Here is a 72089-nt window from a genome sequence, read left to right as displayed (position 1 = left end):
TTTGATCCAGTCTTGCAATTTCGGGATTTGGGCCGGTGGGGCTATTAGAAGAAATTCAGTTTTTAGGTCATTCAATTTCAGATGATTTTCTGCCAGCCACGTTTGTGTGTTTCTAAGAGCTGTGTTGAGTAGTTTGATATCCTTTAAGGAGTATATTTTGAGGTATAGCTGTGTATCGTCTGCATACATGTGATATTGCACATTAGAGGTTTGTAGAATTTCCGTTAGAGGTTCCAGGAAGAGATTAAACAGTGTTTGAGATAGTGCTGATCCTTGCGGTACCCCCAAGGTCACTGGGACTGGCTTGTATAGGGTGTTCTTGATTTTGAATTGTTGTGTCCGGTTTTGGAGAAATGAGGTGAACCAATTTAGCACTGCCCCAGATACGCCCATTCTGTGTTTCAGGAGGTCTAACAGGTTCTCGTGTTTAGCCGTATCAAAGGCTGAAGATAGGTCAAGTAGGATGAGTAAACAAGATCCATTTTGGTCAAGTATTTGCAGCGCATCATCAATGATGTGTGTCATGGCTGATTCTGTGCCGTGGCCAGCACGGAAGCCTGATTGGTCTTGGTTGAGTAGGTCAAAATGATCAATGTGTTTCGTTAGCTGTAGATGTACACATTTTTTCAGCAGCTTTGCTAGGGTGGGGATATTGGAGATTGGGCGATAGTTGCTTAGGTCCGTGGGGTCTGCTGTAGGCTTCTTTAGAATGGGTGAGACCTGGCCTATTTTGAGGATGTCTGGGATGCAACCTTGTTGGAGGGAACTGTTTATGATCCTCAACCAGAGAGGTAGAAGCAATGGGGTGAGGTCTTTGACTGCGTTTGCCGGAAGCGGGTCGGCGGAGTGGTTGGCTGGGTTCAGAGCACTGAGAATTTTGCATAGGGCCACTTCGGTGTAGGGGGAAAATGATGACCAGCTTGCATTATTTTTAAAATTATACTTTGATACGGTTTAACCTGGCGTGGACATGGGAGTAGGAGAAGTTAGTGTGTTCGTTCTTGCGTATAATGTTAGGTCCTTTAGGAGGTCTTTCTTGATGGTGTCGGTCTTGAGGGAGAAGAAGGTGGAGAATTCTTCACAATTTGGCATCGAGCATTCAGAGTCTTGAGGGCATTGAGGTGCCTCCTTAGATTGAGATTTGATCAACTCAAAGAGTTTTTGTTGGACGGTTTCTTGCCTGGTCAAGTTGGAGGCTAAAGTAATCAGCTTTGGTGCGTTTGATCTTGCGTAAATATGCATTTCTCTTTGACCTAAGGATCATAAGGTGGTTGGAAGACAGGGTTGACCTCCAGATCCGTTCTGCAGTTCTGAGGGAGCGCCTCTCCTCGTTGAGTAAACCATTATACCAGGATTTAGAGTCTTTCAGAGAGACTCTTTTTAGCTGTAGAGGTGCTACCTCATCAACTATTGATGTCATGGTCGAGATGTAGTGGTTGGTGAGGTCGTGTACTGTACAGGGGGCAGCAATAAGTTAGTACAGGAGGACGGTAAGGAGTTGAGTTTAAGATTTTTTAGGTCTCTTTTCCACACTTTTGGTCTCGTGGGTTGGGCTGAGTTCGTTTTTACCTTTTCCTTAATGGTGAAGGTGATGATGTGATGGTCAGACCAGTCGCAGGGTAGGATCGAATCAAGCTGGATGGGACCTGTTTTAGAGATGTGTTGGGATGTTGCAGAACTCTATTAGGTGTAGGTCCGCTAGGAAATTCTTAAGACTGTTCACTGCTGAGACATTAGGATCATTCCAATGGAGATTGAAGTCTCCGAGGAATATTTGGGTATCTTGTCGACCCATGTATGTTGACACCATGTCCATGAAGTGTTCGGTGAAGGTGAGGTTCTCACCTGGTGGGTGATAAATGATATGCAAAGAACATACCGGTGTTCCCTTGCTGGAAATATTAAGGCACATGTATTCACATGACTGTAAAGAGGGGGAGATGGCTCTGCTTACCGAGATGTTGTTACGATGTATGCAGGCTATGCCACCCCCTGACTTGTCTGCTCTAGCTCTGTCTAATCTGATGATGTTGTAGCAGGGTGGAACTAGACTGTCAATGATTGGTGTAGAGGATTCTTTTAACCAAGTTTCAGTAAGAAATAACAAGTCTGGTTCATGTGTGACGATGAGATCAGCTATGTCTGCTGCATGTCGACCGGCCGATCTGCAATTTAGGAGAATACATTTGAACGTGGGCGTGCTGGTGGATGAAGAGGGTTCCTGACTGATAGGGATTCTTCTGAGGTTTTTGTTTGTGATGCCTCTGCTGTTAGGTTTAATGGTTCTACGGGGGTTTAAGGGGATAGTAGGAATTAATGACGCTGCAGGTGTGTTAGGCTTTTGTGGCCCAGGAGTTGGTGACGTAGGAGGTGTGAAAGGCTTAATAGAAACGGGTTCGTAAGAGCTCATCAAGGATAATAGATCACTCTCTGAGAGCAGGTTGGTGCATCTAATTGGTTGTGATGCATTATTGGAGGAAGGGACTGATGACCAGCTGGTACAGATGGGAATCCTGTTAATGGTGATTTGGTTTCTAGGTTGGTAGATTTTGGGATGGCTAGTTGTTCTGTCACTCCATAGGTGATTCGTTAGACGATCATTGAGAGCTTGGAGTTCCTCTTTGATTTGGTACAGTGAGGATATGATCTCGTCGAGTCTGGGATTATGTGCAGGTGTGCATGTGTTATGTGGTTGTGCTATGTGTGTGAGTTTGGAGACAGGTTTGGATGCCTGAGTTGTGGTCTGGCTTGGTGTAGTGATTGTTGAGTGTGTGGATGTGGGTGAGAGGGGTGCTGAGGGTGTGGGTGTGTCTGTAAGGTGGGTAGTAAGGGTGTCTGTGAGGATGGATACAGGTGGGGTCTGGTCTGGTGTGTGAGTATTTGTGTGTGTTAGTGTGGGTGGGAGGGAAGCTGCTGGAGAGGGAGTGTATGATGTGTGGGCTATAGGGGTAGCTATGAGTGGTGAGTGCTTCTGTGTTGATAGTAGCGATGTAGATGTAGGAGCTGGGCGCTGTCCTGGAGTGTGGTATGGGGCTAACGTGTGCTGTGAAGGGACGAGTGTTTGCGGGTAAGATAGAGGTGATGTAGTAATGTGTGTGTGAATTAGGTGGGTAGTGTGGGAGTATGGCTGGTCAGGAGATGTGGGTCGAGCTATGGGTGCTAGAGTAAGGGCAGTGTTACCTGGGGGTGCGTAGGTGATTTCAACTGTGTTGGGTTGAGGGTTCGCTGAGATGGCTTGGCATGTGTTGGAGGGTAAAGGAGGAAGAGTGACGTTGTTGTTGTTGGTACGGATAGGACGTGTGGTATGTGGAGAAATAGCTGAAGGGGAGGCTTGAGTGGACTTACGGGTTTTAGACACATGTTCCTTGATGATTGGGAAGATGTTGTCTAGTAGGTTTAAATTACGATCTGTGGATTGCATGAGTATGGTTCCATTATTATAAATAGTAACGGTTGCCGTCGCTTGGAAAAGTTGGGAGGGGGCAATATAGATAACTAGACCATGTGGGATGTTCCTGCTGGCTGAGCGTGTGAATAGAGTAAGAAAAGCATTTCTCCATTGCGCTCTACGCTTCGTATGGAAGATGATATCATTAGTTGTGTGACCATTGTGTATTGAGTAATAGGGATTCGCTATGGGTGTTTCTGGATGTTGTTTTATAAGATTGTATTTGAAACGTTTAGCTGCACTTTTAGAGAGTCTGGGGGGGTAGGTGATGGTATAAGTGTGATTGCCTGTGAGCTCCATCATAAGAGTGGGGGGATTTAGTGAGATGTTGCCCTAGTGACTTTCTGTAGGCGATCAGTGTTATAAAGTATGGAGAGGGGATTAGGGAGAAAGGGAACTGACGGTTGAAGAATAGTGTGGGCAGTGAGAAATAGGAGATCGATGCCTGTTGCAGACTATTATGTGTCTATTGCAGAGATTATTAAGATACAGTAATAGATAAAGAGGTCTATTGGTGGATAAATAGCAGACTGGCAACTATTATGTGGTGTCTATTGTGCAACTACTGATGTGACAATTGAAATATAAATAATAGTAGATGCTAATGTCTAATGGTGTGAAGTAAGCTGCAAGGTATGAACAAACTGACCTGTTTTCACTGGATATTGTGATCAGCAAGCGAAGGGGGTGTGAAATTAGTTCTACTTCAATATGGCCACCTTATTTGTACCAGTCATTTTGTCCATCCATGTGGTCCTATTACTGTTTCCATTGATCAAATATCTTGTCCATCCATGTGGTCCTATTACTGTTTCCATTGATCAAATGCTACAAGTCGTATTTGAGCCAGTATGGCTGCCATATTTGTACCAAGACTCCTGTTCATGAGCGTGGTCCTTTAGCTATTTCCATTGATCGAGGGCTGCTGGTTGTAGTCTTCTTTTTCTCTCTAGTACTAGTCCTATTTTAGTTTCAGTGGATGTTGTTTGGCAATGAAGGGATGTAGTCTGTGTTTTTCCAGCAGGGGGGGGCGTCTCTCACCCTCGTTGTTGTAGTACTCTATTGCTTCGCCTGTGTAACTGCCGCCATTTTGATAAAACTTTTCAATGGGTCATTGGAACAAAGTAATGCAGACAGGTTGAGGCAGTAATGAGGCAATTTCAGGATATAAGATGCAGGCTGTGCCACTCTATAATGTTAGCGCTCTTCGTGCTGAACAGCAGCGGGCCGGGGGGAGGGGCCAAACGACCGTCATAAAAGAGCCTCTCCCGATCATGCTTCCCGTTGTTTACCCTTTGGCTCCCAACAGCCGCTGTGCTCGCAGTCCTTCGTTGCGCACCAGAGTCACTCCACCTCATTCGGCAAGGAGGACTGATGTAAGAGAGCGAGACAGGAGAGGGGCAGACATGAGCCGTGCGGCTAACTCCCCGCGGAGGCAGCTCACAGCGTCCATATACATGAGATCGATGCAATCTAGGAGGACTGGCTCGAGAGAGTGTAGCGAGAGAGATGGGCAGATGCGAGCAGTGCGGTCCACTCACCGCGGAGGCAGCTCCCAGCGTCCTCGCTGCCCATCAGGATCCTCCACCACATCGTTCCGGCTCCAGATCCTGCGCCCAGCTTAGTGGCTGCTCGGTCGAGCTTGTGGGAGGTAAATCTCCGCTGGCCAGTCTGCTGCGTCTCCGATGGTCCTCCGAAATCCGGGTAGGAAAGAAAAAGTCTTAAAGCAAGTCGAGTTAGCACGAAAAAGTATCATATCAATCCAGTTACTCTTGAGAATTTTCTGTGGGTTTCATTTTCCTCCGTGGTAGTCGCTATCCGGGATAATCCATAAGAAAGTATCCCTAGCGCTTGGAGCTCCTTCACGGGGCTTCTACCAGTCGGCCATCTTGCATCACTGACCGCATCCTTCATCTATGCTCCATTGACGTACTCTGCAAGGTGTTTCAGGGACCGTCCACTGAGTCAGCGAGCAACGACAATGTTGCATCTCCCAGCCAGGACACTTAATCTTTAATTGGTTCATCGTGTGCTGGGAAAGAATTCAGATTTTTCCTATTCATTTCAAAACTCAGCTAAATTTGGAACATTTCTTAAAATTTACATTCTTGCTAGAAAACCATGGCTTTCTGACACTTGTAGTTGTTCGAGGTATATAAACAAACTCAACTAGGACTTTGGCTTGAATGACAATTCAAATACTGACTTTCAAAAATATATATATTTTTCTCCCCTCAAACTATTTTTTAAATGATTTAAAAGAATGTTTTTACGAGGCTCACTGATCATTTTATGCGCTGCTACCTAGCAAAGTGAGTAGTTCGGTAGCATTTTATTATTGTTGACTAGTCGGAAGAGGAGTGGGTGTTATGTTCCAAATTGGTACCCTAATATAGGCCCTGGTAACATCGTTCTCCTTCACCTACATTACCCCCCCACATTACACAGTAACAAACCTTTTAGGATTGAACCTTTACCTAGTTCTAGTGCTGGGCGCAGAAGGAGGGTTTTCCCTGACAATAGTGTACAATAACTTCATCAATAGACTCACACAGTATGAATGAATATTCATACAGGTTTTTGGAAACCAGGTAGGGGCTGAAACCACCTGCATAATATCTACGTACAAGGTTCATTCCATATGTCATCCTCATATCCAACAATTGCTAATACAAGAAACAAGGGGCAAATGACCCCTAGTGACTTTCTGTATAAGTACAGCATCTCTTGCTAGTGTTAGCTAGAGGGAACCTAGACTTCCAGGCCAACACACTGACCAGAGTCGCTGAGGCTCCTGCAGATGCTCCAGCTGACAGTGGTCTAACATATCGCTTCTGGTAATGGGGTTGAAATAAAGCTAGAGGGGTTATTGGCTTTACACCTACTCACATTCTAGATACACTTAGGTACATCTAGATAGGCATCGTAGGAGTATGCATGCTTTCTTTTATCATGCATTTTATATTCATGTATGTGAATTCATGATTATTGTAAGATGGTACAACTGTACTAACCTTTTAAATTCACTGTACTGCTAATCATATATATCTGCTACTGTCTAACGGTTGTTGCAGCACATATATTTTACACTAGAAGAACAACTGTGCAAAAAATTCTTATTGTAACCCGCCCGACTGTTTCTTCTTTGTAACTCTCTGAGACTGAATAAGTGAGCACGAGTGACTGAGCGAAAGGTAGTAAACTGCTTCCATGATCCTGGGTGATCAGGGTTGTCATGTTCTACGGTTGCCAAAAACTATTCTCTCCCCAATAAGTGGAGATTCTAATGGCACCTTGAGCTAGCTAATGCAAACAGGCTAACATTCCCGGTGGGGGTGCTCAAAACCAGTCTGCCACCAAACCTCAGTTTATGTTATCCAAACGTGTAGATTCTGTACAGGAACTACACAACAGCTCCTGCGCTGCGGAGCACTCCACATCTACCTGATGTAGGCCATGGGTGAGTTAAGCAAACAACTGCAGAACTTTTAAAAGGTGACTGAGCCTGTAGGCCTCACTCCAGTGAAGTAGGATTGAAAGGTCCTGTCACTACTAATCACTACACTGTATGCTGCCACCACCCCACTCGTGCTGCTTAACTCCTGGTGAAGGCTGTAGCCTTCCATCTCTGTGAGGGTAGCAATTTGGGCACCCCTCCTGGTCCAACAAGACCACCAGTCATGATACATGCCTATGTCATGGTATACACGCATGATCTCTGTTCACCGATTACAAGAATCAGCATTAAGGATCCATACAACAGTACAGTTGCGCACCTACGACATGGGTACACCTTTTCATCATGCGAGGACTTTTTCGTCTCAACAAGAGGCTTTGATATCCGAGAGGCTGTTTCTGCAATAAGCAGAGTGAAGAGAAGGCAAGTGGTGAAATGTGCTGTTTCACAAATGCTAGAGTATTATTGGTTAATTAAGGCCCGTTTCCTGTGGTTTCACTTCCTGCATGGTTACATATTAGAGGGGCCACACATGTTCCTTCTCTGTCCAGGCAAAGTGCCCCACAAGTCCTAGAACCAGCCTTGGTGGGGCAGCAATGGAGGAGCGGGGGTAGAGGAGGGGAAGAACATAAAACATCTAGAGTGCTGAGCAATGGACGAGCACTGTGGAGGGACATGGAGCCTGAACACCGAGGGGCAGGAGGGTGGGACTGAGGGGGAAGGCAGCACATGGGAGAGAGAGCATTAGATGGACCCATATTACATTTTATTTAAAGCCTCTATTATGAAACATTTGAAAGCTGAAGGGTTGTGAGACCCCTACTCAGGGGGAATGTGATGTTACGTATGTACATATATGTACATTAGCGATTATTGAAAGAAAACCAGTTTTCACCATTTGTATCTTATTTAACTTTTACGATAAGGTCAGACATAACCCTCACAATACATGCTGCTCAGAGGAGGTGGACAGTCTCACCCGTAGCATGCGTCCTGCAACGTACACAGACTTTAGAGAAGTTGTGTCGGTTTATGATGGAATGACAGGTGACCTTTACATGGACATATTTTCTAAGGAGCTGAGATCTAGATTGGAAGTAAAACTGCCCAATGAGGTAAGAACAGTGACCCTTGATGCCACCACGGGGTGAAGGGATCCTTAATGATGGCACTGTATGTACTGACTCCATGAGGATCAAAGGCTGCTGAGCATATGTTACATAAGTACTCATCACATTCCTGCACAAATGCAAGACTAAAAGTGACTACGCTTCATGAAATATAGCGACAGGCGTAAGGTGTGTCCAGAAGCTGCCCATGATTGTAGCTGCAGCTATGTACATATCACCCACATACATGTGATTAACATTACTGATGAAATGTGATCACCTTTAATCTTTCTTAGCCCCTCCCACCAAGGAAGATGTGCTGACTGAGTTCCTGCTTCCATCCTTCACTCACAGCTCTCACACATGGCAATCTTGTGTGGTCAAAGTTTGTAGAACTTTAAACTACAATTGTGTTCACCCACACACAGGGCTTTACAATGAAACAGTAATGTGCACAGCCCCACATGATGTACATAGAGCTGGGCTTAGGGGTTGAGCCCATGGTTGACCTTGTGTTTCTAGCAGCGTCGATAGCCATGTGCTGGTTGAAGCTCTGGGATAAGAAACCCTTTATTTATTGATTTTTGTCATGTGTCTTGTGGTTCGTTATGTTTGCGTGTCCCTGGGTGGGCCGCACTCTGTGAGACCCTGTGTGTGTACACCAATCATCCATGCTGTACCTTACTATAACACCAAGCATACGTACTGTACCTTGGTGGGCTGCCCTCCGAGACCCAGTACTATAACACCAACCATCTGTACTGTACCTTGGTGGGCTACCCTATGTGAGACCCAGTACTATAACACAAAGCACCCGTACTGTACCTGGGTGGGCTGCCCTCTATGAGAGCCAGTACTATAACACCAAGCATCCATACTGTACCTGGGTGGGCTGCCCTCTGAGACCCAGTACTATAACACCAACCATCTGTACTGTACCTGGGTGGGCTGCCCTCTGAGTCCCAGTACTATAACACCAAGCATCCGTACTGTACCTGGGTGGACTACCCTCTGAGACCCAGTACTATAACACCAAGCATCCATACTGTACCTTGGTGGGCTGCCCTCTGAGACCCAGTACTATAACACCAACCATCTGTACTGTACCTGGGTGGGCTGCCCTCTGAGTCCCAGTACTATAACACCAAGCATCCGTACTGTACCTGGGTGGGCTGCCCTCTGAGACCCAGTACTATAACACCAAGCATCCGTACTGTACTTGGGTGGGCTGCCCTCTGTGACCCAGTACTATAACACCAAGCATCCGTACTGTACCTGGGTGGGCTGCCCTCTGTGACCCAGTACTATAACACCAAGCATCCATACTGTACCTGGATGGGCCACCCTCTGAGACCCAGTACTATAACACCAAGCATCCGTACTGTACCTGGGTGGGCTGCCCTCTGTGAGACCCAGTACTATAACACCAAGCATCCATACTGTACCTGGGTGGGCTGCCCTCTGAGACCCAGTACTATAACACCAAGCATCCATACTGTACCTGGGTGGGCTGCCCTCTGTGACCCAGTACTATAACACCAAGCATCCATACTGTACCTGGATGGGCCACCCTCTGAGACCCAGAACTATAACACCAAGCATCCATACTGTACCTGGGTGGGCTGCCATCTGTGAGACCCAGTACTATAACACCAAGCATCTGTACTGTACCTGGGTGGGCTGCCCTCTGTGACCCAGTACTATAACACCAAGCATCCATACTGTACCTGGGTGGGCTGCCCTCTGAGACCCAGTACTGTAACACCAAGCATCCGTACTGTACCTGGGTGGGCTGCCCTCTGTGACCCAGTACTATAACACCAAGCATCCGTACTGTACCAGGGTGGGCTGCCCTCTGACACCCAGTACTATAACACCAAGCATCCGTACTGTACCAGGGTGGACTGCCCTCTGAGACCCAGTACTATAACACCAAGCATCCGTACTGTACCTGGGTGGGCTGCCCTCTGTGACCCAGTACTATAACACCAAGCATCCATACTGTACCTGGGTGGGCTGCCCTCTGTGATCCAGTACTATAACACCAAGCATCCGTACTGTACCCGGGGGTGTAACGAGGAGGTTGTCTTTGCAATGGACCTGATTCTCCTTCTATTCTCTCTACTAGAGGAGAACGTTTGTCAGCCCCTGACTGACCAGCCATGTGACAGTGGGAGGAGTTAAAGTGTTTCTTGTGCACCTCGGATCTGAGGGTACTGGACCATGAGAGCTGCTTTTATGGTTCTTTTTATCTTGTTTTGAATACTTAGAGTAATAAATCCTTAGAATTGGTAATATTTTAATCCCCTCTCTCTCTCGCCCCTTCTTAGCCTCTATGACTGTGGGATAACCGGTGCTTCCTGTGCAGCTCTGGCCGCCGTCCTTCCCTCCAACCGCTCTTTGCTGTATCTGAACTTGGGTTGCAATGACCTGGGTGAGGCTGGTGTGACCCTGATCTGTGACGCCCTGAAGCACCCGGACACCCGGCTGCAGGAGATCCTGTAAGGAACAGGGGGGAGGGGAGGAGGGATTTTCTGTACCATCTGCATTTTCTGTTTTCCTCTATATTTATCTACTACGAGCACAGCCTCTGCCCTCCACATGTTTGTCTTGCAGGAGGATTTGTAGTACCAGCACCCCAAGCATGGAACAGAAGAATGTTCCCAAAGGATGCATGTCTGAGTCATTCCTTGATGATGCTTTGAACCTTGACACCACAGGCTCATCCTATCAGTGATTCCTTAGGGACCGGCTCTCTGCTCTTCAGTGACACCAAAGGGGTCCATCCTGTTACAGAGTGAGGGGTCACTGTGTTTGCCTAAATCGTCTTCTCAAGATTCCTTTTCGCTCGTGATCGCTGAACTTTCCCTTCTCATTTGGGTCTACTCTCAAACAGACCCTTCGCTTGAGGTCTCTACAAAGCCATTCTTTCATACTTGACCCCAGTTCTCTGTCAATACAGCTGTCTTCCATCACCCAACACTAAGTTCCTAAGAATCCCCTTTTCAATTAAAACAATTTCTCAGAAATGATTCGCGCACTTCTGAAGTCCCCTTCCCCACAGACATTCTCACAAAGTACTTTGTGTGATAGTTCACTAATATCATTGAATACTTTGCATGGAAAGAAATCGTCCGCAGGCTCTGAAAATGTTTTTTATTTTTCATACTTGACTGTGCATTGCCTCGTGTTCAGTAGTGGTTGTAGGACATCTTGTCCACTTCAGTATTTGCAAGTGTGTAGCAATTGATCACTTTCTCGTCCAAGTAAAATAAAGAGTACAAATCAAAACAAACCACTTTTATGTGGTGTAAAACCCATTAGGGCGACTTTGCAATGAGCCTCAACAAAACGGCTGTGGGATGTGGGATGTTGGATGTGGGATGTGGGATGTGGGATGTTGGATGTGGGATGTTGGATGTGGGATGTGTGATGTTGGATGTGGGATGTGGGATGTGGGATGTGGGATGTGGGATGTTGGATGTTGGATGTGGGATGTGGGATGTTGGATGTGGGATGTGGGATGTTGGATGTGGGATGTGGGATGTGGGATGTTGGATGTGGGATGTGGGATGTTGGATGTGGGATGTTGGACGTGGGATGTTGGATGTTGGATTTCAGATGTGGGATGTTGGATGTTGGATGTGGGATGTGGGATGTGGGATGTGGGATGTTGGATGTGGGATGTGGTCCTACCTGGACCTTGTAGCAGATTGTTGGCTCTTGTCATGTGATTGCTGCATCCATGAACATGAACAAAAGGCATCTAGCGGGGGGTGGTGCACATGCAGTTGGGTGAGAGGGCCCCCACTCTGGGGCCTGCATAGGCAGTACACTCTCTGTTCCCCGTGTAGGTTGGTGCTCAGAGCTCTCATCAGGGCGTGCAGACTTCAGTGACATCAGCCTAGGAGCATCAGCATTCACTAGAGTGTGCTTCCTGGCTCGTGTTCACTGGGCCTCAGTCAGGGGTTGTCATCCATCTTGTTTGAAATGGACGTCTCCCACTGCACATGTCCTTTGTTATCATTTCGGCATCACACAGTCAAGCAGAGCTGTATTTATTTATCTTCTTGTAAAGTTATTAATTCTCTGCTCGAAGAACACTTCCTACAAGTGTCCAGTAAAGTTACAATTTGGAAGAAGCTTTCAATGACGGCTGCTCCATATGAACACAAACATGTTTGACGCTGAGATTTGAGGCTGCGAAGGATGCTTAGAACATGCCTGTAGTACAGAGGGGGGCAGCAGACGAGTCTGCGGTCCTGTCTGGATTTCAGATACTGATAATATTACAGATTTGCCTCCAGCTGGGGGGTTGGGCAACACTTAGGAGCCCTGAGGAGCCTCAGAGAGTGGCATGTACAGACGGTCTCATCCTCGTAGTCTGGACAAATCTTTCACCTCTGTGTGGATTAAGCATGGGCGAATTTTGCGAATTCGTGATCTGCGAATTTGCAGATTTACGAATTCGCGATCCGCAAATTTCGCGCGAATTTGCGGATTTTTGTTTTTTGCGTGTTTGCGGGGTTTTTTGCGTGTTCGCGGGGTTTTTTACGTGTTCGCGGGGATTTTTGCGTCTTCGCGAGCCGCTTGCATAGCGAAGTTACCCATGCAGTCGTTTATGGGAGAGGGAGAGAGAGATAGATAGATAGATATATAGATAGATAGATAGATAGATAGATAAATAGATAGATAGATAGAGAGAGAAAGAGAGGGAAAGAGAGAGAACGAGAGAACGAGAGAAAGAAAGAGAGGCCAGATCTCTGAAGGGCCAGATTCCTGAGTTGCCCCTACAGAACATACAGTTTTTTATTTTTAGCAAAATGCATATGAAAATTGTGCTGTAAAGGTCTCTTTTAGTTTAACCCCTCCTGACAACTCAAAATGGGTGTATTTGCCATCCTCTCCCTTCTTCCTGTTTTTTATATCTGTAAGTGCTTCCTGATGAGGTTTAATTCCTTGGACAGGTGCCTCGTTGCCTACTTGTAACTATTCTCTGACCCTGCTTCAAGGGTCAGAGCAGGGTCAGAGAATAGTTGCAAGTAGGCAACGAGGCGCCAGGAAGCAATTAGCAGCAGGTGTCCAAGTTGAAGTTAATTTGTTTGTAACCCTTTTGTAAAAGGTTACGAAGAAATTAGGTTCAACTTTTGCACCTGCTGCTGTAACCCTTGCTTGGCTGAAAATTCGTCCCCGCTGATTCATGGATTTTACCGCGATTTCGCGAGATTCGCCGATCGCGAAATCGCGGAAAATCCGCAAATTTGCCCGCGAAACGGATTTTACGCCCACCCTTAGTGTGGATCATATGGAAGACATTTTGCCCACAAGTAGCAAGATTTGAGCAATTCCAAAGTATTTTCATTTTTTGCTGAGTTTATTGGTTTTAAAATGGTTTCATGACCTAGTCCTGCTGTGCCTTGGACTATGATGAGTGTTGATGAATTTTGATTTTATAGTTTTTTGTTCAATGAAATGCATGTTTGATTATTTACATGATGTACTCTGGCTGTGTTTATGGATTTTATCTCAAATAAACATTGTTATAATACTAAGATATCCAAAGATTAGACATCTGTGGCAGGTAATTCTCAAGAAAGGTGGCAAAACCCACTGTGGTTGTAACACACTCTAGTGATCTCCAAGGCTGTCCTTAGGGACTGACAGCCCCAGGGGGTGATACACGAATAGTACATGATGGAGTGAGAGCAACAGGGAGTGTAGCACTGCTGAAAAAGTTCCCAGTTCAGAGTGTGGGTGCGATAGATGCCGATTAAAGATCTGGAGGTCTGAGCAGCCGCAAGTATATCTGATATCCTTGCTAGAATCCCAAAGGTTGGCTATTGATAACCACGAGACACAGATTGAGAAATGAAAGGCATTAAAAGTGAGGACAAAACCAACTAAAACACGAAAGATAGCAATGAAAGCAAAAGCCAACCAGACAAGGCTCACGCAATCAACCTCTCAAGATTGAAATAAAATACATCTTCCCTGTAATCACCACAATACCACGGGGGTCACTGGGAAAGATGCTTCCGAGGATCACAATTCGCATAGCCTCCCGGGCTTTAACTGTTGAGCATCCGTCCATTCCTCGGCTGACTCCACTCTTCAGCAGGACCTCCTCGAAAGAGGCGTCAGCTGCAGCCGAACCAAAAACCATGATGAAAAGGCCCCTTTCAAAAAGATGGATGAGCCTGAAGACGAGGGGACGAGAGATGGTTGGAGCACTGCAGACAGATCAGGAATGAAGAAAGTGACCCACTAATTCCCAAATCATGTATGTCCCTGATAAGGGACAGAAAAATCTGGCCACTGATCAATGATGTGGGGAGCATGGTCATCAAACTCTACACCGCAATGGACATTGTCATCACTCTTAATGATAGCGGGAACATAGTCATCGCTCTCGGCCCAAGACGTCAGACTTATTCAACAGCCATGTAAAACTGCATAAGAGAGTGTGGGCACTGTTGTTTAACTCACCGTCTGAGAAGGAGTCTGAGTGTTACCAACTCCCTCAGGCATGAAGCTACTGATGCGACTCTCCAACCACCCACCATCCAATAGCATTTGTTTTCCAAGGAAGCCCACTCCTCATCTAGGATCAAGGGCTGCTCGCCTGGCTCCAGACTGATAGCCATAAAAAGTCTGTGTTTCTCCGGTGGCCTCATCCCTCTGCGAGGATCAAGGGCTGCTCGCCTGGCTCCAGACTGATCATCATTAAAAGTTAGTGTTTCTCCGGTGGCCTCATCCCTCTGCGAGGATCAAGAGCTGCTCGCCTGGCTCCAGACTGATCATCATTAAAAGTCTGTGTTTCTCCGGTGGCCTCATCCCTCTGCGAGGATCAAGGGCTGCTTGCCTGGCTATAGACTGATAGCCATAAAAAGTCTGTGTTTCTCCAGTGGCCTCATCCCAATGCGAGGATCAAGGGCTCACCAGGCTCCAGACTAATCATCATTAAAAGTCTGTGTTTCTCCAGTGGCCTCATCCCTCTGGGAGGATCAAGGGCTGCTCGCCTGGCTCCAGACTGATCATCATTAAAAGTTAGTGTTTCTCCGGTGGCCTCATCCCTCTGCGAGGATCAAGGGCTGCTCGCCTGGCTCCAGGCTGATCATCATTAAAAGTCTGTGTTTCTCCGGTGGCCTCATCCCTCTGCGAGGATCAAGGGCTGCTTGCCTGGCTATAGACTGATAGCCATAAAAAGTCTGTGTTTCTCCGGTGCCCTCATCCCTCTGCGAGGATCAAGGGCTGCTCACCTGGCTCCAGACTGATCATCATTAAAAGTCTGTGTTTCTCCAGTGGCCTCATCCCTCTGGGAGGATCAAGGGCTGCTCGCCTGGCTCCAGACTGATAGACATAAAAAGTCTGTGTTTCTCTGGTGGCCTCATCCCTCTGCGAGGATCAAGGGCTGCTTGCCTGGCTCCAGACTGATCATCATTAAAAGTCTGTGTTTCTCCAGTGGCCTCATCCCTCTGGGAGGATCAAGGGCTGCTCGCCTGGCTCCAGACTGATCATCATTAAAAGTATGTGTTTCTTTGGTGGCCTCATCCCTCTGGTAGGATCAAGGGCTGCTCGCCTGGCTCCAGACTGATAGCCATTAAAAGTCTGTGTTTCTCCGGTGGCCTCATCCCTCTGGGAGGATCAAGGGCTGCTGGCCTGGCCCCAGGCCGATAGCCATAAAAAGTCTGTGTTTCTCCGGTGGCCTCATCACACTGGGAGGATCAGTGGCTCACCAGGCTCCAGACTGATCATCATCAAAAGTCATTGTTTCCAAGGCAGCCCCTTTCCAGTCTTTCACCTTTACACCACAAGGTTTGCTTGTCTCCTTTCCCACGTCCCTGCAGAGCACCTACGAATCTTTCTAAAGTGATTACGGTATCATCGGAGCATCCAAAATTGACACCCCTACTGAACCCCCTAGTCTTAGCCAGCAGACATCATGTTTTTATAGGTCGCCATCTGTTCTATTGCCTTTTAGTAATGTTTGGTCCAAATTCACTTATTTTCTCCACTAGATTTTGATTTTATGTTTGTTGTGCATAAAAGGCTATAAGTCCAGAAAACCGGAAATCTTAACCAAACTTTGGGGTCTATTAGGATGGCGGTCGGAAAAACCACTCAGACCGCCATGGAAGCGGAAAATAACCGTCCGCCGGCACCGGGGAAAAACCGGCGGCCAAATTTGGATCACCTGCCAAAAAACACCGGGGCCAAGAACCCCCCACCCCCCGTAGTGGGCAGAGATGGCCAAAACCTGTCAGCGGTGGTAGGATTTGCAGCGGAAAAACACCAAACAGCCGTCATTATAGCGGAGACCCGCGTGGGAAATTAGGATATCCCTGATGGTCCCGCGGTATGTTCGACGACTTCTGACCGCTGCGATTGCACACAGGGATTAATGGGAGAGCCAGCGGAAGAGCTGCAGCACAGCCACCCCTGTGGACGATCCGTGATTAAAATGGCGGATGAACGAAAAAAGCCACAATAAGGCAAAAAAGTGCACACAGCAAACTAGTCATGCCCCAACCCAATCACAAAACACACCCAAATAACACCACCACATGGCAAAAAGTAAAAGACAAGTCCCAGGACAACACACACAACACAACTGACACCAATAAGCCATTTGGACACACCCACAAAGCTGAGTATAAAACCAGCCCCTTCCCTGACCACAATCCTTTACAACACTTCAGAAGAGAAGGGCAAACACCAGAGAGGAGAGGCAAATCAACAAAACACAGCACACACACATCACCACCAACACCACCATCCCTACCACACCTGCACTACTAACCCCCTTGCACATCACACACCATACACATCACTACCACACCCACCACTCAGACTTCAGCACCCACAATCACTTACTACATCATACACCATGGCACCACAGAAAATGCCAAAATTCACTCAGAGTGAGTTGAAGGTCATGGTTGATGGGATAATCAGAGTTGAACCACATGTGTTTGGTAACCAGGTCCAAAAGACACCATTAGCCCCAAATGTGGGCGAGGATAGTCCAGAAGGTCAATGCAGTAGGGACCACACCGCGCAATAAGAACAAAATAATGAAGAGGTGGCATGACCTGAAGATCATGCTCAAGAAAAAGAGGGCCAAGAACCATGAGCTGGCTGATGGGACTGGCGGTTGCCCTCCCATTCCACTTAAAACATTCACCACGTGGGAGGAGAAGATGCTTGTAGCAACAAGAAAGGTGGGGTGGGGTCCTGAGAATATAGTTTAAAGACCAAGAGGAGAGCTTCCCCTAAACTTAATCAGCAACACAATACTACCTACCTCAGATCTAAATATTAGCACATAAAACATGTGGTAAAAGGGGGAAATGTGATGAATGTATGGACTCTCTCAGAATTTTGTGAATAAATACAACCCAAAAAGGGGGGGTGGGAATTATCCCTTAAGGACTAGAACCCTCACTTACCCGAAGTTGACATGCTTCATCATATGGGTTCCTCCTCCCAGTAGGAAATCCTAGTCCTACTGGGGGCAACAACTTCCTCACTGTGAGGAAGGTGCTCAGGGATGTTTTCAAAGAGGTGCACTAATGAATCTAGGATGCTAAAATTCCATATGTGAAAATGATAGTGTAGTGAGAGTGCAGCACAAAAAAGGAAAACTAATAGTGACTTTAAAACTGCCTAGGAAGATGCAAAAAACTATTTTTATTAGATTGCTCCCACTGGCAGAGTTAAAAAGCAGTGCAGAGAGTAGTATGGATTTATAACTACTCTAAATTCAGGTAGACATGTTTCAGCCTAGTGATCAATACTATGTATCAGTGGCTTTCTTCAGGACCAAAAGAATGTTACTATTGCCGCTGCTAATACAAGTTTGTTAGTGATAATGAATAAATATAAATGTAAATGATACAACACCAGTAATCCTGCGTAGCGCTGTCAGGTATTACTGGGAATATCTGTGAACATGAGAGAGAAAACAAAACAAACATTGCACAAAGTCAGTTACAGTGTTATGCTTTTGACATATTCTTGTTCATCCTATTGTCAATAGCCATACATATCATATTTAATGTTATCAAACTTTTCCTCAAAGGTAGGAAAAAAAACGCTCACCTCTACCTGGCAACAGCTCAGGGAAGGAGGCCCCGCTGTGTGGGGAACAAAATCAAATTTCACACCTGACCAACTCTCTAGGTGGACATTACATTAAAATCATGCTCTAGTGTGTCCAAACTTGAATGCTGTGTCAACCCTAATAGAGGCTACAATCTCTGAAGGTATCTGAATTTTACCATTAAAAAAACGATAATGTGCGATGAGAGTGGAGGACTCTGTCTGCAGAATAGCTTTAGCTACTAGGGACCTATAGTAGTACTTGTGCTAATATGTCTCTCAGTGCGACCATCACAAGGTCTTGGACTTCAGAGCCTTCTAAGCTCTAAAGTCAAAAGGACAAACAATTTGCCTAAAGAAATTAGTATGTAGGAAGGAAATGTAGAACAAAGGTTCTAGTAAGGTCTTTAAAAAGGGGAAAGAAATGAGCCCAAACCGCTTTACCTGTCCGTCGGTACCTCGGAACGGTACAGAACTGCCACCGGAGGTAATGGACGGGCAGGTACGCTCGCTATATATAGTGTCTCAATTTCCAAACACTCGCTCCTTGCAGGACCAAGGAGCATCTATTCCAGTGCCTGTAAACAAACCATTCCGCATAACAACCATGTGTATGTGGAGACACTGCATTTAGGACTGAATATTCTCCACTGCGCATGAACGGGAAGAGAATGCTAGTTCCCCTCCACTGCGCCTTGTATATTCATTCGAAATCCAAGTTAGGCAAAAGCGCTACCTTGTACAAATCCATATTAAGACTAAAGATGGGCCTACTGTTTGACATTAGACTTTACGGACCGACATGTAGTATTGGCGCACTATGTATAATGCGCATAGCGAGAAGCTTGTATCATCGCGCATGCGCCAGAGAGTAATGCTATTCCCTCTCCAGTGTGCATGATATTATGTCATTATAACCAGTTTTTTTGCATATAACATCAATCATTTTGGTCAGCTAACCCCGGCTAATCATATATGATAAAACATATCTTATTTATTGTGTTGTTTTAAATAGGAGGTGGTAATGGTGTTAGCCCCAAAGGAAGATATTGATTATTAATTTTGAATATATATTGTAAATACAAAGAGGAATCAGGTAGTGTATCATCTCCCATTCTTCAGATATGGAAAGTTCCTTCCTACAGTGTCCAAAGTGATTCAATGAATAACGGTACAGAGTGGCCATGTTTTTACTCTAGAGGTACTATATGTATGTATTATCATCTCACGTGATATATACTCTTCAAAGGGGACCAGGTGGATATAATCAGGATTCAGTTATGTGATCAGAATGGCTGTTCTAATCAAGGTCAATGGACTCTTTATTGTAAGGATAACCTAGGTATCTCATCATTTCACCCATTGATGTCACTTTTCAATCTGAACACCCAACGCTGTTCGCGTTGAAAAAGGAATTTGGAAATATCTGTTACATGTGTCGGTATCCATGGTTGAACCAGAACCACCCAGCGTAGACGGTTTCTACATGTTGTTTATCAAGGAAATGGTTGGTTAATTCCGTTGATCTCTTTTTGCACCGAATGGTGCTTTTGTGTTCAGAGATTCTTGTTTTAATTTTTCGGTAAGTCATCCTGACATAACGGAGCTTACACAGACACCAAATCAAGTAGATTAGTTTCTCACTATTACAATTTGTGTGTTTTGTGAGTGTCCATGGTCTCTCCGTACCTATGTCAATTTGTGCTGTTTCCTGTTTGGGGCACCCGACACACATGCCACATGGGAAGTGGCCCCTAACAGGTGGTAGGTTCCACAAAGCTGTGGGCCCATCATTTGACTTTGTTTCTTTCGAGCGAGTATGGACCAACCTGTCTCTGATATTGGTGCTTCTCTTGTAAGCAAACATGGGGACAGGAAGTTTCTCATTGCCTGTGTTAAGTATCCTCCAATGGTGAATGATGCATTTTTTTATTTGATTTGAATAGCCGTAGAAAGTATTAACAAAGGTAAGTCTTGAGTTCTTTTCCTTGGGTGGTTGGACTTCTATCAATGCTTCCCTGTTGTTATTGGCTGCTCTTTTGTGTGATTTTCATATTATAGATGTCGGATAGTTCTTCACCCTCAAATCATTTGCCAGGATTTTTGCATGTTCATTGTATTTCTCCATTGATGAACAATTTCGCCTTATCCTGAGAAATTGCATGAAGGGCAAATTGTCATGGAGGGAGTTAGGGTGGTAACTCTGGTATGGTAACAAACAATTGCAAGCCATCGGCTTCTTGTATAACTTTGTACCCAGTCCATCATCCTTCGGAAATATACAAACATCAAGAAAGGAGAGGCTTTCTTTTGAAAATTCCAGTGTGAATCGTAAGTATTCATACCTCTCGTTGAGCCATGAATGAAAGGCCTTTATTGGCTCAAGCTTACCCCACCATACGACAAAGATATCATCTATATAGTGCTTCCAGACACAAATGTGTCTGTAGAAGGGGTTGCATTCTTGTAATACCAGTGTCTGCTAAAAATGATGGACATACAGGTTCTGCAAGCTTGGGGCACAAACACTGCCCTTTGATATGCCCGAGATTTGTAGGTACAGGGTATCTTCAAACTTAAAAACGTTTTCTTTCATGACTTCATGAGCACAGGAAATGATAAATTGCACTGGTGTTATACTTTCTGTCGAGTGTTCTTCCAGCATCAGTTGTATAGTCGCAAAAGTCTCATCCTGTGGTATACACGTATACAGAGACTCAACATCGAAGGAGACCAAGAAATCTTGGTCTCTATCAAACGGAGTCTCTGTTAGATGGCGCAGTAAAACTTTTGTATCCTACAAGAAAGTGGGCATTGCAGATACAATTGGTCTCAAGAAAAAATCCACGAATGTAGACAAAGGTTCAAGTATTGACCTAATCCCTGAGATTATAGGCCTTCCGGGTGGAGGACGTTTCTCTTTATGTATTTTTGGCAATACATAAAAATACGGGATGGTGGGAAATGATGTCACCAGATAGGATGCTTCATGGTCCGTAATCCAATTGTTTCTTGATTTCTTTATAGAGGCGTTTTGTCGGGTCCATTTTCAAAATCCTATATGATCTCCTATCTTCAATTTGTCGTAGGCACTCAGATCTATATGCCGTAATATCCATGATAACTATGGCACCCCACCTTTCCTGCAGGTTTTAGTATAATAGTCTCATCCTGAGTCAGGTATTGTATTGCCAACTTCTGTGGATAAAACAGATTCTGATATTGTGAGATATTCTGGTCCATTAAGCCATTCACATCATGCAGTACGGCTTCATCTAACGCTATGACCTGGGCCGGAACCAGATGTGCTGGAGGATTTTAAGTGGAACGTGGACATAGTCCTGTATTTTTAGTTTCTTCTCCGATGTTAGTGGTACCCTTTATTTATAAAAAAAAGTGTTCAGGCAAATCTTTCGGAAGAAACCTTCAAGTTCCTGTCGGATCTGGAATGCATCTCCTTTATAAGTGGGTCCAAGACCTTTTTGTAACGCTGACGTTTCTGTCTCAGTAAGTGTATGTGCACTTAAATTCACAATCAGTTGTGTTTGTGACTGTTCCCCGGTTGTACTGGTGGTTTCATCATACTGCATGTCGTTGTTGGTGCTAGCGGTGTGTTCCACTGTACCCCAGTCTGTGAATTTCTTCGTCGCCCTCGTGGACGGCCTGGACCATACCCTAAAAAGGCTGGTTCGGCATCATGTTGTTGAAGGGTTGGAACGGGAAGAACTGTTGTTGTGGGTGTGGTGGTGGATATCCAAATGGGGCAGACAGCCACCATGGATTGTGACCCTGGTCAAAATAATCCCCTCTCCTTTGTCCTCTTCCTCTACCTGTGGAGAAGTGTGGCTCAGTGGTTAGAGCGGCAGACCCTGATGGAGAGGTCTGTCCAGGGACCAGGGTTCAATACCCGCCTTGGCCCCACTCTGCAACTCTGGGCAATAGCTTGCTTAATCTCCACAACAGCCCCAACAACGCTAGGATGCCTGGCTGCACTTTGGGGGTGCCCAGGAGTGGGCGCCTCACAGGGAAAAAGCCAGGAAGGATTCCACAGCGGTATTCGTACAAGCGCCGGAGAGACCCGATGTGGGGTGATTCGGGCCCTATACAAGTAATACAACATTTACATTTACATTTTACCCCTTCTATTTGCTTTTCATCCACCTCTTCCTCCATAGGATGAAGAGTCAGAATCACTTGAGCCTTCGTCACTGGCCGATGTAGAATAGTTAGAACCATATCTTCCTCCTCTCTGATTGAATTGAGGTGGAATATATTGATCACTGGTGTAAGGATACACCTTTTCTAAGGAGAATTTCTCTACATCTTTCTTGAACTTGACAATTTTGGTAGCAAGTACTGACTCCTTGAACTCTTTATTATTCTTGTTGGTTTCATCTGCCTGTTTTTTATAAACTGACATCACCAACACTGATTTAATATATGCTTTTAGAGTTTGTATTTCCACTAGTATGGTATCAGCGAGATGTTTAGCTGTGGTAATGATCAAAATTAACCAGTCTCTGGGACACCTCCATGCAATTAGCGACCAATCTTTAAGAAAAGATTTGTCCTCTAAGAACAGTCTAGGTGCATTTCACTATCAGACCAGACGGTGCGCAATTGGCTCTAAAATACTCGGTCATGATAGCTCCATGTATGTGTTTGAGAATGTGAGCAATTCAGCACTAGCAATTTTGCCCAATCATCACTTGATGTCGTTGATCCAGCGCGGCTCCCAACCAAACCTCAAAACCATCACTATACTTCCTAGGAGCTATTCACACATATGGGGCCCATAACATCGCGATTCATTCATACACACACAATCCCACTGCTCCCAGGATTAGTAAAGACTAGAGGAGAGCTGCTGGATTTTAGCGGAGTGTCTTATTTCATTCTAAAAGTGTATACACTATATACATCTGCAGTTTATCAATATTACCGTGGTTTTATTCTTAAGAAACATTAAAACACCCCAACATTTGGCCAATGGATCAGCTAGTAAAAGTCAACTAATGGACAACAAGACCAGCTTAATTCTCCATTTATTCAATTTTTATTTAGAGACTAGTTCCCCTAGCATGACCTTAATTTTTTTAGCTTTTACCTCAATAATCAATATAACATGTAATAACCTGGAAAAGAAAGTTAAATTCAAATAGTCAAATTTATTAGCAGAATAGTTCAGGAAAAATAAGTTGAGACAATACTACCAAGATTTCGGTAAATGGACATCAGGGTTAAGACAGTGATGTTCCCAAAAACCACCTCTCTATTCTTTCTAGGTGGTCACCTCTCATCCGGACTCCGCACCCATCAAAAGTTAAAGTCAAGAAAAATGTCAAAGTCTTTGTACCGTAGGAAAGTTCGTCAGTTCGACAGCATGTTGTGGTGCGAAAATAAAATCCAAAGCAAGCTTTTTTCTTACATCCAAACTTTGTCTTTTATACCCCTTTTTCCCTAATTTATCTATCTAAGATTTGAAACGTTTAGGGTCTTCGCTTACTCCCATTGGTCCATGTAAGGGCGGATAAGCATAACCTCATCTCCTCATTGTCCATATTTCCGCCAAGTCATTGTTATAATAAAAAAATAAGGTTTTGATTGTTCTTTAACAGTTTTTTCACTTGTGTCCTTTAAATTGTCACTTCGGGTTTGGTTCCCATGCTCACGACGCAGTCATACAAATGTTTGGCACTCGTCAATATCCCGGGCTACGCTGACCTTGACCCACGCTGTACAGGCACAGTCTGCTTGCACATCTCCCGAGCATAGTCGCGCATGCGTAGATCATCACAGTTTCGGAGTCTCGCAAATTTCCTTTTAAAACAGGCCTCATGGTCCATAATGGGAACTATTATGGAAACAAACACAATTAAACATTCATTTTTGTAGTATAGCCCTTCTGTTCACCTCCCCCATTCGAAGGTAACCCTGTTAGTTATTACCTAGCAGTTTAGCCACAATTAAGCATGATTTACTTACCATTCTCCATCATTTATGCCACAATAATACATACAAAAAGCATATACACATAGATTTTCATTAGATTATGACTTTTGCGTACCGGATTAGTATAACAATTTCACTTAATTAGTAGGTTAAGATTCACAACATAAGCAAATTAGTATCCCACGTGTATTTGTGTGTGTGCATTCTATTCTATGTTGGTTAATTTCAAAACCACATGATTAATACATTTTACTGTTATGGGAAAGAGACTTTGAGAGGGGTATACAAAAATGTTTGTTTTCGCCCTCGCTCCATCAACTGCCCCCTTTGGTGATTTATCACCAAATAACACCCACAAATGTTGTACATTTTATCATAACATGTTTCAAATTCTTTTAATTACTATGAGTTATACTCTAGTTTCTTCCAGTTTCTTTCTATCGTGATAAAGTTTCTCCTTGAACTTTTCCATTTCAATGTCACCCTTTTCACGTTCTCTTTCTTGTCTTTCTTCAAATTCCTTCTTTATAGACTTTTTAAGATTTCTTCTTTTTCTAAGTTTACAATCTAATCTTAAAATTATTAATACTACTATTAATAGGTTTACTGGAATTAATACCTTCCATATTATTGATCTACCTATTTCATAAAACCAATTTCTAACTGCTGAAAAACTTCTACTAAGTTTCTCAAGAACACCATCAACCTCCAGTGGTTCAATCTCCTTATGCAACCCCGTAAGATTTGTAATATATCTTTCAATGTTTTGACTTATATCAGGTATGTATGTACAACAATGTTGTACCTTTAAAATTCCACCGACTCCTCCTTTTTTTGCCAAAATTATATCAAGAGCAAGTCGATTTTGCATCACCATAGCTCACATAGCAACCATTTCTGTATTTACCATTAAAAATCCTCCTGACGTATTTGTTGACAAATGATCTACTATCGTTGACAATTTTCGAATTCTGTTTGCATTAAAGAATATACCCACTGCTGGTATCAATGCGCCAAAAACATCACCTATTATTTCTATTACACTTTCTCTTTTTCTACGACTTAAAGGTTAACCTATCTCATGAATTCCATTAGTTCCTCTATCTAAATGGAAAATTTCAGGAAAGACCAGGCCTACATAACAGGACCCATACCAGTGATCAGGCAATTTATAATAAGCTTTGTTCCATCATAAGAAATAGATCCCAGGAAAAACTGGATCATTACCTCCTTCAAATCCCAAACCCCCTTTTATAATGTATGTATCTTCACATTGAGTTGCTCCCACAAAATAATTATCATACACAGTGTTATCTCTTCGAATACATGATTTCCCTAATAAGGGTGTATCTATATTTATAGCCACATTCACATTATGTCCTTCTATATTATCATCTTCAAATGTCCACATTGTAGATTTAGAGTGTTTTGCTTGTTCCCTTCTTTTGTACTGATTCCTTCTTTCTTCTACCATATCCAAAAAGGCTTTTTCCTCATTTCTCATTTTACAAGTCAAATAACGTTTGAACGCATAATCATGGGTCAATTCTTGTGTTTCTAAAAAATATTCACCAAACACTTTTGAAGGTTTGATTTGATTAAATTCAGCTAAAATTTTCAATTTTGTAAAAACATGATCAGAATTATAATAATAATACACTAATTTACCTGTTCTATAAAACAAACTAGCTAATACACTCAGGTAACCCCATATGTTAATGGAAGATGATGGTACGTCACACCCTCTGATACAGATGCTGGTAGTTTCACACAGACATAACAATAATTCACATCCATCGTTCTTACATACTCAGACAATAACTTTGAAACCGTATTTTGAGAGACGTCACTGATCGAGTTATCTTGATGTATTTCAGGTCTATACACATGTAACTTTTCACCCTTTGACTCATGGGTCTTTTCTTTCATACTCTCATTTGCTTTTGCTATTTCAAAATTGGGCCTGAAAGGAATTATAATAGCTAAAATCAACCATACCAACATTAATAATCCTGTACATATTTACCACATTCTACACCATTTTCTAAAGATTGTGCATTTCGATTTTGTTACATCACTAGTAGCCATTTTTTTTACACAGCACTTTCCACACTCTTTTCTGTCCTTATATTGTCTCTTTTAAATCTCTCTTTGCACATAAAGTGTTCTTACCACCAACATTTTTTTAACACTTCTTGTTCCTTCACCTTTTCTTCTTTTACAGTTTCCAAATGTAGGTACTTCTTTTCTTTTTTTGAGTTACAGTTTTTCTCACTTTCTTTTTCTTCGCTTTGACAACTCAAATTTCTTGACTGCTATTCGCTTCACTTATTGGAGGCAAAATCATATAAGTCCACTCAGGTGACTTGTATTTCTAATTTGGTCTTCTCACTCTTTTTGGCCTTTGCACAATTTCTATCTTTTTACCCAATGACTCCCTTTGACAGGTTATTTCATTTACTTGATACTCTTGTATTTTTGCTTCATTAACCAGTTTAAATTTCAGTTAATCATTTTCTTTAGGCCAATTATCTCCATTAAGAGGTCTCTTGGTTTCAGGTCCAGCAGTGTTACGTTCCACTCTCCAAGCTCTTTTTCTTGAATTTCTCCTCAGTTGAGTTTCATCTTCACTGTCATCAGACTCAGTTTCAGATTTCTCATTAGTTTCATTTATGGTGAACTTTATAAAGTCAGTTTCTTTAACTGAGCTTGTTTTCTCTTTGGTCAGTTCTTTCACTCTGTTAGGAACTTCTCCATAGCTGGTACTTGGAAGCTCATCCTCATCGTGAGTTATTTCCTTTTCACCAGTTTCGAGATTCCGGTTCCTGCTTTCAGAGATTTCAGACTGTCCTTCAGTATTTCCCTGACTACCAGTTTTATCTTCACTTTGTTCAGTGTCCTTACTGGTATCAGTTCTTTACCAAATCCCTACTTTCAGGTCTTTAGAATTTGATATTTCAACAACTTCACTTTCTCCTTCAGATGCAGAACTAGCAACTGATATTTCCAGATGTTGACGAACAGGTCGAGCCTCAGTATCTGGATCTTTCTCTTGTTCACCTTCAGCGCAAAAAAGGAAAACTAATAGTGTCTTTAAAACTGCCTAGGAAGATGCACAAAACTATTTTTATTAGAACGCTCTCACTGGCAGAGTTAAAAAGCAGTGCAGAGAGTAGTATAGATTTAAAACTACTCTAAATTCAGGTCAACATGTTTCAGCCTAGTGATCAATACTCTGTATGAAGTGGCTTTCTTCAGGACCAAAAGAATGTTACTATTGCTGCTGCTAATACAAGTTTTTTAGTGATAATGAATAAATATAAACGTTGGCAAAGGCCTGTCCATCAGTGCTGTCACTTGCTGGGCCAAGAGGTTCACAATTTGTCCCATGCAAATGTCATTGGACCTCATCAGCAGGATGAGCCTGCGTAACAGTTCATCAGACCAGCCTGTTTGTCCCTGGGCCTGTTAGTAAGCCCCAAGGACTCTGGTGATGTGGTCCTGGGATGGAGTCCCAGGCTCTTGGTGTCTGTGGGTGTCCCTGCCCCTCCCAACTGCCCTGCTGCCACGGACTGCTTGGCTCACCACTGTGGGCACACACATCCTCTCGCTGCCCTCCTCTGTCGGTGGTGTGGGATGGTCAGCCTCTGGTACAGGACGAGTGTTGCTGGCAGTGGTGTTGGTGGTGGAGGAGGATGCACAGGCTGTGACAGTAGGGGTCTGCTGAGGTGTTTGTATAGCAGCAGATGTGATGGGGGACAACAGTGTCATGGAACCTGTTGCACCCTGGCACACCAGACGGACCGACTTCGAGCTCATTGTCCAGTGACTCCTGGGAGTCGACATCCAAGAGTCCATGTACCGGGGTGGGAGACTGGCTGTGCAGGTTGCTTGTGTCGTCATCTGCAGTGAGTTTTTGGTCACCTGTGGGACAGATGGAAAATGGTCATTGTAGTGCACCCCGCAAGCTTGGTGTTAGCTGTGTGTCATTCCATGTTTGTACACTACACAGTTGACTAAAAATCACATTGTTTTCTAGGTTCACTACTGTGCGTCCTTACATGATGCAGTGGTATACGTATTGCATCTCCATGGTGAGAGTTGTTAATACATGCCATGAGCCACATGAATATTTTTTGTTTACAGGGACCTGTTGACATCTATGGACTGGCACAACCAATTATCTCATTGCGGAGTATTCATTTGGAATGTCTGACCTGGCAGACGTCACATCTGGCCATGGACTAGTCATTGTCATGTCCTGCATCACTCAATCCTGTTGTGTGCATACATAGATTTGTACCACCAAACATGCACCCACATTTTTTGGGTGGTCTTGTCAATGGGTGCTGTGCATGATTGAGCCCAATTTTTTTCCTACAGGTGCATTGCAGTTTCACACTTTGGTAGCTGTGACAGTTTCCTTTCCTTACCTGTGTGCACACTGCGTGGCAATGGTGTTGGTGTGCTTTTTTGTGCAATGAGAGTGCTGGTGTTGTCATATGTCAACACTTCTTTAGGGCCAAATGGGTGGGTGCAAGTACTGGCTGCTTATCTGGTGTGTGCTCAACTTTGGCTTTATTATGAGACACTTCTGTGTGTGCTTGGTTTAGGATTACATCCTGCTCAGTGGGGTCACAGGACTGCATGATATGTCTACCTACCTGTTGGTTCTTTTTGAGGTGGGTCATTAGATGCCACTTACTCCTGGGTAGGAGGGCGTGCCCCATCCTGCTGAGGGGTGTGACAGGGGTGCCTGGTGGGAATCGTAGTACAGGCCTCCCCCCAGCCCTCCATAGCAAGCTGTCTACCTATCTGTTGGTTTGTTTGTAGTGATCTAATGGCTGCCACATGCTTCTGGGTAGGAGGGAGTGCTCCATCCTGCTGATGTGTGGGACTGGGGGGCCTGATGGGAGTTGTGGTGCTGGTTGCCTGGACACATGCCACCCTGTGAATGTTGTGTGGCTTTGGTGTGCATCCGCTAGAGTGAACGTTACATCTGTGTGACCTGTGTTGGGTGTTGTGGTGCAGATGGATGGACTCGGGCCTAGGAGGTATAGCTTTGTAGTTGTGCATGACAGTGTTTTTGAAGAAAGGGACAGTGCACCAAGTAATAAAATTCAGAGAGCTTCCAATTTTGCCAAAAGTAAGTCCATTATTCTTTTCAATCTTTAAAAAGCCTCAGCCAAAGCGTTTTGTTTCATTGGAACTTCGTCAGGGCTGAAAAGAGCACAAATATAAAAGACACACTAAGTATACTAACAGACAACACAAATATATAATACATACTACATATAAAAATACAATATTAGAGAACAAACAACAAAACGTCAGGCAGGATAAAAGTACAAATATAGGGAAGGGGATTTGTACCAAGTATAAGAAACACAGTCCTACTCCACAAGACAGATTTTACATCATATATACATATAAGTATATATATAACTTTAGTAGGTCTACTAGGACTGAAGAGCAATGACATAGAATGATTCTAAAATACCGTACATGTCCAATTAGATGGCATACATATATAACAAGCATTTACAATGCAATGGTCTAGGCATTATTAAAGGTAGAGCTATTGGCATTGCTCATTTCTTTTGTTTTTTTAATATTTTTTTATTGAACATAGCAATAGGAAATCATTGGTACAAAAAATACATCTTTCCGGGGGGCGTGGCTAGCAGCCAAGCATGGCGGCCGCTTAGTGTGAGAGCTCCCGAGGGCACTGCAGCCTTTCCATAAATCCGTCACAGTTATCCGCCGCCTAGCGCGCCTGAAGCGGCTGCGTTCGGGTCCGGGACACAAGCGGTGTCACCGGTCCAAGTTTCGAAGCAATCGGAGCACCGGAGCCAGAGCTGCACCGTGTGGCGAGTTGGGGCCTACAACCGAGGGTGAAGCACCGGCCTCGCGTGAAATCCGGACCCCGGCGGAAGTGCGGCAGAGCCGGCCGGAAAAGTGATCGCACCCCGGTGCCTCTCGGGGAGATCAGACCACGCTTACAGCTACTGGCGGAGTCCTCCGGTGGTAATCGGGCTGCCACAAACTCCAAGCAGGACCTGAACAGTACGACGGTCAGTGCAACCCCGACTTGGGCAGCGCGGCACGGGGACAACACCATACAACCCCCCCCCCAAAAAATGAGAACATAGCTGACGTAGCAATACTACAGGGGGCAGAGGAGGTCGCCGCAAAAGAGCGAGGAAGCAGTGGGCCCGCACGGTGCGCCTTGACAGAAGCCAGGTGGACGGTGCCCCGGGGGGACGGCGCAACGCCGGACATATACGTGGGACCACAGGTGGAACCCCCAGGCCCGCCACCAGCAGCGTCGATACAGCAGAAGTACCCCAACACGCAGCGGCCGGTCCAGTGCACGAGACACGGTGCAGTGTAGACCATCGAGGGGGGAACACAGTGCCCGCTCCGTCCCGGAAAGAGGCTACCGAGAGCAAAAACACGATACACGTCAGCGGCCCCCTAGGCTCTCACACCAACATCCAGTGAGACCCACTGCTACCTGGCTGATTCCGCCTATCAGAAACTTCAATTGACCCACAGGCAGCGGTCACCTGGGGCATTTCTCTGGCACTCGCAGGGCCCAGCACCATGGCGGGAAAAGGCCTTAGGAGCGGATCCACGCAAGCCAAACTGGATAAATTCGCATACGGACACCAAGGCCAACAGCAAACTACAGGGAGACCCTCCACAAGCCATGCCCAAGAAGCAGAAAAGACGACGAAAATTACGCTAGAGGACATCATGAAAACGCTCTCAGAAGTTAAAACCACAGTGGGCGCCATCTCCTCAGAAGTATCTCTGCTACGAGCGGACTTTCACAAAATGGCGGAGAGGGTGTCGCAGGTGGAAGTGGTCACTAAATCGCTCGTAGAAGACACCTCAGAGCTCCTATTGGCCATGGAAAAGATGCAGAAAGTTACCAAACTCCTGCATGACAGGCTGGACGACCAGGAAGGGCGTTCGCGCCGCAACAACGTCCGTATCCTTGGGCTTCCAGAGACGGAGGGGAAGGGGGCCATGGACCTCTATGTTGAAGACCTCATCAAGAACAAGCTCCAGCCCAAGGGCTTATCGCACTTCTTTTCGGTGGAGAGGGCGCACAGAGTCCCGGGGGGCCCACCCAGGACAGGGGCGGCTCCGAGACCGGTGTTAGCCCGGCTCTTCAACTTCAGGGACAGGGACGCAATATTGCAGGCGGCGAGGAATTCACCACCAGTACGGATTCAAAACGCAACCTTGGCGTTCTTCCCGGACTACACGGCAGAGGTGGCCAGGCGACGCAAGTCCTTCACGGAGGTTAAGAAAGCACTGCGCGACAGAGAACTGCCGTATTCCATGATGTTCCCAGCTAAACTGCGGATAGTGGCCGAGGGGAAGACCTGGTTTTTTGACACGCCAGAGGTGGCTCAAGAATGGCTGGAGGGCTGGCGACCAGCGGGGCGACGGCAACGCTCACAACAGGACCGGCAGCGACACCGTACTGACCAGACACCGTCCAGTCAGTCCTCCCACCGACCACACCAGGGAGGCGAAACGGAAGTAGAATCGGACCTTGAGAGAGATCCACTGGACTCTGGACAAGTGGCTCCGGTGTGACATTTCACTGCTTTACTTTTTCATGACTGTGTGGGCCGCGGGACCGTGGCTCGGACGTAGCTGAGTAGGGTGGGCACGGGCAGTGCCCGGAGGGGACTCACCAACCCTACGAGCAAGTAAGATGTTTAGGGGGGGGCTGAAGCACTCTGCACAGTTGGGGAAGCGGGCGGGAGTTTGTCCGTGGAGCAGGGTAGCAGGGAGGGGGGATGGGTTTGAAGTTTATTTGTTGAAATGTTTACTCTTGTTTGTAGTCATCGTTCACCACCTACACAGCAATATCACCCTGAAGTTAGCACGTCTCCTACACAGCGCGACGCTAGTCGACGCATGGGCTATGCCGCAGCACACGTTGTGTGCAAGACTCCTTCAACAGCCTAATGGCCAGGCCACCTAATCACACACCCGCCGAGGGCCCCTCCGCGGCCGGGAAGATTCCCCCACTGCGCATACTGACATGGAATGTCTGGGGCCTGGGTGACAAAATCAAGAGAGGCTTGGTCCTTCAAGCCGTGAAGCGGCAAAACCCGGATGTGGTCCTCCTACAGGAAACCCACCTCACGGGATCCACCTGCAAAGCCCTAGACAGACGGGGGTACACAATGGTAGTCCGCGCCGACTTCACTACTGGCTCCAGGGGTACAGGCATACTGGTGAGAAGATCTTCCCCCCTTATGGTATCCAGCCACGTGGCAGACGACCAGGGTCGCTACGCCGCAATACACGGCCAGTGGGAGGGCAGGGCCCTGAATGTGATCTCAGTGTATATTCCCCCAGCCCTACACTCGGTGGCCTTACCAGCACTAGGCAAATTCCTTCTTGGTCTCCCTGATGGCGACATGATTGTTGGGGGGGACTTTAACGCAGTCATGGATCCACTTAAGGACACTTTCCCCACCAGAGCCAGACCACGAGGTGCTACACCACTGTCAGACTTTACGGAAGTGAAACATACAAAGAAACAGACCAGGTCCGACGTTGGTGTGTAACTGTACCAGTGACTGAGAGCCAGATAGAATGTATGTGTGCATCATTACCGTAGGTAGTTATTGGCAACATACAACTGGAAAGAATCCCATCAGACCACCCTTGTTGGTGGAGTTAACGTCACGTGGGAGTCGTTGATCACACCATACCACATGTGGCCAAATAGTGCCATAGTGGGAATGGATGTCAACAATCCAGCCATAATGTTTGCCATTAAGTGGACATAATAAAGTGCAGTGCTCAGGTGATAATAGTGAAATAAAATTGACTACTTTAGTTCTGACAAATCGTACATACAGAAACTACGGTGTCAACAATTAAAAATTAAAAACGCCTGGTGAAAAATCTACCCTATGGCGCTATGCAGGACGGTCGACATGTTTCAGCCTATGGGACATTGTCCCGGCTTTCTTCAGGACCTTAGACATAAGGAAGCTACTGCAATTACAACCACAAACAATGTGTTGGGTAGAAACCTGATACATATCTACCAGAGTTTCAAACGTTTAGGGCGTCCACTGGTGGGAGAAGATTGTCTTCTTCCTGTCAATAAACAAAAGATGATTGTACTACAACATTGAATTACACCCACACAACCACCTGGATACAGAGAGACCAAATACAAGAACACACCTGCGTGAATACATTATATTCCGCATATATAAGGAAAAAGCATAATAGCTAAATCACTTGGAGGCATTTCCTCCAAGTGGTACTCACCCAGCCTTGTGTGGGTGAAGACCTCGCCTCACCCGGCGACCGCTCGGGAGAAGGAGGCCCCGCTCTATGGTGTAGAAAAAGAGCACAGTAAGTAAAACTTTACGGTGCCTAAGCCAATCGCTCTACACACTGAACCTAACTCACATGTGGTGTATACCACCCTGCCATACCAAAAAGTCCCCGCAGCCCATCTCTACTGACATATTGGAAATCGCAAATGTTGCGAAATGTCTCATATTGCGAGACTACCAGAAGACCCTAGGGGGTGTCTATGAGCAATTTGTTGATACAGTAGTATGAACATATAACTAATATGTCCCAAACAGTTGCCAAAAATAGGAGAAGTCAAGAGGTAATTCAGTGTTAATTGAATAAACTACCTAGAAGCATTGGCTTCTTAGATGTGGGGGGATGTGGGTCATACAGGTCCCTGAAACTAACCACCAATACCCCGGGCTGGAACCATCTAAACTCCATAAGAACTGTAATAATTTGGAGCAGCTGTGTGATCTACATTAGCCAGAGAGACACAGCGTTCAAAAACTCACCTGTCCGTCGGTGCCCCGGTGTGTGAGCCAAGCGGAAGGGGGAGGTGTGGGTCTGGAAGCCACGAACATTTAAATAGACTTCCAGGCGGTAAACGTGTATCGGTGAAAAAAACGCGCTGGAAGACAATGCTCCCTCGAGCATGCGCAGACAGTAGAGGGGCGCCGCGATAGCTAATCGTTATTAGCTATCTGGCTCTCAGTCACTGGTACAGTTACACACCAACGTCGGACCTGGTCTGTTTCTTTGTATGTTTCACAGTCTTAACAGGGGTGTTAACAGACAGGTCGGTAAATATGCCCCATGACCCTCCACACACATTTTTGTTTTTGTTAGTATTTGAGCAACTTTTCAGTTGCGGGTCCTAGAACGTAGGTGGAATCATTGGTTATTCGCACCTTGTAAGTTCACCTAACCCAACTGTGTGTGTCCCCCCACCCTGCCGACCTCTTTTGTTCCACTTCCCACCCTCAATGACATTTGAAGACAATTACTTCGCATTTCCATGTCATCTTAGCGTACAAATATGATGACCCTCTAGCCAAGTCGCTTTTTAGCATTGAGTGATTGGCGCGAGCGCACATGTATCTCTCAAACTATTTATGTATTTTTGTATCTACACAAACCCCGTGGCACAAGTGGTGGCCAACGGCCACACGTCGCCGAGATTCCCACTGGGCAGGGGGACCAGACAAGGCTGCCCCCTGTCCCCCCTGCTCTTCGCGCTTGTACTTGAGCCCTTGGCCATCCAAATCAGATCGACACCTCTGTTCGCGGGCATCATGTGGGAGGAGGGGTGGGAGGACAAAGTCTCGCTGTACGCGGACGACATGCTCATATACATGACCGCGCCCGAGACCGGCATCCCAGCCCTACTAGACCTTTGTGACACACATGGGCGCACATCGGGTTACACACTCAATTGGTCGAAATCCACCATATACACTTTAAAAGGCCCGGAGCCAAGACTGCAGGGGAACTGTCCAATGCTTAAGACATCGGCCTCTTTCAAGTACCTAGGCATTGTTGTCGCGAGCGGGGAAGCAGACTTTTTCGTGAACAACCTGAAACCACCCATGGATCGCCTGCGAGCAGATGTTAGGCACTGGGCGGCCCTCCCCCTGACCCTACTGGGCAGAGCGGCATTGTACAAGATGATGGCCCTCCCTAGACTCCTATACGTGCTGGAAAATACTCCTCACCTGGTACCACAGCGTTACTTCCAACAGATTGTGGCGCTGGTCACGGTCCTGCTCTGGGACACAGGCCCGGCGCGCAGAGCATACGACAAGCTGGTAAAGAGCTGGTACGAAGGTGGCATAGCACTCCCCAACATCCAGCTATATTACTGGGCGGCCCAACTCAAGATTATAAACTACTGGATCCACGCCCCGAAGGACGACCCGGCATACCGGGCAGACTGGTCGCAACTTGGGACGGTCTGTATGCTGTCCGTACTGTACAACAAGTCGCAACTAAAGGACCTGATCGGTCCGACCAAGCACACGGCGGCGCTGTGGCACATGGCGCAGGCCCGTCTGGGGTGGGCAGGCCGACTCACTAAAATGACGCCCTTGTGGGACACGAAAGCGTTGGGGAACCTAAGAGACTGTAAGGGGTTTGAGCGGTGGGACTCAATAGGCATATCTACGATAGGGGACCTCTGGGACAGTGACTCAGTATTACCATTTCCACACTTACAACAGCAATACAACCTCGGACCCACAGAAACATTTAGGTATGTCCAGATTAGGCATGCATTACTACAGGCAATCCCTGCCGGCACCACATTACCAGATTCCTCTCCTTTGGAAGATAGATTACTAACCGACTACATGCTCCAAAGCGCCACCTCCCTTACATACAAAAAGTTGATCAACAATCTCAAAGACCCGACACTAAAGCTCAAAGGGAAATGGGAGGAGGAACTAGGTGAGACAGACGAATTTGAATGGAATGAGGCCCTGGCCTCCCCGAAAGAGGTGGGAATCTCTAGTAAGCTCCGACTGGTACAGCTTAAAATCTTACACCGTATCTATTACACCAGGACACTGCTGCACAAAATACAAAGAGCACCACACCCCTTCTGTTTGCGAGGCTGCGGGGAGGAAGGGACACTATTCCACACGCTATGGGAATGCCCGCAAATACGCGAATTCTGGAGGCAGGTACTCCGATCCATCTCCCAGGCCCTCAAACTCTCCATTCTACCCGAACCACGTAAATGCCTTCTGAACATCTGGGACCCAAATGACCTGGGTAGATATGAACTGATTTGGGCGTCACTGGCATTAACAGTGGCTAAACGGGATATAGCACAAAAATGGGGGGCGCCGGAAGTGCCCACCGCCAGTAGATGGGCCAAGAACATGGACATCATAATGGTGACAGAGAGAGCGGTGTATGTGCTTCGAGCGGCGCCCCGGAAATGGAACAAGGTATGGGCGGCATGGAACATGTACAGAGGGGAACTTTGTGAGCCCTTGCCAGAGGGAGAGGAATCAGACTCCGAAGGGGAGGAGGAGTAACTGGTCAGTTGCGGGGAGAAGGCCTCGGACATTTGACACGGCTGAATGGGCGGCAATGAACTGGCCATTTAATGCACTACGGATAGCAGCGCAGGGTATTACGTACTGTGGGACACGTCCAAGGGATGCGATGACACATGGTTGGGGGGGTATGTTGGGAAGTTTGTTCTTACGGGTAACTTGGAAGGAAATGTAACCATCACTGAAGCTTGAGGGAAGGGCTACTGAGGGAACGCGCTATACGACCGAATATCATATGTTGAAAGCCTATGAGAGACCCATGATACAGCAGAAACTATGTATTAATTACGAAAATGTAGCCAGTGCATTACTGCACAGATAACTTGTACGAAATGCATAATTGCCGATTGGATGTATGCAATTGTTTAACCACTATTCCTTCCTAACAATAAAGTTTTAATAAAAAAAAAAATACATCTTTCCCTTCAAATTTTAACATTTAAACAACTTTTAGACAATTAACAAGAGATAAAAGAGGAGTAAAAGGAGAACGAGAAATTCATCAAGATTAAAAAGAGAAAACACAGCCGGTTCCATTATTAGGACTTTCGAAAGCCCTGTGCAAAATCCGCAATTTTTAAGTAAACAATACCACTGCAAAGTGCAAAACTGCAATAAAGTGCAACTGCAAAGTGTGATGCGATCCAATAAAGTGCAGTCTTAAAGTGCTAGTGCAAAATAGTGCAAAAACAGCTAGTACAAATCTGCAATCATACAAATAAAGTGCAAATATTCCGACAAAGACCCTATTACATTCATTAATGAGCCGGCTCATTTTCGTAACTTTTCTTAACCAATCTCGACTATCTTTCTTTTCTCTTTCCCGATCATCCTCCCTTCAATAATTCCAGATTCTCAAAATATTTCCAATTTCTTTCAAATCTTACAATAGCTCCCACCCTACCTGCATATGCTTTTTCAAAATTACATGTTCTCCTCATTTTATTAAACCATTTTAGCTGTGATGGAATCTCCCTGGATTTCCAATTTTGAAGTATCAAAGACCGAGCAACTGCAAAAGATATAAAAATAAATACTTATTCAGTTTTTCTAAACCTGCTCCTGTCTTTGCATATGCCAAACAAGGCCACCTCAGCTACTGGCAAGAATGTTTTCCCAATTGCCAGCTCAATGTCTGCAAATATACCCCTCCAAAAATATTCTAACTTTGGGCAAGCAAAAAAAAAAAAGATGCAATCCTCCCTGGCCCATAGCTTTGCATCTAAAACACCTGTTCTCAACATCAGGGTACATTCTCTCCAGGGCCTCCGGTGTATAGTACGCCAGCCAACGTGATAGAAAGGACATTCTCTTATAGTTAGCTGCCCGAAGTGATTTATTTACCAGGTGGCACAATACCTCCCAGTCCTTAACAGAAAGAGTGCACTGTGTCGAGAGGCGTATTTTATCTAAATGTTTATCTACTACTGAGGATGATCTGGCGAAGTAGAGCATTTTATACCAGTGTCCTACACCTTTGTTTTTTCCTCCATACAGGACTGTTATCAGGGCAGTGGGAGTATTAAGCAAACCACTTATTTCCTTTCTAATAAAATAGACCATCTGTATATATTCAAAAAATGTGGGACGCCTAGGTTTATTCGTTCTAGCTAAAACCTCATGCCAGCTGATTACCCTATTTTGAACTATCAGATGTCTCAGTTCGCAGAACCCTCAAAGTTCCCAGTTCTTTATATGGTTCAAGCTTATTTGAAGACCCATTTTAGAGCATTCGATTAAGTTCAAGTAATTAGAACCATCAGAGGCATGTTTTTTAAAAAGGAGCAGCAATCTTGATGTATACCTTTTCAGCGTCTTATATCTTGCTTTCTTGGGGAGTTTTGCTGTTTTCAGAAAGATTGGAATTTGAGAGCCTGCCTCCTGTACCATCAATTCAAGGAAAAAATTGTTCCCTCGTCTGTCTAGTCCTTAATAATCCTGCCACAATATCAAAAACTTGTTATAGGGGTGGGTAACCCAATAAACCCTTGCGGGCTTGGGCAGTCAAAGTGTTTAAGAAAAAAAGTGCCAGCAAGGGATTTGTTTACTGCTTGAAGTTTAACAGTGTAGTGAAGTCTATATTATTTAGACTTATCAGCTGAGTGGAACAGAAACTGTTCAACGTATTTTCAATCTGTTTCAAAATTCTATAGAAGCTACCACACTAGCCCCATACCAGTACAACAACTTGAACAGATTCACAACACCTTTTATGGTTATAACCAATAAATGAAATATTGGACACAAGATCAAAGGTGAAGCAACACGGAAAGGTTTGTTCTTCAAAGAAAATTATTATTTATATTTTTCCAAATGCAAATTGTCAAAATATCAAGGGTATACAGTTAATGGTGATTGCATATGTATCTTAAGTAAATGGAGCTGACAAAACAATCCATTAATACAAAAGAAAACAATCCAGTCTATAACAAAATAGATAAAATTGACTTCTTTTAAAAGATAATAAATAGAAAGTCAAGTGCGGACAGTAGACTTGGATTGATGTGTCGACGTTTCGGTCTCAGTGGTGAAATCCAGAGACCATCATCAGGACAGTGAAATTAATGCAATGAAGATGACCCCTACAAAAAAATTAATAAAATTAACAAATAATCCTAACACGTGTTGCTAACATGTATCAACGATTTTTACATGTGTTTACACTATTTACATTGCAAAAGTCTAACAAACTAGTCAGTGTGGTGACAGGAGTGTTAACTAACAAGGTTACTTAAACAAAATAAGGTAAATGCACTTACTTATAGTAAATTTAAGAACAAGCTATAGGTGAGTTGAAGTATAAATTCAAGGTTCATAGCCTGTAGGAAATGGAAAAAGCCCAAATGAGCTGACAGATCGCAAGATATATTGCTGAGAGTGTCCCTAGCAATATAATAGAGACCTATTTAATAATTATTTACCTTCAGGGAACGTCAAGTCTCCCCATGTGGTTGTATCCATATATTCAGGCCAAATAAGTATTAAATCCTTATGGTGAAGAATCCCTGTATCATCAATCTCAGGATCCACGTTAGCTGTGAAACGTATAAAGTTTACAGGTTTGGTACCAGATCTGGAGAGGTTCTTGTCTATTATACCAATGTAACGCGATGTGTCTGTTTTAAAGTAAAGGGCACTAAGGTGAAATTTGTTTCAAACAAGACGGAAGTAATGTGTGAACTCCGCATTACCACTTGTTCAAGGTTCAATGGAGAGGGCGTAGCGGTGCCTCTTGTATGTTTACACATGATAAATCATGCTTAGAGCAATCGTGTAAGCAAAACACACTTGCACATATTTAATCGTTTTATCATGTTCTTTTAAGTATGGTGAAGGCACGAAATTACCTTGAGATACTCGAGCACTGCTGTATGTAAGCATTGCAAGACATAGTTTGTGCTACGTATGTAGTACTCAATAAAGTTTTCGATTGTAACGCTGCGGCTGAGTACAGTTATTAGCTAAAAGCAGCAATTCAGCATTTGAGTTTAAAATTGCATCGCTGCGGCTGAAATGAATAATAAGATGGTCGCAGCGGTTCGGCATTTAGTTAGCAAAAACGGGGTCTTAGGGCCACCGATCTCGAGTTTGTACTTACTTAGGCAAATGGCGTAAGGCACGAAGCGTCTCCTCTGCGTCGGGTCAAAGGTGATCAGAGGATTACGGCAGACTAAACCAATATATAGTGATGGGAATTGAAACGGCATGGTCACGTGACACGGAAAGGCCGGAAGGCTGTAAGTTAGTAAACACGGCCGCCATCTTAAGGTGGTCATATCGTCATGTGTCACAACAGGAAACAAAACTCATCATGTGCATTAGTCAAGCACATGATCTGTTTATACTGGTCGAAAAAGAGTTATTTGGGAAATTGCCAATAACGGGGTAGTCTATAACTCAGGTTATATGGTAGTTTACGAAATTGTCTATTTCCTGGTGATGAAAGTAGATTATGCCCAAGGCTCAATTTATAATGAGTATGCGAAAGGAAAAATAAATTGACAGCTGTCACATAATGAATGCGCGCACATTCTAAAAAAACAATTCTAAAAACAAGACCTAGTGTAGACTTAATGTCATACATAATTGAATACAGATCTTGCAAACATGTACATAGTATCATAGACCACAGTTTTTGATTTGAATACAATTGTTGAATTTGTGACGTATTGTAGTTCACAAAACAAGGTGCATGTAATCCTGTAGATACACATGATGAGATGTTAGTTAAAGAAACATACATATGTCTGTCGCACTACAAAGGCGCTCACAATCTTTGGGGAATCATGTGCTACCTTATCATAGCGTATCATGTTATGCACGCTAGTGTATGCCATTCAGTGGACGAGTTTAAACCATGTTTCACACTGTTTGCAAACTCTATCCACTGATTTTCTTTTAAGGTCAGAAGTCTGTCTACATTTGTTTGTCTGATAGTAGGTTTGATGACTTCTATGACCCACCACTTGATCTCCTTCTCACTGTGTTTAAGTTGAACAAAGTGTTCAACTAAAGGTGCATTCTCTGTTTTGCACCTAATTCTAGATTGATGTTGCATGATTCTTTGTTTGATCATTTGTGTGGTTTTACCTATGTATATCATACCGCAAGGGCACTGTATACAGTAGACCACATATTGCGTACGGCAGTTAGAGAAGTTTCTAATTTGTATTGTTTTACCATTCAAATTAAATGATTTGATGTTTTCATTGGTTTCGCAGGCAGTGCATTTGTTGCATTTATAATGACCTATCAGGGGGGCCAATTGTCTCATATTTTCGACAAGATTTTGATTGTCTTTTTCGTATGCATGCACCAATCTGTCACGTAGGTTGCGACCACGTTTGAATGAGAATAAGGGTTTGTCTTTAAGTTCTGGTAACTCTGATAATAGTGGCCAGTGTTTTAATATGACCTTTTTCAGTTGGTTGCTGAGGGTGCCGAAAGTCGTGACACACACTAAAGGATTACTCTCATTCTGTGTACGATTGATAAGTAACAGATCTCGGTTGTTATACCACGCTCTCTTTAGTGATTGTTTGAGAAGTTTATTTGGATAACCCCTAGCTAAAAGTTTGTTTTTCAAAATCTTTGCCTCCTGAAAGTAATCTGTTTTTTTGGTGCAGTTTCTTCTTAAGCGAAGAAATTGCCCAAAAGGTAGGCCATCCCGCAGGGCCTTAGGATGATGGCTATTGTATTTGAGGAGGGTATTTCTAGACGTGGGCTTGGTGTAAAGTGTGGTGAACAACATATTTTCTTCACTCACTTTAATAGTGATGTCGAGAAAGTTCATCTGGAGATTGTTGCTTTCAAGGGTAAATGACAGGTTGGAATTTCTCTCGTTCAGCCAAGCATGAAAACTGGAAAGAAGGTCTTTGCTGCCTCTCCAGATCATAAAGACATCGTCTATATACCTGAGCCAGCAGGATATGTTGGCCAGGTAAGGATTTAATGGATGATAAATGAATTTCCTTTCAAAATCAGCGACATAGATATTGGCGATGTCTGGAGCAAAAATTGCCCCCATGGCCACCCCTTTGAGTTGTTGGTAATAGGTTTTCTCATATAGAAAAGGGGTTTTAGTATCGAATTGCAACCCGACACTATGGGTCTCCCTGGTGGTTCAGTGGTGTTTTTATGACTAGGAACATTGCTTCTTTTTCGCAAAGCCAACCTCCTTTTAGGCCGTGTTGACTTAAAAATTAAATTTCTTTTTGAAGTCTTGAAGTTGGATTACCAGAGAGTCGTTTATAGTTCTCAGTAACTGAAAGTTGTTTCAGGACTTCTGTTCTGTAGGCAGTTTTATCCCAAAGGACAATGCATCCCCCTTTGTCCGCTGGCTTACTCAGGGAATCTGGTAATGATTCTAGAGTTCTAAGAGCTGTCAGTTCATTCTTGCTAAGGTTGTTTCTAGCAAAGGGCATTTGTTTGAAAATCTTTTCAAAGGGGAGGCATTGTCCTTTGGGATAAAACTGCCTCAAGACTTCAAAAAGAAATTTCATTTTTAAGTCAACACGGCCTAAAAGGAGGTTGGCTTTGTGAAAAAGAAGCAATGTTCCTAGTCAACAAAGCGCCCACAGTACCGGCACTATACATCCTTCCCAAGGTGCATAAAAACACCACTGAACCACCAGGGAGACCCATAGTGTCGGGTTGCAATTCGATACTAAAACCCCTTGCCGAATATGCAGATCACTTCATACGACCTTTTGCCATAGGTTCTGATACTTATATTAAGGACACAACATCTGTCATCAATAAACTAGAAAACCATCACTTCAACCCTGATGAAGAATATTTGGTAACCATGGACATAGAAAGCCTTTATACCAACATCCCCCAATCTGAGGTACTGGCTATTCTTGAAGACTTGTTAGATAGTCGTAATAGACCTCATGAGGTACCAACCAACTTCATACTGGAATGTATCAGAATTCCCCTATGTGAAAAAAAAATTCTATATGAGAAAACCTATTACCAACAACTCAAAGGGGTGGCCATGGGGGCAATTTTTGCTCCAGACATCGCCAATATCTATGTCGCCGATTTTGAAAGGAAATTCAATTATCATCCATTAAATCCTTACCTGGCCAACATATCCTGCTGGCTCAGGTATATAGACGATGTCTTTATGATCTGGAGAGTCAGCAAATACCTTCTTTCCAGTTTTCATGCTTGGCTGAACGAGAGAAATTCCAACCTGTCATTTACCCTTGAAAGTAACAATCTCCAGATGAACTTTCTCGACATCACTATTAAAGTGAGTGAAGAAAATATGTTGTTCACCACACTTTACACCAAGCCCACGTCTAGAAATACCCTCCTCAAATACAATAGCCATCATCCTAAGGCCCTGCGGGATGGCCTACCTTTTGGGCAATTTCTTCGCTTAAGAAGAAACTGCACCAAAAAAACAGATTACTTTCAGGAGGCAAAGATTTTGAAAAACAAACTTTTAGCTAGGGGTTATCCAAATAAACTTCTCAAACAATCACTAAAGAGAGCGTGGTATAACAACCGAGATCTGTTACTTATCAATCGTACACAGAATGAGAGTAATCCTTTAGTGTGTGTCACGCCTTTCGGCACCCTCAGCAACCAACTGAAAAAGGTCATATTAAAACACTGGCCACTATTATCAGAGTTACCAGAACTTAAAGACAAACCCTTATTCTCATTCAAACGTGGTCGCAACCTACGTGACAGATTGGTGCATGCATACGAAAAAGACAATCAAAATCTTGTCGAAAATATGAGACAATTGGCCCCCCTGATAGGTCATTATAAATGCAACAAATGCACTGCCTGCGAAACCAATGAAAACATCAAATCATTTAATTTGAATGGTAAAACAATACAAATTAGAAACTTCTCTTACTGCCGTACGCAAAATGGGGTCTACTGTATACAGTGCCCTTGCGGTATGATATACATAGGTAAAACCACACAAATGATCAAACAAAGAATCATGCAACATCAATCTAGAATTAGGTGCAAAACAGAGAATGCACCTTTAGTTGAACACTTTGTTCAACTTAAACACAGTGAGAAGGAGATCAAGTGGTGGGTCATAGAAGTCATCAAACCTACTATCAGACAAACAAATGTAGACAGACTTCTGACCTTAAAAGAAAATCAGTGGATAGAGTTTGCAAACAGTGTAAAACATGGTTTAAACTCGTCCACTGAATGGCATACACTAGCCTGCATAACCTGATACGCTATGATAAGGTAGCACATGATTCCCCAAAGATTGTGAGCGCCTTTGTAGTGCGACAGACATATGTATGTTTCTTTAACTAACATCTCATCATGTGTATCTACAGGATTACATGCACCTTGTTTTGTGAACTACAATACGTCACAAATTCAACAATTGTATTCAAATCAAAAACTGTGGTCTATGATACTATGTACATGTTTGCAAGATCTGTATTCAATTATGTATGACATTAAGTCTACACTAGGTCTTGTTTTTAGAATTGTTTTTTTAGAATATGCGCGCATTCATTATGCGACAGCTGTCAATTTATTTTTCCTTTCGCATACTCATTATAAATTGAGCCTTGGGCATAATCTACTTTCATCACCAGGAAATAGACAATTTTGTAAACTACCATATAACCTGAGTTATAGACTACCCCGTTATTGGCAATTTCCCAAATAACTCTTTTTCGACCAGTATAAACAGATCATGTGCTTGACTAATGCACATGATGAGTTTTGTTTCCTGTTGTGACACATGACGATATGACCACCTTAAGATGGCGGCCGTGTTTACTAACTTACAGCCTTCCGGCCTTTCTGTGTCACGTGACCATGCCATTTCAATTCCCATCACTATATATTGGTTTAGTCTGCCGTAATCCTCTGATCACCTTTGACCCGACGCAGAGGAGACGCTTCGTGCCTTACGCCATTTGCCTAAGTAAGTACAAACTCGAGATCGGCGGCCCTAAGACCCCGTTTTTGCTAACTAAATGCTGAACCGCTGCAACCATCTTATTATTCATTTCAGCCGCAGCGATGCAATTTTAAACTCAAATGCTGAATCGCTGCTTTTAGCTAATAACTGTACTCAGCCGCAGCGTTACAATCGACAACTTTATTGAGTACTACATACGTAGCACAAAGTATGTCTTGCAATGCTTACATACAGCAGTGCTTGAGTATCTCACGGTAATTTCGTGCCTTCACCATACTTAAAAGAACATGATGAAACGATTAAATATGTGCAAGTGTGTTTTGATTACACGATTGCTCTAAGCAAGATTTATCATGTGTAAACATACAAGAGGCACCGTTACGCCCTCTCCATTGAACCTTGAACAAGTGGTAATGCGGAGTTCACACATTACTTCCGTCTTGTTTGAAACAAATTTCACCTTAGTGCCCTTTACTTTAAAACAGACACATCGCGTTACATTGGTATAATAGACAAGAACCTCTCCAGATCTGTTACCAAACCTGTAAACTTTATACGTTTCACAGCTAACGTGGATCCTGAGATTGATGATACAGGGATTCTTCACCATAAGGATTTAATACTTATTTGGCCTGAATATATGGATACAACCACATGGGGAGACTTGACGTTCCCTTAAGGTAAATAATTATTAAATAGGTCTCTTATTATATTGCTAGGGACACTCTCAGCAATATATCTTGCAATCTGTCAGCTCATTTGGGCTTTTTCCATTTCCTACAGGCTATGAACCTTGAATTTATACTTCAGCTCACCTATAGCTTGTTCTTAAATTTACTATAAGTAAGTGCATTTACCTTATTTTGTTTAAGTAACCTTGTTAGTTAACACTCCTGTCACCACACTGACTAGTTTGTTAGACTTTTGCAATGTAAATAGTGTAAACACATGTAATAATCGTTGATACATGTTAGCAACACGTGTTAGGATTATTTGTTAATTTTATTAATTTTTTTGTAGGGGTCATCTTCATTGCATTAATTTCACTGTCCTGATGATGGTCTCTGGATTTCACCACTGAGACCGAAACGTCGACACATCAATCCAAGTCTACTGTCCGCACTTGACTTTCTATTTATTATCTTTTAAAAGAAGTCAATTTTATCTATTTTGTTATAGACTGGATTGTTTTCTTTTGTATTAATGGATTGTTTTGTCAGCTCCATTTACTTAAGATACATATGCAATCACCATTAACTGTATACCCTTGATATTTTGACAATTTGCATTTGGAAAAATATAAATAATAATTTTCTTTGAAGAACAAACCTTTCCGTGTTGCTTTACCTTTGATCTTGTGTCCAATATTTCATTTATTGGTTATAACCATAAAATGTGTTGTGAATCTGTTCAAGTTGTTGTACTGGTATGGGGCTAGTGTGGTAGCTTCTATAGAATTTTGAAACAGATTGAAAATACGTTGAACAGTTGCTGTTCCACTCAGCTGATAAGTCTAAATAATACAGACTTCACTACACTGTTAAACTTCAAGCAGTAAACAAATCCCTTGCTGGCACTTTTTTTCTTAAACACAAAATCAAAAAAGCTGCTTCATAATATGTCTTAAAATGGGGAAGAGCCAGGCCACCTTGTATTGCGACTTATATAGCGCACGTATCACCCGAAGGCATCAAGGCGCTTGCCTTGGGAACCAGTCCTGGCTTTTTCCCTGTGACCTACTGGGCATCCCCAAGGTGAAAGCCAGGCATCCCGCAGCGGGTGGGCCGCCGTAGTGGAGATTAAGCAAGCTATTGCCCAGAGTTGCAGCGTGGGACCCCATGATTAGAGTAGGCACCGAGGCGAGAATTATCGAGTCCGTGGACATTATTGGGCTCAGGACCCTGCCACATCGGGAATTGAACCCTGGTCCCGGGCCAGAACTCTGCATCAGGGTCTGCCGCTCTAATCAGTGAGCCACACTCCTTCACTGATCAACAGATAGTTGAACCACCGGGAGCTTGACTCTTAAGGCCTTTTTGTTCCAGATAAATCCTCTCAACATAGTTTCGAGTTCTTTAAAATAAACTAAATTGATTTTGATTGGGACGTTGCTAAACAAAAATATAAGCAGCGGCAAAACTGACATTTTAACCAGTGAAACCCTACCTATCAATGACAAAGGAAGTAAACGCCATTGATCTAAAAGATTCCTTATTTTGCTCTTCATTTTAATATAGCTCAGGGCAAAAAGCTTATCATAGTCACAGGTCACGAAGATACCCAAGTATCGAATTGGGTCCCCCTTTCGCAGCTTGAGCCAGTTTTTGAAGGGCTCTGCACGCCGGCCGAGCTTACCCTGCTCCGCTGAGGCATCTTCACGGTTCCCTGTTCTTGTGTGGTGACCGGGCTTTGCTCCACTACGCTGTCCTGCACGCCCTGACTGGCCGGGCTTGGCTCCGCCGGTCAGCAACTACTACTCCCAGCAGCCTCGACGCCAGGACACCACCCCCCTCACTTTCCAGCGCCAGGGGGCGCATAAAACTCTACCTGCTGCCGAGGACCTGGTGGCAGTTTTTGAAGGGCTCTGCACGCCGGCCGAGCTTACCCTGCTCCGCTGAGGCGTCTTCATGGTTCCCTGTACTTGTGTGGTGGCCGGGCTTTGCTCCGCTACGCTGTCCTGCACGCCCTGACTGGCCGGGCTTGGCTCCGCCGGTCAGGAAATACTACTCCCAGCAGCCTCGATGCCAGGACACCGCCCCCCTCACTTTCCAGCGCCAGGAGGTGCATAAAACTCTGCCTGCTTCCTCGTCCGCGAGGACACGCGCGGGACGCGCCGGGCGAAGCCCGGGCAAAGGGCTGGCCCTCTGTGGCCCTCAGAGGACATCAGAGGTCGGGTGGGCCCCCCCCTAAACTCTTGTAAAGTCTTGTATTAAGACGTGAGTTTGGGAAAGTGACTATGGGCAAACGTAATATCACTTCTATAATGCCTGACTCTATAGATCCCCCAGCTCTGCCTCCCTCCTTTGACTGCCTTTTGGAGAACGCTCTTAACATGGTCCAGGAGGAAATTGCTAACACCGAAAGGAGGATGTCTTTGGGCTGCAGTAATAGTCATTCACAGCCCTCTAATGCAAGCCCACCCAATTCTGTACCGCTTTCCCCAGCAATTACCATCTTGAAACCTACCACTCAGGTGACTTCGCTGGAAACATTGCCCGGGGGTGGTAGCCCAGTCATAATTATCGACTCCCAGCCTGATCCCGCTGCACAGATTGACATTGCTTCCTCGTCCCCGAGTAATAAGACTGTCGATGGAAAAAGGAAAAGGGGGCCGTCGAAATCTACAACAAATAAGAGGAAGCAACCTACCCGCAGCAAAAATCAACCAACCCTCCAGAGTATGTGGACCAGAGGGAAGCAGCAAAGGCATCAGCCAGGGGGGCTTACTGCTAATTTAGAAAACCCGCAACCTGCCGAGGGGGGTGTTTTCCTAAATCACTTTTTAGCAGATCATAACTCATTGGGCACACAGACTGAGTTTTTAACTGAAAGCATCATTCAAACTAAGCCCAATGGGAACTTTATCGAGACTATCGTCGATACTATTTTTAAACAACTGGAAAGTCAATTCATCAAACAATTTAATACTGTTTTTAAAAGACTAGATAAACTTGAAAATTTAGTGAAAAAGGAAGAGGTAAAAAGGAAAGGGGTGATCAGCCTTGATCAGATGAGGGGTGACCGTCTTCTGAAAGATTTAGAGTCTGCCAGTAAGGCTATCCTGTGTGGTGGACCCATTATCAGTAGCAGCTCAAAGGGCGGGCCTAAAACTGTTAGTAGCACTCCAAACACTAACACTACACCCAGTGGCAATACTATAGAGCAAACTCAATCCGCCCCAACAGCTAAGCCCAAGCCCAAGCCCACTCCTCCCACAGTAGCTGGTCCTTCTCATACTACTACGACAGCTGGTAGTACAGCTAGTAGTACACGGAATGAGGCCCCTATTACATCTACCCTAAAAACTGTGGCTCCAAGTATAAGCAATGGTGGCAAGGGACAACCGGTTGCCAGCAGACCTATTAAATATCAGGAACCCACCCTCCATTTACCACCTGGCGCCTGCCCATACGTTTTAGTACTGGCAGGCGTGCCACCCCTAAAGGATGGACTGGGTGAGTCTTGGGTCCAGCTGAACAATAAGTGTATCGACTGGTTGACCAAACATAAGGGGGTGGGCTATGACATTTCAAATGAAATTTTGTCTGCACGTCGAGTTAGTTGGGTTGGCCCCTCACGCAAAAACATCAACGGGGATTGTATTGTTGTGCACTTTAGGCACCCTGGCACTGTTAAATATATACTCACTCATAACAACAACCATCTGGGTCCATCTACTGTTGTGACCACCTTGCCTTTGGGATACTTTTATAGGCCCCCACCTAGACATTTTTGTCCAGGCCCCCCGCCCTTTCCACTTTTTAACAGATACACCGCATTAGCTGAAACATGCAGCCTGGACTGACCATCAGACATTCCTTCTGATAACGTAGTTAGCGACCATATTAACATGTATGTTCCTGTAGGAAGTCCATCTACCTCTTCAAATGCTATATTGCCCAATTCATCTGGTATGCCCAGGGCGTCACTTGTTCCTACAATTGGCGCACTGAGCCATATTTACATCCCAGTGCCCGACGATCTGTCCATCTTGAGTTGGAACATTGCAGGCCTTAATGCCAAAATTAAAATTAAGCCCTGGGTTGATTGGATATCCAGCTTTGATGTTTTAATGTTGCAGGAAACTTGGTGTATGAGTCCCATACTCCATGAAGGATACAGTTGCCATAACCAGATTGTACCCGCCCCTCCCATCGGGCGTCCTAGCGGGGGCTTGTCTATCTGGGTTAAAATTACGGCTGCCGCTAAAACTGAACCATTACAGACAAACAATAAAAACTTCATGGCGTTGAGATATATTGGTAGGATAAGGTTATGCCTTATCAACTTCTATAACAACGATTTTACAACCCAACCCGATCCCAATTTCCTAAAACTCTTTAATTTTATTGATGAAGTCGTGGAGGGACAAAACTATGGTAGGTTTGATGGCATTTGCATAGGTGGTGATTTCAATGCACATATTCACCCTAGAATTCCACCCTGTAAGAGAGGGGACAAATTACTCGATCTGTTAGCCACATGTGATCTAGTCGACGTAATGGAGAAAACAGCTATTGGTGTGGATAATGTGCCCGTTCCCACCTATATTGGGCATGGGAGCTCAACCACCATAGACTATGTATTTATCTCTTCGATCCTTAGAGGTCTTTTATTGAAATCAGAGGTAATCAGGACCACATATAGCGACCATTACCCAATTTTAATTTGTCTTAAATCAGTAAAAAAAACGGGGAATATAGTAGAAATTGTAGCAAAAAATTTGACAGCATCAACAGACAGGCTGAGGGTGGTTTGGAAGGGGATAGACAACCAGGGCGTTTTGACTCCAATCATTAAAAAACATCCTACATAAGCCCTGGTTTGCTTATCAACCGACAGCCCCAGGGCCAGACATCGTCAATTCATTTTGTGAACTTTGTAAGGCCATAAAGAAGGAAATTTATAAACCCGTCCCAGCGCATAACAATACTAATCCCAGGTGGTTTGATAACTCATGCTCCAAAGCCAACCGGGAACTTAAGGCTGCCCTTATTGCTGAACTGCGTGATCTGTCCCTGGTTAGGACTCTGAGATCTAGATATAAACACACCTCAAAAATCAGATCTGAAGAGTTATTAAAAGACCATTGGGGCTCTCTTGTTCACACTGCAGCCTTAAAAGATGTTGCTGGGTTCTGGAGGGAGGTTAAAAACCTAAGATCATTGGGCTCCAACATCTCACCTATTAATTGCAATGTAACAGGGGATGTGTGGGTTGAACATTTCTCCAAGATCTATGATGCTCCCGGCAACCCCACAGAAATTGTCCCATTGGCCAGGCCTCCGATTATCACGCTGTTGGAGGTGGAGGATGCCATCGCTGAAAGTGCTGGGAATAAAGCCCCCGGACCCGATGGCTTATCCATCGGCCAAATTAAATCTGAACCTGACTTTTGGGCACCCCTGCTATGTAATGTTTTTAACAATTTATCTTGTACCCCTGTTCCTGAAACATGGTCTAGCAGCACTATTGTGCCAATATTCAAAAAAGGTGATAGACTTGACCCTGGCTGTTACCGCCCTATATCCTTAATTGAATACACGTTAAAGGTTTTAGGCAGGGTCCTTTTTAACAGAATCAGAACCTGGGTGGAGGAAAAAACCATTCTACACCCGTGCCAGCTAGGTTTCAGAAGTAAAGTAAGTGGAGCAATGTTTAAATCTAAACTTACTCATGGCCAAATACACTATTGCTAAAAAATCCCCTTTATATTTTGGGTTTATGGATTTAAGTTCCGCTTTTGATTTTGTTAATCGCTCTCGTTTATGGTCAGTCTTGATAAATTATGGTTTAGACGAATCCTTAGTTTATTTTCTGGCACATCTTCATAGTAAGTTGAAAGCTCGCGTCCGCATTAACAATGAGGGCGAAGTGTCTAACGATATTTTAATCAGCAGGGGGGTCAGACAGGGCTGTGTTTTGGCCCCCCTGCTTTTTATCTTATATATTAATGAATTGAGTGATTCTTTCAGTAAGCAAACTAACTAACTAATGGCAAACCTGTTCCCGCACTCCTCTACGCGGATGACGCGGTCCTGATGGGCCGCACACCGAATGCTTTGCGTATTTTCATTTCTGGCTTTGTAACATGTATGGCTGATTTGGGCCTGTGTACCAATTTTAAGAAGTCATTTATTATTTCATGTGGCCCTAAAAGTTACAAAATAATCCAGATTTTATCAGGGGACAACATTTTAAAAAGCACTTGCACTTTTCCCTATCTTGGTTTGTTGTTCTGTAATACTGGATCTTGGCAGCCTCATGTCGCCCAGGGAAGGAATAAATTAAGTAAAGCTATACATTCTTTAACTTCCCTCCGTCAACCTCTCCAGGCTGATGTGATTATATCATTATTACAAATTTACAGAACACAATGCCTACCTGTAGGAACTTATGGCGCAGAGGTGTGGGGTTATTCGACTGTTCACAATTACAGATTGAAGAAAATAGATTCTGTCGGAAGGTCCTGGGGGGAATTTTTATAGCTCCGATTTATGTGTGTCATAGGGAATTAAATCTCCCTTATATAGAGGATTTTATAAGATCAAGACCCGTCCTCTTTTGGATAAAAAATTTGATTAATTCCGCTGCCTCTCTGACTCGTGACATCATCCTGGACTGCCTAAGCTGTGAGAGGGCTAACCTTATACCTTGGCTTAAGGCTGTGGAAAAAATCCTAGCGAGCGTAGGGCAGGGACATCTTTTTACCTCCCCTCAACTGATTAACTGCTCGCATAAGAATCTAATAAAAAGGGCTTTGTATTATATTATTTTTTTTTTATTTTGTCAATTTATAGGGCGCAACAGCTACCCAAGAAGGGTTTCCCGGCGCCTAGATACAGCTAGAGACGAAAAGACAAAAACGGAGGGAGATTTATGAGGGATTACTGTTCGTACAACCAGGTCTTTACAAGCTTTCTGAAGCTATGGTAGTTATCTTCCTTCCGAATGCTTAGAGGAAGCGTGTTCCACAGGGAGGGTCCAAGATAGGCAAAAGATCTGCCCCCTGATCTTGCACGTTTGAACCTTGGTATACAGAACCATGCTGCTGTCTGGGACCGGAGGTTTCTCTTAGGTGTGTAGAGGCAAGCAAGGGATTGGAGGTATTTTGGGGCTCCTCCTGTTTTTATTTTGAACATGTAGTTCAAGGCCTTGAAGCGAACTCTGTTCTCTATCCTGAGCCAGTGAAGGTCCCGGCGATGGTTCGAGACTCCAGCGTTCCTAGGAATCTTACACAGGAGTCTGACCGCAGCGTTTTGCGCCACTTGTAGTCGTCCAATGACAGATTTATTTGCGCCTAAATATAGGATGTTGCCGTAGTCAAGCCTTGATGTGATAAGGGCATTGACTACGGTCTTCTGAGTTGACATAGGCAACATCCACAGGATTTTCCTCAACCATCTGGTTATGGTGAGACACAATCCAGTAACTTTACTGGCCTGCTTATCCATGGATAAGGCGTTGTCTAGTACAAAACCCAGATTTCGAGCATGGGACACCGGGGTAGGAAGGATGCCCATCTGTTCTGGCCAATGCGCGGGGTTCCAGAGATCTTTGTCTTTCCCCAAAATCAGAATTTCCGTCTTGTCCCCGTTCAGTTTTAACTGGTTTGCTGTCATCCAGTTCAGTATTTTTAGTAATCCTTCCTTGAGTAGTGACGGGGAGTGGGGACAAGAATTAGACAGGGAAAAAATGATTTGGGTGTCGTCAGCGTAGTTCATGAGCGTGAGCCCTAGCTTCTCAACAAGTTCTACCAGCGGTTTGAGATAGATATTAAAAAACAGAGGGCTCAGGATGGACCCCTGTGGCACTCCATGAGCTGCGGGTAAGGTATCTGACTCGGCCTGTTCTGATGCGATCTGAAAGGTTCTGTTTGCCAGAAAGGATTTGATCCATTCCAGAGCCTTTCCTCTTATGCCATTTGTGTGTAGTTCTCTAAGGAGCGTTTCGTGGGAGATGGTATCGAACGCCGCACTTAGATCCAACAGCACAAGTGCTACCGTTTGGCCTTGGTCAAGACGTTGTCGGATATTTTCAGTGACACCTAACAGGGCGGTCTCCGTCGAGAATCCAGCCCTGAAACCAGATTGCAAAGGGTGGAGTAAGAGGTTTTCTTCTGCAAAAGTGGCTAGCGTGGAGTGTACGTGTCTCTCGAGGCACTTAGAAAAAGCAGGAAGCAGAGATATAGGCCTATAGTTGGCCAGTATTTCAGGGTTAGCATTTGGCTTTTTCAAGAGGGGTGTCACCATGGCGTGCTTCCATAAGGCCGGGACAGTGGCGAGGTCGAGGGACAAGTTTAAGAGGTTGGTAATGATATTCAGGGACTGGTCATCCAATTGTTTTATAATTTTAATAGGGATGGGGTCCCTAGGGGAACCGGATTTGACAGTTTTTAGGATTCCTTTGAGATTCTCTAATGAGAGATTCGGCCAGGCTTCCAGCAGGTTTTTGTCAACAGCAGTGGGTTGAGGTAGGCTGGGGTTAGAAGGAGGGGGAGGATCAGCGTTAGATATTTTAGTATTGATGTCTGAGATAATTTTGTCGATTTTCTCAGTAAAGAAGCAAGCTAATGCCTGACATTGTTTAGCGCTTAAGGGGGGTGCAGTGGCTGTAGTATGTGCGCCCGCCAATTCCTTAACTTTAGCAAAAAGGGTTTTGGGCATGTTAGTTGCTTCGGTGATTGTTTTTGAGACGAAGGCCGCTCTTGCCTTTGTACACGCCGCGTGATAATGGTTTCTGGCTTCATGATAGCATTTTTTGGCATAAGGGTCGTACTTTTTGCGCCATTTACGTTCTAATACTTTGCATCTTGACTTTTCGGTTTTAAGGCTGTCGTTAAACCATGGAGCCGGGGGACGATGTCTACTCCCTTTGGTGTGAGTAGAAGGCAGACAGCTATTAGCGGCATTTGTTAGCCAATTTTGAGTCTCAATTGCTACGTGGTCCATGTTGGAGTTTGGGCTAGGAGGGTTTTGTTTGAGTGCCGCATTTAAGGCATCTATGTCGACTGACTTCCAATTCCTTCGATTAGTGGCAATAGTATTTTGTTTCGCTCTAGGGGAGGGTGGAAAAGAGATGCTAAAGCTGATGAGGTGATGGTCGGACCAGCCAGAAGGTACGGTGGCGATGTACGTGAGTTCACTGACGTTAGTTATTATGGGGTCCAACAAGTGGCCAGCTGTATGAGTAGGGCTGGAGTTGATAATAGATAAATTCAGTGCAGCTAGATCTTCCAGAAAATTATAGCATGAGGGGATGGTGGGATCTTCCAGGTGTAGATTTAGATCACCTAGCAGAGAGAAATTGCTAGATGACATATAGTAGGGGGTAATAAGATTTGCGAAGTTTGATACCCATTGAGAGGGGTTACCTGGTGGACGATAGATCAGAAGGCCTGACATAGTGAAATTGGGGTTCAAGGTAATTTTAAACAGACCCGCTTCACAGTCTGGAATTAGAACAGATTCCAAAGTACATTTGTGTTCTCTGTTAAAAATGATGGCTACCCCGCCCCCAACCTGTTTTTCCCTATCGAGTCTGGCAATGGCGTAATTTTCAGGGAGGGCAATAGCAACGTCTGGGCCAGCGCTGTCATGTAACCATGTCTCGGTTAGGAAGATGGCGCTAGGACATTCTTCAGTGAGGAGATTAAAAATGTCATGCTTGTGCTTGGGCAATGATCTGCAGTTTGTACTGTAAAATACGTATGTTGGCTGTACATTATTACGTGGAATTTTACATTTCCTGCGTCTCCTAGGTGGGTCAGAGTAGGGTTTGCGGACGTCAGTGGATAGTTTACACTCGGAGCAAACATGGGTTCCGACTATGTGAAGGTTGGACAGAGAGCAGTTCGGTTTAGGGGTAGGGCGCAGCGCTCTCAAAGCGGAGGACGTTCTTACCAATCTGGGGGGTGCAGTTGGAGAGAGAGCCTCGACCTCGTGCCCCGTCCTGACACGGACGGGCACAGACGGGCTAGTCTTTGGCGTGTCTTCGGCGTGCTGAAGGTGTGCCCGCTGCGCTCGACCGCTGCGCTGTCGAGTCCTGAGCATAGTAAAAGGAGAAGAGAGGAGTGGGCGTGGCTAACGAGGGTGGGCGTGGCCCCGTGTCACGTGATGCAGCGACGCTGAAAGGGACAGAGGTCTTCCCCTTTCAGGCGCTGTTTTAGTGCGTTTTACAAACAACAAAGATCGAGTTTTAAAATCAATTCTAATGTGCAAATGAGCAAGTTTTTTAAAAACAGCAGAGTTTTAGTAGCAGACTAGTCACCCCGGCTTCCGCCTCAGGGTCCTAGCTGGTCAACACCGGCTTCTGGCAAGCACAGCGCTTTAAAGCTTCCTGGAGTGGGCGTGGCTAACGAGGGTGGGCGTGGCCCCGTGTCACGTGATGCAGCGACGCTGAAAGGGACAGAGGTCTTCCCCTTTCAGGCGCTGTTTTAGTGCGTTTTACAAACAACAAAGATCGAGTTTTAAAATCAATTCTAATGTGCAAATGAGCAAGTTTTTTAAAAACAGCAGAGTTTTAGTAGCAGACTAGTCACCCCGGCTTCCGCCTCAGGGTCCTAGCTGGTCAACACCGGCTTCTGGCAAGCACAGCGCTTTAAAGCTTCCTGGAGTGGGCGTGGCTAACGAGGGTGGGCGTGGCCCCGTGTCACGTGATGCAGCGACGTTGAAAGGGACAGAGGTCTTCCCCTTTCAGGCGCTGTTTTAGTGCGTTTTACAAACAACAAAGATCGAGTTTTAAAATCAATTCTAATGTGCAAATGAGCAAGTTTTTTAAAAACAGCAGAGTTTTAGTAGCAGACTAGTCACCCCGGCTTCCGCCTCAGGGTCCTAGCTGGTCAACACCGGCTTCTGGCAAGCACAGCGCTTTAAAGCTTCCTGGAGTGGGCGTGGCTAACGAGGGTGGGCGTGGCCCCGTGTCACGTGATGCAGCGACGCTGAAAGGGACAGAGGTCTTCCCCTTTCAGGCGCTGTTTTAGTGCGTTTTACAAACAACAAAGATCGAGTTTTAAAATCAATTCTAATGTGCAAATGAGCAAGTTTTTTAAAAACAGCAGAGTTTTAGTAGCAGACTAGTCACCCCGGCTTCCGCCTCAGGGTCCTAGCTGGTCAACACCGGCTTCTGGCAAGCACAGCGCTTTAAAGCTTCCTGGAGTGGGCGTGGCTAACGAGGGTGGGCGTGGCCCCGTGTCACGTGATGCAGCGACGCTGAAAGGGACAGAGGTCTTCCCCTTTCAGGCGCTGTTTTAGTGCGTTTTACAAACAACAAAGATCGAGTTTTAAAATCAATTCTAATGTGCAAATGAGCAAGTTTTTTAAAAACAGCAGAGTTTTAGTAGCAGACTAGTCACCCCGGCTTCCGCCTCAGGGTCCTAGCTGGTCAACACCGGCTTCTGGCAAGCACAGCGCTTTAAAGCTTCCTGGAGTGGGCGTGGCTAACGAGGGTGGGCGTGGCCCCGTGTCACGTGATGCAGCGACGCTGAAAGGGACAGAGGTCTTCCCCTTTCAGGCGCTGTTTTAGTGCGTTTTACAAACAACAAAGATCGAGTTTTAAAATCAATTCTAATGTGCAAATGAGCAAGTTTCTTATCGTAAAGAGAGGGAAAGGTGTGACCTGGGAAAGCCGTCCACACTAAGGTATAGCTCCCTTATGGAGCTGTGCGACAAACCTCATGCCTTGCCTCAGGGTTATCTCCGTATAAAATTAGGTAGGCGGAATAGGAGTTTGTTATTTAGGTTCAGGGATGGAAGCATTATAAATCTACTTTGCTTCCCATTAGGCTATAATAAACACGTGGAAAATTTAAGCTGTCCCTGTAACATTGGGGGAAAACAAAGTTTGCTTCATTTCACCTTTTTTTGTGGTTTTTATAGAATGCACACTAAGCCCTTTTTAATACCGTACTGTAGAAAAAATGCTTTGATGGATTTTAAACTAGCTTTTAATGATTTGTTGATGCTAAAGACGGATGAAGCAATTTTTAGAGTAAGCAGCTTCCTTAAAGCAGTCGTCCGTTCTCGTGCTTCTCTACTTATTGATTGAGACATTCGCACTATGCACTTTTGCACACTGTATTTTTTTGCACTAGCGTATGCTTATTTGCATACGATAAATCTAATTCTTGCTATAAACTTATAATTTTGCCAGCGATTATTTATTTATGTACATTTACCCTTTAAAACCATGTTAATAATACTTCTGCTGTGTTTGTCATGTACTTTTATGGATGTTTTTACAATCCGAATAAAGATCTTTTGATTATGACTTTGTAAATAAATAGGAAGAAAATCAAGACTGGTGTTTAAAGCAAGAACCTCCGTTTTTTTTTCATTAATCTTATACCTCCCTATCTTCTCATAATCCTTGAGCTCCCACATGAGGCTCTCAATATTCTCTTTTTCAGGTGCCAGATAGAGAATAATATCATCGGCAAATAATTTTAATTTAGACATACCGATGATGGGGGGCAAAATAGCCCCATTGTCCCTAATTCTTGTTACTAGAAGTTCAATAAAAAAAAGTAAAAAGCAAGGGGGACAACAGGCAGCCCTGCCTTGTTCCATGATTTATTTTAATCTTCCCGGCATTGCTCATGACATTTTATTTTTTTTAAAACATAAATAAATGGCTTTGTCATTTACATTGCCAAGAGCTTAATCGTTAAATAAATGGCATTGTCATTTACAATGCCATTAGCTTAATTGCTTGCAAATGCATGACCTATTGCATTTACACCCACACAGAGCCACACACACAAAGCCACCCCCACACACATACAGAGCCACTCACACAGAGCCACAGACACACACACAGAGCCACACACACACAGACACGCAGAGACACACAACAGACACACACACACACACACAGATACACACACACACAGAGACAGACACACACACCGAGACACACACACACACAGACACAGACACACACAGACACACACACACAGACACACACACACACAGACACACACACAGAGCCCCACACACATACACAGAGCCCCCCACACACACAGAGCCCCACACACACAGAGCCCCCCCACATACAGACCCCTGCACACACACAGAGCACCACACACACACACACAGAGCCCTACACACACACAGAGCCCCCCACACACACACAGAGCCCCACACACACACACACACAGAGCCACACACACACAGAGCCCCACACAGACACGCACACAGAGCCCTACACACACACAGAGCACCACACACACACAGAGCCCCCCCCACACACACACAGAGCCCCCCCCACACACACACACAGAGCCCCCCACACACACACAGAGCCTCACACACACACACAGAGCCACACACACGCACACAGAACACCACACACACACAGAGCCCCCCCCACACACACACACACAGAGCCCCCCCACACACACACAGAGCCCCACACACACACACAGAGCCCCACACACACACAGAGCCCCACACACGCACACAGAGCCTCACACACACACAAAGCCCCCACACCCACACACACACACAGAGCCTCACACACACACACACAGAACCTCACACACGCACACACAGAGCCACACACACACCCAGAGCCCCACACACACACAGCTCCACACACACACAGAGCCCCCACACACACACACAGCCCCACACACACACACAGAGGCCCCCACACACACAGAGCCCCCCACACACACAGAGCCCCACACACACATACAGAGCCCCCACACACACAGAGCCCCCACACACACAGAGCCCCCCCACACACACAGAGCCCCCACACACACACACAGCCCCCACACACACAGAGCCCCCACACACACCCAGAGCCACACACACACCCAGAGCCGCATACACATACAGGAGAGCAAGCACAGCGAGGGAGCAGGGGAGCAAGCAATGCCAGGAGAGCAAGCACAGCCAGGGGGCAGGGTAGCAAGCACAGCCAGGGGAGCAAGCATAGCCAGGGGGCAGGGAAGCAAGTACAGCCAGGGGGCAGGGAAGCAAGCACAGCCAGGGGGCAGGGGAGCAAGCACAGCCAGGGGGTAGGGGAGCAAGCACAGCCAGGGGGCAGGGGAGCAAGCACAGCGAGGGGGCTCCTTGACATTGGCATTCACCCTTGTATAGCGCTGGCTAGACCCGCAGGTATCAGAGCGCTTTACCGTAGGAACGTAGCAAGGGAGAAACAAACTCTGTGTGCCCAATTATAGACAACCTGGAGCACGGCGCACTGTGCTGTTCAAAGAGATTTTAATTCTTAAAAATGCTTCTACCCTTGTGCTTCTACCCACAAGGGAATCACCAATTCACTCTTAGGCAGGCAACAGCACTCTGGGGGTGGTAGCGCCACTATTTCCATTACACGTGTGGAACTACATGTCCCAACATGCAGAGCGCTTTGGGCTGAAAGCTAGGAGTGGCTGAAAGGCACAAATGACTTCATTGTTTAAGGCAAGTGCCACCTAATACAAATACACACTTTACCGTGGTGACTCCGTTCTTAGCACAGCTCCTTACACTGCTCCGTGCCACCGCTTCTTAGTACAGCGCCTTACACTGCTCATCACCGCCGCTTCTTAGTACAGCTCCTTACACTGCTCTCTGCCACCGTTTCTTAGTACAGCTCCTTACACTGCTTCGCTTCTTAGTACAGCTCCTGACACTGCTCCATGCCACCGCTTCTTAGTACAGCGCCTTACACTGCTCATCACCGCCGCTTCTTAGTACAGCGGCTTACAGTGCTCACTGTGCCACTTCTCACTGCTGCTCACCAGAACATTTTACCGCTTCTACATACTGTGCTTTTAACGCCACTGCTAGCGCTGTTCCTTGCCACTGGTTCTGTTACACTGCACCTTACTGACTAATCCTATTGGTGCCCCTTCGAAACGCTCCTTACGGCCTGTTCTTACGCCGCTTATTACACCTGGCTCTTACCGATGCTTCTCATTACTAGGCATAGATTGATTTTACCGATGCTCCCACCGCCGCTTGTTACAGCCACTTCCGACCGGTGGGCCAGGAAAGCTAGGCAGCGCCTCTTATACCTGAGGGTTTCCAGGGGCAGGACATCTGAGAGTACCCGTCCCTTCTCCCAGGATGCGGGGCGCAGGGCATGAGTCTAGCCGCAACAACAGCGAGACCAGAAGCCAATCTGTAAGAGGGGCCCCTACGCTCGGATGGATGGGGGGCGAGTGAAGGGGCCAGGGACAGCCTGTAATGTGCAGTCCCGGCGCCAGCAGGGACTTAGGTCAGTGGGAGCCCCAGAGACATTACATGCGTGTGCAGAGCAGGTACACTGCGGGCCAGGGTACAGATCCGTGCATTTAACATACGTACGTCGTGTCATAGTCTGCCGTGTTTACCTAACACTGGACGTGTTAGCGCAGAATGAAACGGACTCCACCTTTCACCAGTAAATAATGGTAAACACTGCGTCAAAGGATACCCTGTGTGTAGAAAGAAAACATCTGGTTCCTAGCGCTTAAAGCGCTTGATAGGGCTTACATCAGAGTGTTGTATTTGTCAACTCCCACGGCCACGGAAGAGTGAGCCCTTGGGGTACAGGAGGTGACTGCACACATGTACAATGTCTCCCTCTCTTCATCGTTGCCCCCCGTGCGGGGAGCTGTAAGTAAAATCTCTCTCCCATCTTTACCAAACAATAACAACAGAAACCATATTCCAGGGCCTAGACATAAGATTAACATTACACAGTGTTTCTGTGAAGGTTGAACACTCATGTACGCATGTTTGTATGTGTGCGCTCGATCACACGAATAAACACACCACATGCTGCGTGTCCATCTCACCCGTTGCAGACCTACAGGAAAGCACACCTCGACCTTTATTTATATTTTATTTATTTATTTATAATTACATTTGTTAAGCGCGCAGCTACCCGGAGGTTTCCCGGCGCTAAAGCAAGCTGAGCGGTGTAAAGAGTGGGAGGAATGTCAAACTAGGAGATTAGGTGTCAAAAAGCCAGGTTTTAATTCCTTTACGGAATGTCAAAAAGCACAGTTCAGAGCGCAAAGATTGGGGTAGCGAGTTCCATAAAGAGGGTGCCAACAGGGAAAACGAACGTCCTCCCATTTTGGCTCTGTTGACGTGTGGAGTCCTGAATTTGTTCTGAGTGGAAGACCTAAGTGTGCGGGGGGGAATGTATTGCTGGACCAAAGCAGAAAGGTAGTGAGGGGCTCTTCCAGTCATAATCTTGTGCATGTAGCAAAGTGCTTTAAATTTAATTCTACTCTCGATGTATAACCAGTGCAGTTTACGCATATGCTGTGTGATCGAGGATCTGGCAGGCAGGTGACAGATAAGGCGAACTGCCATATTCTGTACCACCTGATATTTCCTGGTTACTTCCTTGCAGGCACCCAGGAGTAGGATGTTCCCATAGTCCAGGCGTGAGGTGACAAGAGCCTGGACTACAGTCCTCAGGGTGTCAGCAGGCAGCATCCACGTGATTTTCCTCAGCCACCTGATGATGGTGGTACAGGTGGCTGAGACTTTCACCACGTGTTGCTTGAAGGATAGTTGGTTATCGAGGAGAACCCCAAGATTACGAGCTGACACGGTGGGAGTAGGTAGAGGGCCCATCTCTGGTGGCCAATGTTGTGGGCCCCAGAGCGAGGTGTCTGAGCCAAACAGGAGCAGTTCTGTTTTGTTCCCGTTTAATTTTAATTTGTGCTTCAGCATCCAATCAGATATTTGTTTCAGCCCGGATTGAAGAGAGGAGGAGGGGAGGTTTTTATTGGTAGAAAGTGAGTAGATGACTTGAGTGTCATCAGCATAGGAGTAAATTGTGAGACCAGCCTGTTCCGCCAAAAAAGCAAGAGGTCTCACATACAGGTTAAAGAAAAGGGGACTAAGGATAGACCCTTGGGCAACACCGTGAGTGGAGGGGAGTATGGATGAAACAGATGTGGAAGAGAAAACTTGGAACGTGCTCTCAGAAAGAAAATTAGCAATCCAGGCCAGGGCGGAACCACCAACACCAACAGCCTTTATTTCCGTACAGTAATAACCAGGAACCATAAAATATTAACAGAGTGGGTCACAGGGCAGGCAGTGCGTGATTAAACTCCAAGGCACCCAAACATTAAAGGTTGCAAGACGAGGCGAGGCGCCTTTATTCACATTTGAATTTCTGGTTAATGGCATTTGAATTCCGGCCAAGGCCTTGTTTCTGGCTCTCGGCGCCTCATGCAGTGCCGCAGAGGGGCCATTCGGTCAATGTTTGTTTATAAACATATGAAGCAATATGTAGAGACGAGTCAGAATGGACACACGGGGAGAAGAGGCTTTAGGTGAACGAAAGTAAATTCAGATTGAGCCGGGGGAGATGAGGGTCTGTCGTCCACCCGGAAATAGACGAGTAAAAAATGGCTGCCGCAAAGCTCCGAAATTTTTCGATTCGGGGGTGTGTTTTTTGTTGAGTGACGGATGACGTCACAGATAGAAAGAACACAAAAAACACTCCCCCAAATCGTAAAAAGACGGGGCTTAAAGGGAGTGACGCCCCTCTCCTCCAATGGCTGGCCAGCATTTACTAGGCCAGCCAATGGAGAAGAGGGGCGGGTTCCAAGCCCCCTCTAAGAAACATAAAATCTTCAGCTCCGCCCACTGCTACGCAGTTCGACGGTCCTCGACCTAAAAAAGGGAACAAAAAGGACACACATATATAAACACCACAAAACATTTGGACTACATTATACCAACAGAGTTAAAACAAAGCAAAAGTCTGTGTTACATACAAAAGTCAACACACTATATTCTTTAGACATATATATAAAGCACATAACAATAATACAACAATGTGCTTCAGATTAATAACAAAGGATAAAAGGTAAAAGGTAGAGAGTGGTGAAGGGGAAGACGTAGAAAGAAGAAAGAGAAACTTAACAATCTGTAACCTGGTAGAACCAGTAAATAGAATCAAAACTACAAGGCTTCTACATATAGTATATAGTGTATAGTATATAGTGCAGGGGAATCATCAAAGGGAGAGATATAGACTCTGTAGGATCAAGATAGTATCCACTGAACGGAAACAGGATAAAGAATATCTCTGTATATATAGAGGCCTTAGGGATGCAGACAAACAATAGGCCCAAACCAACCATGGATCTCACCTCGGTAATCTCTTGTGGTTCCAGAAAAGAGGTCCTAACCCAGGTATTCCAACCGTTTTCAGGCCTCGTTCTAAACAAAGTAAGGATATTATATATCCAATTAGAGAAAAGGGGGTCAAAAATGCAATGCTAACATGTGTTTCCAAGTAATCAGTAACAAAGTTGCAGTGCCATCAGGGGTACCTTCTAATCATAACATGGCAGGAGAGTGGAGATCTATATATGTTAGGTTCCCATAGCATGACACAAAAAATGGGAGTGTTTATTATTACTTTCAAGAATGGCTATGTATGTATTGGTTTACACCGAGTCCCAGAAGGGACCATACATCAGGCCTCCTCGAACGTAGAAGAGTTCCCATGTAGGCAAGTCTCACCTCATAAATATTCTTTTATGGAAATAGGCGAGGAAAATTTATTCTCCAAAAATCAGAGGCGGTTCTAGCGGCCCAGAGTCCTGGCACACGTACCTAAATTGAGAATTTATAATCAGAAAGGTAAAATTCAACATATCAATGATTTAACCCATGTCAACACATAATACATGTGAGGTTCCCTTAGCATGACACAACCATGGAAGTATTTATTATAACTCGCAGAGTAAACTGTCTATATAATGCAGTTCATCGTAGCCCAGGAAGTACCATAAATCAAACCCCCTTACGAGAAACCAAGTTCCGGCAGAAACAAATCTCACCTCTTGAACAGTCTTTCGATAAGTAAACAGGCAAACTTATTTCTCAGAGATCCGAGGAGGTCCTCGTGGCCCATAGTCTTGGCACACGTACCTATACAAAGATATTACAATGAAAAGAAGAACAATTCGGCATGACAAGGGTTTTAACCATTAACATAATTGTAGGTAAAGCCACCCTCCATTGGGTACTATCAACAATTTCCTACCTCTACGTTCAAAGGGAAACTTAGCAGAGTAATTTGATTTGAGCTCGACCATCTAAAACAACTAATAAGTATAGTTCAGTCCGTAGTCCTTGTATATAGAACACAGAAACAAGACCATTGAGCAATCACGATAATTGAGCGCCATGAAACCGTTGGTGAACGTGCGCGGTACAAATATTTTTTAACGTAACATAGAACCCAATATACGAAATATCCATCAAGGCTAGCACACAGCACATATGCTTACCTTCATATTCATAGGGCATATATCACCCTCTATCTAAAATAGAAATGACGGCAACCGATTTGACGGCCGTCCGTCCTGTAAAAGTAAAAACAGAAACAGAGACCTGGCATAAATTATACGAAAGGGAATTCAATGGGAGAAATAGATCAGTCGTATGTAGAATGCCCATCCGCTTTCCTCAAAAACAATGGGGCATGGATAGCCCCCAGTAAGGACCGACCGGACAACCCACCCATCTACATTCGTCTTTCCTATAGAAGAAACAATAAGAGGCAGGGAACAGTAATAATAGTTACCTTCTTTTATCATACATAATATACACATTTAGAGTGAGTAACCTGCCCTATTTCAACCCCCCATTGTAAAGTGGACCGCGCGACGGGCGCACACAATGTCTTAATACATACTGCCACAGAGTAAAATACAAATATCCTCTTATAACATACGCCACTAATTAAAATTAAAATGTGTCCGACATAGAAGCGAATAACGTTGAAAAATTAGCGCAATGCCCCCGTCCCCTCATCACCTGTATATGCCGAGTGCGGATAAACATCAGAGAAGGAGACGTCCCCCCGTTACCTTATAGTCGATCCAACTGTCTATGCCTCGGAGAACTCAAAACACACGCCATGTTGATCTCAGGACTCTAGTAGCTAGTGTTGGGCCCGCCATGCACAGCCCCTGTCACGTGTGTGTTCCAAATTGTGTCAGGGTAAACCATACCCAAAAGCAGCGCCATATTGTAGTGTTTTGCACGTATATAAGAATCGTCTTCTGCCCCTTGGTAATATTGTAAATATATACCTCAACACAAAATACTAAAGACTTTAAATATTCAACAAATACAAACAAAAGAAATCCACAAATGAAGAAACAATAAATGAAAAAAAAAAAAAAAAATCATAAAGAGGTGTAGATGTGCCGAATAATAACTGGGAATAAGGGGGAATGCACTGTGTGGCTGAAAGCACCATTGTCGGTCCGTTTGTAAAGGGGCATATTAATAGAAACATATCGAATGACCCCATGTGAGTTAGGTTAGCGGCCATCACGATACTACTTAATAGGGCCCTGAGTCCGGGACCTTTTGATATATATTCCTCAGGCTCAGGCCAGATTGAGTTGACCATCCGGATAAAATGCAACCAATTAGGGGCACAAACAAATGATGGTTTAAACGAGCATAAGTGTTTACAAAACAATGGTACAATGAGGCCATCCTAAGTCCTAAATACCATAGTGGATCATAATAAATCGCTAATGTAGTCGAACCAAAAGTTATAGAGACAACCGGCAGACAAATGCCCGTTGTGACAAATATCATTTACGAGCCGTATGGTACTCGTAGTCACATGGCGGAATGCTCATTGCAAAGAGGAAGAGATAGTGATAGTACTTTAGCTAGAAAAAAGAAAAGAAAAAAGGGTGGAAAAAAAAACCCAAAAATAGAGTAAGAGAACATTTGAAAAGAAAAGAGTACATATGTAAATGTATAAATATAGGGCACAATTAAGTGCATCACAAAAAGTTCCAATCACATCTGAAGATCTTCACATGCATTGATTAGTAATGCTGAGCCAAGCATACAATAAAAGTCCTCCTGATTTATGTTTAGAGAAAATAATGCATTTCCCCATCCGTATTTTGTCCCAAGCTGATCGCCCTCAAATTGCATATCCATCTTGACTCCTTCTGCCGTAACAGTAATTCCCTATTGCCACCTCTTAATGGCATCGGGACATGGTCAATAGCATCAAACCAGAAGGAGGAGTCGTCTGGATGCTCCCTGACATAGTGATTAGTTATCGGATACCTAGTATCCTTAGCTTTAATGGCAGACCAATGTTCCTGTATTCTTATTTTAAGGCTTCGGATAGTGCTGCTTATGTAAATAATTCCACATCTGCAACCTAGAACATAAACCACATGCGTAGTGTTGCAGTTCAGAAAATGGCCAATCACATACTTCTTACTGGTATTATAACAGAAGTCTAGATTCTTGTTCTTACCCCAGGGACAGACGTTACACATTCCGCAAGTAAAGAAACCCTTTGGTTTTGCAGGTAACCAAGTCTGTGTTGCTCTTGGTGTTGCTACATAACTTGGGCATAGGATATTTCTCTGAGGCCTACCCCTCCTATAGGTAGTTGAAGGTCTATTTTCAATTGACTCTTTTAAGCCTGAAATCTCTGTCAAAAGGTCCCAATGTTTGCGGAAAATATTGAAGATGGCACCGCTGTATGATGTGTATTGGGTTATGAACCTTGCTTTGGAGTTGGTACCCTCCCTGGTAGGTTTCTCTTGAAATGTGGCATTCCTGGTTACATTGTTGATCCTGTGTTCCGCTCTATTCAACACCTCTTGCTCGTATCCCCGTTTTGTGAATCTCCTAATGGTGTCCCTAATGTGAGTACCGAATGTTTCCTCCTCACTACAGTTACGTGTAATTCTACCATTTCGCCGAAACGGATGTTGTTTTTCACCTAACAGGGGTGTGCTCTCGTTGCGTGTAATACCGCATTGAACGAGGTTTCTTTTCTAAAGAGAGTGCTGTGTATCTGACCCTGCTTTGTGTAAAACTGGATGTTTAGGAAATTGATATGTTCCTTGTGATGCGTCATGGAAAATTTAACATTGTAGGTGTTTGCTTTGAGAAAGGCCACATATTGATCCAATTGTTCATCTGACCAAGACCAGAGACAGATCACATCATCAATGTACCTCCCCCAGTACACAATGTTATTGGTCCAGGGGGAGGCACCTCTGCCCCAAGCATGCTCCCGCTCGAACCACCCCATAAAGAGGCAGGCGTAAGAAGGAGCAAACTTGGAGCCCATTGCAGTTCCATGTGTTTGTTGGAACGAGCGATTATCAAAGCGGAAAAATGTGTTAGTCAGAATGATGTCAATCATGGAGACTATCATCTCATTGTAATCATAGAGTCCTGCATCGTCTTTATCCAGAAATGATTGCCCTTCCCTGATGCCGTATTCTTTATCAATACAGGTGTAGGGACTTTCTACATCAAGAGTAACAAACATTAAGTCATCTGACCAATCAGAGTCTCTAAATTTTATCAGGATGTCTTTACTGTCCCTAACATAGGATGTCAAGTTAGGGACATATTTCTGGAGTTTTAAGTAACCCTGGGCATAATACTACACTACACTAATGGAGCATGCAAAGTTTGTGCTAATTCGCACTTCACAAATTGCACGTAGTACAACAACATCCTCAGATGCTTGGAAAAAGCAATTTTTCATGCTTAAAAGCATATAACCAATTCACAAAAATGAACTTTTACAATGAAAATATTAGACAATGAGAGAGCTGATGATTTTGGGCCCTCCCTAACCCAGGGGGAGGACCAAGCAGATGCGTTGAACACAAAGAGCATGAACAAAAAGCACATTTTGTTGAACTTTAGTGTCATATGGATACTTCGTTACATATATTGCGTTAAGTTAGCATGAGTGCATTACATGTTTAAACAGCCTTTTTTCCTTCGGCTTCAGTTTTGCACACGACATATACTTGTTGTTGTCGCTTTCACCCTAGAAGCGGTGAGGTGGTTTATTTGAGAATAATATGTTATTTCTATGCTATCAGCTTTGCCTGGTACACTTGGTACAACTGTCTGCACACTGAGAGCTGCACACTCTAAAATTAACCTAACACAAGGTTGCTGGGAGGCCTGATCCTCGCACCACATTAGACATAACACAAATAATGTTGATGCCAACATTTTGGGCTCTACGCGGGTTTAAGATAGAGTTACACGGAATGAACGTGGACACTTGGTGCTGCGCATGAAGAGAGCTGGTAGCTGTTGATGTGATCTACTCCTACTGACATTTAGAGGTATGGGGCCGCCCTGCTAAAGCCCGAATGAGACCTTCATATATATAAAATAATATGATAAATAGGGTGCGCGAAATATGGGTGATATAGATTTCTATAGATTTTGCATTATAACATGCTATCACCATTTGCTTACTATGGATTAGTGACTATGCTGCTGACTCTGATTTTTATAATCTGCATTTTGGTATTATACAAGATACTGCGTTTGAGAACTTTGCATTGAATAATAAATATTTCAAACTTGCACTTGTGTTCTTTGACTCTCAGTTTTGGTTTGAAATGATTATATAACGAAAGAGTGTTCATGTGTTCCACGATTCCTGAGGTATTCTAAAGTTCATGTTCTGGTTTGTCTAAGACATGGATCATTCCATAATGAGCCATGAGACACTGTAGCTAGCTAGGTAAGGGGATTTCTGATACTGAGATGAGTTTTGGATCATCCTAACTCACTGAGGTTCTAGATCTCTATGCACAGTTCTGTGAGAGAACGGAAACCCTGCTACATGGCGCCCGTACGTTGTTGGCCTTAATCATGACACTCGAGTAGTATATCATTCAAACCTTGACACCTTCATTCCCGTTTCCGTAAACGGTGGTGTCGGAAAAACCTACCTATTTTTTAAATAGGTCTTTTCAAGCTTGAATTCTTCTAAAAACGGTTTCTTTGAATTACTACCCAGTTGTGCTACGAACTGCTCTTTGTCTATTTTCACTTCCTGTGCTAACATGGCCGTGGACATAGCGCAGCATAGCCGAGTCGCGGTTCGCGACCACTTGCGGGCATATAATGTCCCGGCGGAAGGCTTGGCTGTGGTTCTGGTGGTGAGTGCGGAACATGCGTACCCGTACGAATTGTTTTATTCCTGGGTGACATTTCCGGCAGTGGACGCTAATTCGGGTGTCTTCCATTCATACACTGCCTCGGCTGTACCGGCGGCTTATGCTCCGTACAGGGCACTGGAAGTACCTATCGACGCTTGGCAGCACGGAGTTTGGTTTGGTGGCGCCCTACCCCATTCTTTAACGGCTCCGAGGTTAGGTCCTTTGTCCATTCCGGGCACAAATTGGCCCGCTTTGGGTGGATTTACTCCTCATCCTAATCGCGCCACTTGTAATGTGGGTGACCTGCGGCGTCTTCATGATGTCGCGGTTGGAGTGATTAGAGCGCTTGTTCATTACATTGGTCGTAATATTCATGGCGCAGCACCCGCAGGTGCGCAGCTTCGGGCAGAACAGGCTGGTTTGAAAATCAGTCCTGTCTTGGTGAATTCCGTTATGGGCAGAAAGCCAGAGAATAAGGATGATTTTCCTTACTGGCTTGCCGAGAAATTTGACCAGCTGGAGGCTGTGTTTCCTAATACGACTCCGGGTGAAAAACACCGGATTCTTACGCTTAGTTTGCCGAAAGATTTAGCCCCTGAACTTGCTGACTGTGAAACATGGGGTAAGACTTTTGCAGCGGTTTACTCGAGGTGCTATGGCACCCCGTCTGTGTCAAACCTTTCTGCGGTCCTTAAACGTGTTCAGGATGACCACGGACCAGAGTCGGCGGTTGAATTGGGTATGCGCCTGAGCGGCTCGTTTGAGACGGTTTGCGGTCTTATCCTTGCAAATGTCAAGGGGGATGCAGTGAACTTTCAGGTCGCCAATGCTCTGGCGTTAATTCCCGATGCCGAGAAACCCCGTCAGCTGGCAAGAATTATTGTGGCGGCTTATAAAATGGTTGGCCGCACTTCTAAGGGTTTAAAGGCTTTTTCTGAAAAAGAGAAGAAGCAGCCCCAGGGACAGTCTTCGGAAACGGGTGGACAACCCAAGTCCAAAAAACAAAATTGGCCTAAAAAGCAGAATCAGGGTAAGCAACAACAACAGCAGACACAGGTTTCTAGTCCTACGCCTTCGCAGCCTGCGAAGTCAGATCGAGTTTATGATTTGCGCGATCGCGCGACGATTAAATCGCCTGAGAGATTTCAGGCTTCTGACCAACGCTCTCCTCGTTCCTTTCAGGACTCATCGGCTCCGTCAACCGGTGGTGGAGGGGGCGGCAGGGGCAGGGGTGGCCAGCAAGGACGTGGCCAGCCCCGCACGCGAAGTGAAGGGGATCAGCGGGACGACTCTACGCCAAAGAGACCGCAGTTTGCCAAGAAGAAAGTCGCAGCCTTAACGGCGCATCGATATGCCCCAGATAGTGAGAACGCGGCTTCGGAATCTGACGTGGGCTCTGACCTTGCTGGACAGCGCGGCGGAGATTACCATAGTGAGAGAGGCCCTCCGTCCACTGTTGAAGGTGACAGCGACTGAAACTTTTATTGTGATTGAAACGGCTGATACACATGTTGCTCCCCCTGAAAGACTTTTTGAAATTGTCCTGTTAATTGAAGGTGACATGCAGCGAACTGTAAAAGGGGTATTTTGGGAAAATCTTTCGGATACGTATGACATTTTGCTTTCGGAGGCTGACTGGCCCCCACCTTTTGTTCTCGCAGCTCCGCGAGGGGAGGAGGTGATCCTCCCCAGTTTCGCGCACACTGTATCGAGAGTGGAAGCGCTGCATTTTGCAGAAGAGTGGGCTCTGGCGCTTGCGCCGGCTGTGTACCGAAATCAGTGTGGCTGGGATAAATTGTCCCCTAGCCATGAGATTCCTTTGCGGTCACAGCCGCAGCCACAACCCCAGTATCCCATACGGCGTGAAGCTAAAGCTTCGGTCGCGGCTATCCTTGAACAATTGGAATATCAAGGTGTAATTGAAACGTGTGTGTCACCAATGAATAATCCCCTTTTTACTGTTAACAAACCGGACGGCTCAGATCGTCTGGTTTTGGATTACCGGCATTTGAACTCGCATTGCCGTAACTGTGCAGTACAGAATACTCACGGCTCTGCCCTAGTAAATAGTCTTGAGCGTAAACGGTTCAAAACCACGCTTGACATTTCCAATGGTTTTTATGCACATAGATTAGATGGTCTAAGTTCCCAATGGACCAGTTTTACGTGCGGCGGCGTACAAAAAATGTTTAAACGACTCCCAATGGGATATAAAAATAGTCCTGGAGTGTTTTCCGCCCGCATAGTCTCTCTTTTGGAGAGCTTCGATCCAGTTGCTTGTTCGTATGTGGATGACATTTATCTCACAGACGACGAACTTTGGGTGCATCTGTGTCGAGTGAACAGCATAATTTGTAACTTTGCAGACATGGGTTACAAGTTTAACTTTGCAAAATCACACATTGCGGAGTACACAGTGTTGTTTCTGGGTTATGAACTTAACCACGAAGGAAAGGGGTTGGCTCCTCAATTCCTGGAGAAATGCGCGCAGTTGCGCTCTCTGAC

The sequence above is a fragment of the Lissotriton helveticus genome, chromosome 1_2 (assembly GCF_964261635.1).
Source record: "Lissotriton helveticus chromosome 1_2, aLisHel1.1, whole genome shotgun sequence".
In the NCBI taxonomy this organism is placed as follows: Eukaryota; Metazoa; Chordata; class Amphibia; order Caudata; family Salamandridae; genus Lissotriton; species Lissotriton helveticus.
Note: the sequence above shows the minus strand (reverse complement) of the source record.